This window comes from Saccostrea cucullata, unplaced genomic scaffold, assembly GCF_032062105.1.
Source record: "Saccostrea cucullata isolate Sc308-1 unplaced genomic scaffold, CSIRO_AGI_Scuc_v1 ctg1509, whole genome shotgun sequence".
NCBI lineage: Eukaryota > Metazoa > Mollusca > Bivalvia > Ostreida > Ostreidae > Saccostrea > Saccostrea cuccullata.
Window position 1 is genome coordinate 57964 of NW_026940837.1, and position 69257 is coordinate 127220.

The 69257-nt window shown below is 33.3% G+C and overlaps 1 protein-coding gene across 1 annotated transcript; it reads left to right on the top strand.

The window, feature by feature from the left end:
* Positions 1 to 11885: 11885 nt before the first annotated feature.
* Positions 11886 to 60687, top strand: LOC134256411 (uncharacterized; the record flags this gene model as incomplete). Its single annotated transcript, XM_062739059.1, has 5 exons — positions 11886 to 11978; positions 15222 to 15453; positions 52138 to 52254; positions 52344 to 52449; positions 60566 to 60687. Coding segments are annotated over exons 1-5 (670 nt in total), but the record flags the coding sequence as incomplete, so codon positions are not given.
* Between the last annotated feature and the right edge of the window lie 8570 nt (positions 60688 to 69257).

Below are 69257 nucleotides of genomic sequence, written 5' to 3' on the forward strand. Positions count from 1 at the left end.
ACAAACACCATATGAGAAAGTGGTAAAAGCCTTGACCCTGGGAGGTGCAGAGGTCAAGCACTTATTTATGTATATCTAAATCCAAAGTTTACTTTTAAACTTTCATGAGTTACATGACTGCATATAAGGATAGTTACTTAGTGCCGCTCGTTTACGCACATTTCAGCTGGAAAGAAACGGACAGCCGTACCAGATTCTATTAATCCACATTATTGTTTAATGTTTGTGGTTAGAGGAAAGTTATCAGCTCCTGGAAATGGTGCATGACTTGCTCTTGGAATGAATCACTTCCAAATAAATGGTTGTTCCTCACATCACTTTCACATTAAATGTCTTCAAAGTCCAGAATGCTGCGAGTCCATAGAGATACTTGTGGTTCAATCCCCTTGGCTGTTCCCTAATGTCCTTGTTTCATCTCGCAAGTCCTGTCATGTTGAGCTTGATATTCACTAAAAGTCTTTGTCTGAAAGCATTAAAAAGAACCAGAAAAACAGTATCTATTCTAAATGGGTGAGGTGGGTGGGTGTTTTAAATTTATAATACACAATAACAAGCTGGAAAATTTTTACCGACCCAAGATGATGCTGGAATATTGAAAAAGGAAGTTGCAACCAAAGCGCCCTCAGGTGTTTTTATTAAAAGGGGGAATAATCAACTAAATATTTGACAAGAACAATAATCACTAGAAATAAGTAATGAGATTTAGGTAAAGCAATTATGCACTTTCTTCGATAAAAGCAGCTAATTCAGAGTGAATTAGCTTTGAATAATATTTTCATAAACAAGAAAAAAACTGCATTCCAATGATCCATTTCTTGTAACCGTCCGGGTTAAAGTTCAACTCCTAGTGGTCAGCATCTTTAATTACTATTATCTTTAGAGCCCGATTCTGGGAATCGATCAGGATAAAAGGTCATTCTAGTGGCTAGCATCTATGTTTGTTTTTATCTTCAGAGCTCGCATCTGTTATCGCTCTAAGCCAAATAGTGCAAATCCATTAAATATGTTACATTTTTATTTTTTCTGCAATTTTTGTTATGATAACTGTACGAATAGTAACTAAACAATTGCAATGCCAGTATTTGTGCAGCAATATCTTAAATCCTTGGAATATCCTGTGTCTTTTAAAACTTAGTTTCTGTAAAAACAAAGTAAGGTTTGTCCTTGCGCCGAAGCAATTTTGTTGATGGTTCTCACAGACTTGTTTTGAAGAGGTCGTAATATGACATCATAATGTGTACTAGCTGTCGCATGCTGTGGGTTCCAAGAATGTATTAGAAAACAAGTCTTACCATTCTTTGTGCGTTAAGTAGAGCAATTCTGGAATTTAATTAGAAATTTTGCATAGAAACCTCCAGACTTATGTAGCCTTAACTCACTTGCGTAATTTAAACTTCCGTTTACCCAAGGATGCTTGGTATCAACTTTGATTAAAATTTAAGACAAGAATTCGGTATATTTCTATTTCGAATAAAATTGTAAATAAAAATTTTAAAAATTAAAATAAAGATTGGGAGGCATTCCATGTTAATTACTACACTTTAGTTTCTTGAACATACGCGTGCAATTAATTATTGCATAATTTGCACCACACGCGAAATAAAATTACTCGCCTTTATTTTTTATGGTGCTGAAATCTATGTAGAATCTCCCTGCCAACCGTCAATTCGCGAATTATTATTCTCGTGATTTGACGTTGAAGAGTCCAACTCACAACTATCTATATATATAGTTTTGGTAAGGAGACTGATTTTTTCCATTGCAATGAAAATAAAAATATCTTTTTATGATTGTTTTTCTGTTCTTATTTTAGAAGTGATTTATATAAGCAACAGATATGTCGTAGATGTCCTTTCTTACAGAAAAAAAAACCTTTTAGTCCTTTGGTATGCTTTGGGTGTCCGCCAATAATTGATAACATGCTGGTCGATGATCATACGAAACTCTAGTTTCGTATCTGGTAGATATTTCCAAAAGCGGATATACAGCTTGTTTATCTTTCTAAAGTAATTGATTTCCAGCTTGAAATTTTATTTTACTATATTGTTTGTTACAATAACATACTAGTATATGGAAATAATTAACAGTATTAAAGCTTTAGAGTCAATGTTATCAATTACTTATTAATTTATTAATTTAAATTTATTAATTTCACTTATTCAATTGAAGTTATCAATATACAATCTATGGAAAATGTTTTACCCATATAATAAAGGAGTTAAGAAAGTTATGTTGGTGAATATTGGTAACGTTGACCATACAAATGCACTCGCAATCTCGTGTATTTCAACAACCAAATCGTACTTATATTCAACAATATAAGTGCAATAACCAAAGATTATTAAATTGAATGCTAAAGATAGAATAAAAAGGAATACCCTTATAGGAAAAAAGGACGATAGTGTTAAAATCTTTGATGTTGAAACAACGTCTCCCTCTATGCAAAATCCACTTAGGATAAACCTATCAATAGTTTAGAATCTTTTATAATCTTTCCAGTCCACAAAGTAACAATGTAAATGTGATGGACTTTTTAACCATACACGGAGACGTAAGCGTAGTCATGGTCATTGTTGTAACCTTCAACTCGACATTTCAGTATATCGTTTCTTGAATATTACGTTTTTTCGAATATCATTTCAATAAGTGAATAACAAATACGTTTTACCATCGTTCCTTCCATCATTTTTTGATTTTAATGAACGAATTTACATTTAGTGTTGTATTTATACGTTACACCTCTTCTAGAAAATTAAACAATTACATAGCTAAGAATCAATATCGATAAGAAATAATATTTTCAATATTATTGATATCGACCTCGATTTTTTTTTTCGAGGACATATTTAATTGTGATGGAACAAGGACATTAAAAAAATTTTTGAAAGGTTTTTAACTTCAAAGAGATTGAAAGTTAAATATTGTTTTCAAAAGAATAAATTGCTTCCAAATGTTAGACAATTATCATTCTCAGTATTTTGGGGAAAAATCAATTATGAATTTTGAAATCTTTTAAAATAGAATAAGTGAAAAAGGTTGACATTTCAACTAATTAAAATTTTTAAAGAAAAGAAATTTTAACATGGTGTTAAAATAACGAAGACTTGAGGGAAGGAGAACAGCATCAAATACGAGTGGAAATCTAAAAATAAGTCATATAGGATCAGAATGAGTATTTTGAAGGAAAGATAATTAAATACTCAGAAACAAAAACGATTATGTTCTCAAATGTTAAGGATACGAGGGGTGTTCAATAAATAATGTCATTGGGGCTCGGAAAGAAACAAAAAACGTTTTCTATGACTTTGTCTTAATGATTTAACTAAAATATTCTCTTTCAATTAAAATGCATATCTGAAACATTTTCATTCAATTTCTAATTTTTTTTTTCGAACACATTTTTGAGTATGACCCTTCGTATACTGGAATATGGCAGATCCTATGATTTGCTGTACTTGTTTTTTTTTTTCTTTCTGGTAGATGTTTTTCTAAGTTTAGGAAATGAAACAAGTCAATGGTTGAAAGATTTGGCAAATTTTGTTGGTGTGACAAAACATTAACTTTCTGTTTACCCCCAAACTCCTTTACTCTTCATGGCCTGTGGGTTTGGACTCCGTCATGAAGACATTTCATGTAGTGAATTCCTCATTCTGTTTCCTTCCTCTCATAAACCTTTCAATTGTTTTTTTGCAAATAAAAAAATGTATTCTAGACTCCTCCAGAAATTGAACTTCCTCCCCGAATATGAATTTGCACAACAAGACCGCTAATATTTAAGAAAATAGCATATAAAACTGTTTTATGCTATTACAATTCTTTGCTCTTCTTAGGCCTTTGCAATTTTGTCAAGTGCATCTTATTGTAATTTTGTTTTGAGGGCTTAAAGCAAAATGGATTCAAGTTTCATTATCTGTAAGAATTTCATACAAACGTGGATAAGTACAATTTTCGATTTTTTAAAATAATTGTTTGGATATTTCTACATACTGTCGTTTTCACTCATTTTTCAAAATAAAGGGTGACCTTTGAGTATTAAACTTTTTTACTATAAAATGTTTCTTTAAATCAGTATGAACTATCCCCAAAATGATTTTTATCAATTTTGCTATGTGTCCTCAAGTCAATAAAACATAATCATTGATATTTTATTGAAATTTTGCAAATTTACATCGGATGTTTTAAGACATTGTTGCCAAGGACGGTACCCATTTTTGATGCCCATTATATAATTCTTATTTATTGAAATCTACATGTTCATCTGTCTATAAAACAAGCATTGATAGCTGTAAATTTCACATATTTCAGTCAATATATTTTTGGGATATTAACAAGTTTACAGCTGCTTTAATGAAGCTTTTAATTTGACTCTAGTTTACTGATTCTTGACCATCCATTTTTAACGCAGTGTCTCGAATAGCCCTTGTTTTCCAGCTTCCCACGATGAAATAATGTGATGATAAGTGGTCACACAAACTGTTATCAAATCATTAAAGATTCAATAATGAGAGAAAGTCAAGCTTTATGTAATATGACTACTATGTTGTATGTCATCATGACTACTATGTTGTATGTCATCGAGCAATGACATTATTTATTGAACATCCCTCGTATGCTATCGTTGGGTATTTTTGAATGGAGGAACAAATCAAATGCGCAATAGAATTATGTTATTAAAGCCTTGAATTAAATCAAAGGATGAAAATTCTTTTTATTCTTATCTATTTAGAACTTTTTTTTACATCAGTTACATTGAAATAATATTTTATCAAACTTTCGACGAAAGTGCCATTCGTTTTTCGCAAAGACATCGTAAAAATTGTGTTTGTAGCTCTCGGAACTCCTTTGACACTGCCCTTTATTCTCGATTCACTCGGATATGATCGAAGCATACAAGTACATGCAGAGTTGAACACAAGGAGAAAGGTAAGAAATATTAACCATTTAAAAATAATAATATATTTGAATTTTTTTTATTTTGAAATACAGGCAATCATAAACATTAACATAGCTATCATACTCCCACATTTTATAATGCCATTGTATGCGTAAATTTTACTTTCGTTTTAAAGGATACCAAGAAATGAAAAGTAATGAGATATATTTATCTGTATGTAGTATTAAAACCAAAATTTGCATGCAGGTATTACATAATACTATCTAAATGTTTAAACAATGATAGCTAGTATATCAATTTTTAGAAATATGTTGATAAACACACATTGCGTAAAAAATCGATCCCAAGCGTCCTTCGTCTTTATTTAACCATTTACGAAAGAATTTAAATTCATCGTTACTTAGAAGGAAAAATGCACTCTGTTGGGGGATATTGGAAAATACCACACTGTCATAAAATCACAATTTTTTGGTGCGCATTGGTCTTTTGCTAATTCTATTTAATCGACGAGAGGGGTAATAAGGGGAATAATGGATTTAATTTAATAAAAACGAAGAAATTCTGTTTAAAAATGCGTATAGCTTTGAACTGCAAAATTGAGTCTTATGTGACTGTAATGAGTCCACAATCACACTAACACTTAATAGAAAAAGAATAGAAATAGAAACATTTGTTTTGATAACAGTCCATTTTTATTTTGATGTATAATACATTACCGATTTTATTTTTGTTTACACTGTATGTACAGTGTATATCGATAAAGCAGTCAAAATTTTATTATGGCCAAACATAGGATTTTAAATGGGTAAACTTAATGAATGATGTCTAATAATCACAAACTTATAAAAAGAGTAAGGATATTATTCTAAATCTCATTCGTTCGTTTGTCTGCATTAAAAATTTTTAATGGTGATAAAATTTTGGTTGATATAGTTGAGATCTGCAAATGCATATAATTTCCTTTGTCTTAACCTTGGTTTTACATGTAAAATGTGAGTTTTAACATGTTAAAATTAGTAATATGGAGAGGCTTTTATGCTTAAATTTGAAATTTCTTTTGAAAATTTCCAACCTCCGATGTTTCGGAGGTTCGTGTTTGTTCTGCTCCTATTGTGTGTTGTTTTATGGACTTTTGATCTCGAATACTGTTCTTTCATTCAAACTCTTATTTATGGCTTTGGCCTTTGATGCACTTTTTAAAAATCCTTAAAAATTAGTAAATCCTTTTATAATCCACAAATAAAAATTCTTTAAAAACTTTAAGGTGAAAGATGTTTTGAGAAATAAAATTTACTGGTCTGATAAACATGTATCAAAACATTGCAGAAATGTGCTATTGTATGTTAGAAGGGAAATAATTCTTACTATTGTAAACAAACTACTTTTTAATTTAAGCATAAGCATAATAAAACTAAAAAAATAATTATATGCGTATTTTTGTATACATGCTAAGGTTTAAATTTCACCAATGCACTGAAAATTTGAGACTTTTTTATGTGTCTAAACTTAACGATATATTGTTGAAATCTAAGTATACAGTATCTGCATGACGATACATTGTTAAAACAAGCATCTACATGTATTAATCACAAAAATATATAATCATTTCAATTATTTAATTCTGTAACATTTCAAACTTCAAATTAATGATAAATCAAGCACATATATAAAGTAGTGTAAACTTCTCTTTTTATAAGAAGTTGGAAACATTAGGGGAAATAATTTATGGAGAATAGTTAGTGGTTTTATTGCACTATAAAAATATTTTATTTCTTAAAAGTTAAATTTTAATGCTTGACCTTGTTTTATTCTTTTCTTTCAAATGTTGATTCTGTTAGTGAGGTCTTTTTTGCATGTGAAAAAATGCATGCACATAGATATGATTGATTGATTGCATACTGTTTAACGACCCTCTTCAGAATATTTCACTGATACGGAGACGTCACCATTGCCGGTGAAAGGCTGCAATTTAGGCCTATGCTCGGCACTTGCGGCCTCTGAGCAGGGAGGGATCTTTATCGTGCCACACCTGCTGTGAAACGGGGCCTCCGTTTATACGGTCTCATCCGAAGGACCGCCCCATTTATTCGCCTTTTACGACAAGCAAGGGGGTACTGAGGACCTATTCTAACCCGGATTCCCACGGGGCTGCACATAAATAAAGCCATCTTAAAAATGTTTGGTCTCCCAACTGACAGGCAAAAAATGGCCTTATTTAATTTTTTTTACATTCATTTTTTTCTTTTTTTTTCTTTATATTCACAATCCCATCAACAAATATGTTGATATTTTCTATTAAAAAAAAAAAATCCCCTATTAACCTATCGACCCAATAATTTTACCCTGGATCACCCTAAGGCAAACAAAGCATTATTTCAAAGATGCCCTTATTAATATTCTTGATTTTTGTGTGTGTTTCCAAATTCAGTATTGCAATGATGCTAATTATTTACATTATTTTATTGTAGTTTGTAAACATTATGCTTGAACATTATCTTTGTGGTACATGTACTTTGATTAAGATTTTGCTTCTAGTTAGTTCTTAACTATGGAGGGTAATCGTGTTCAAAATTCTAGACTTGTAAATTTGTAAATGCTATCTTGTAAGTTTGTAAATCCAAACTTGTAATCGTATCAGTTTCATAGTATACATATGTAAGTAGGTAATTCAGACATCCAAGCATGTATAGTTCTGAAAACACAACTTTGTTGACTTTAAGTTCAAATTATGAATGTGTGTATCTTTGATGTTGTAAACTTTGTTTTCCGGAATTTATATTTCCGCGCTCTGAATAAAACACAAAGACAATTCACAACTCTACAAATGTAAAGTCTACATGTTTGTCGAATTTTGATTACGAAAAACTATGGAGGGCCATCAGTGCCACAATTCCTTTTTAATATATTTTTTAAAATTTTTATTATTACTTCTTGTTTTTCAAATTAAATACATGTAAATTCAAACGACTTCATTTTCTATTTCTTAATTTAGTTCTAACTTCTTGTTTATATTTTCCAGTTTTATTTTATTTCCTTTATAGCCGTAGGGGCCGGAGGGGGAGGGCGATTTTTCCGATATACATATATATAGGAATAAGAATACTATAGAAATTGTAGCTATTTTATGCGTGTGCCCCCTCAATTTAAAGATCTTAATTATATTTGCAATAATATCATATTTAAAAAACATTCAGTAGATGCAGTTAGGTATCAATATTCCTCAGGGGAAAAGGGGGGGGGGGTTCCCAAAAAAGAAATGACAAACAAATATTAATTAAATAAACTGGTACATGTAAAACTTCCTCTGTAAAAACAATGATTGGATGAATGGGATCTTTCATTTTAACTTTTCAGAAACTTTTTTTCAACGCAAGAAGTAGCAAGAGTTTCGTGAATATGCAAGAAAAAGTGTGTTTGGGAGGGGGAATGCAGCCAATAGATATATTTTCATATCGAAACATCTGCTCATGATTATTTTCTACACAAAAAGTGGAGTACCCAACATTTTGACCCCTATTTTACTTCGGTCCTAAGACTTGTTGAAGTGAAAAAAAATTTTCTCAGCCCTTATTTAAAATTGTTATATCAATATCAACTGAAATATACCTTATATTTATTGCGTGGACCCTGAGGTCCACGCAGTAAAGATATAAGCGAGGTTAAACCAGATGCCATGGGCAAATGTCAGGCTACGCATGCGCGAGAATACTAGTTCGCCAAGACAACTTGCCCTTAGAATTATTCGCCCTATTTGAATTAGAATATGTCATTCATCGGCAAATCTCGCTTTTAAATCTGCTTATCATATTTATATATTCATTGGCGGATCCGAATTTCTCTCTTATACATATGCTTTTAAAAACAAACTTAACATTGATTCTATGGCAAAATTATTTTAAAAAGTAAAAAAAAAACTTGCAATATAAAGATAAATTAACAACTTGAATTAAAAACTTCATTTAACGGCTAGTTTTAGCATTAAAAAACAACGTCTTCATCTTCATTAGATTTGTGCTTCAAGGTTTGCAAAATAATTTGATATACAGCGACCCAAATACAGCTTGATAGAGGCCGGGGTCCGAAAAAAAATTGAGTAGAGAGCTGTGCTACACGTTTACCATCAGATCTTTTTTTCCAATGATAAATCTCTTCTGCATAAAATCCAGAACAGATGTCAAGTCCCAGCCGTTATGGGTTACATGTATCAAAATAGCTCGATTTATTTTTAAAATGACAAAACTAAAGGCTAATCGGAGATAGATTTTTTTTTACACTTTTGCTATGAAAGTACCATCAGTCAAAGAAGGCAGATCATTGTAGAAGAATTTTACTCATATGGAGACGCCGCCATTTGCCAGTGGAGAGCTGCAAATTTTTTCCTATTCTCGGCACTTAGGGCCATACAGCAGCGAGGGATCTTTTTCGTGCCGCTTCCCAAACTTGGTTTACTACAGGAATTATAATTCCTAATAGAGAGACTGATTTAAAAGTGAGCTTATCTAAGTTTTATACTCCCGGGCCGGACGAGGGGGCAGTGTGTTCTATTCCAATTACATGTAAATGAAAGTAATTTCCAGTTGTGCCCAATTGTCAATATATTCATAAGAAAAGAAATCAAGGCTAGTAATGCCTTTGGGGGTCTCGAAATTTTTGTTTTGTGCCCACCCCCAACCCCCATGAAAATTGCTTCCAACGGGCCTGAAAAGAAGAGAAAACACTCAAGACTGAAATCATATATATGGTTTTTAAAATAATAAAACAAAATTCATGTTCCAGGGAAATATATCTACATAGTACGTGTCGTAGACTGTTTGCGCAAGGTCTCTGTGAACATGTAAAAAAAAAGGCCGAAAAAGTGAAACATAATTTAAAATATCTGATAAAATGAGAAAACGAAAGGAAGCCAAAAAAAAATAATAATAAATAAATAAATAAAAATAAAGAGTAGGTCCGTAGGAAGCAAGTTGGAGAGGGGGCAGAGCCATACATTTTCAGCTGGGGGACACTCTATATCAACTACGCCCCCTCCCATTTAAAAGAAGTCATCAGACTTTTTTATTGACGTGACACAAGCAGATATTAGCTTTGTGTTCTATAGCATTCTTTATATCGGCAAAATTACTGGGGCACGGCACATTGCCCCTCCTCGGACCCTGGAAAATGTAAACAAGAAGTTAGAACTAAAATAAGAAATATAAAATGAAGTCGTTGAAATTTATTTAATTTGGGAAAAAAAATTATAATAATAATATCTAAAAAATGAAACAAGTATATTGAAAAGCAATTATGGCACCGACACCCTCCATAGTTTCTTGCAATCAAAATTCGACAAACATGTTGACTTTACTTTTGTAGAGTTGTGAATTGTCTTTGTGTTTTATTCAGAGCGCGGAAATATAAATTCCGGAAAACAAAGTTTACAACATCAAAATACATGTACACACATTCATAAGAATGTGGGCGCTTTAGATGGAAAATTTGCAGGAACCACAGACAGGAAACATTATTGGTTGAATTGTCTATGAGCCCTTCGACTTCTGAAAACGTACAGACTAAAACAAAAGTTGTTCCGTGTTTCGTATAAATAATATTTACAATGACCCTCGAGTACAATTTAAAACTGCTTAATAATGGTACATTTTATCATTATTTTCTTTATCAAAAGGGACACTAAAGGACAAATTTAATATAAGTAATTAAATACTAGAAACTGTCTTTAAGTAATTAAATACTCGGTCATATAAATATCGATGTAAAAGAATGTATTCGTGAGGTATTGCAATATATTTAATATTTTCATTTATGATAATGATTCACACAAATGTGAATAAAGTCAATCAATCTTTACTACTCAGATTCCTCATCAGAATCAGTTTCTAGAACAAGATTCGCTGCATCACAGAGTGAGGGTGTGTAAACATCTGGTGTTGCCTTATAGTTGTTATGTCTGGCAAATGCAAGATACCAGATAACTGAGGAAATGTGGGCACAACAAACAACTGTTCTAGAGCCTCCCTTGCATTCACAGTACCAGCCTGTGACATGGTCCCGGGAATATTCTACCCATATATTATAGAGCCTTTTCGAAGTGTGTCTGGACTGTATTCGTGCATGTAATAGATCTGGTTCTACACAGGAAAGATCAATTTTGTAGTCCCCTTCTTCAAGGTGCTCATCTGAGTATTTCCTAGCCTGTTTGAGTTGATACACTCCGAATGTCAACATACGAAGTTGTTCCTCAGTTAAGGACGGGAAATGTGGTAGAGCATTTTTAGCCTCAATGCTTATCCAGTTTTTGGATTTTTCTCGGAACTTAAGCTTTGGGTTTTTCCGAATCCGCTCCTGGACTGCATTTGGCATGGCAGCGGATCTCATTTGTCGAGCAATATCATCATCCTCTGGATTATTTGTTTTTAAAGGAGGCCTGTATTTGTTGATAATTGCACATATAATGCGAATGTAATCTTTAATGTGGGGTATTTGGCTGTTGCAAACTACATTGTCTAAAAACCTCCATTTTTTAATACGGCCGTTTGCAGCCTCAACAACCCAACGCACTTTGGTGACGAAACGGGACATATTTGCTTCACTGGTGCTATGCTGTTTCAGAGATTTTTCAAGAAATGCAGGCATGTGTGTCTTGAAGCCCAACTCATTCAAAAAGGAAATTGCATCTCTGAAGCCGCGATCCACTATTAGAACATCATCTTCTCTAAGGAAATTCATTATACTATTGGAATTTGATGTTGCTATGTGTTTAATGATTGATGCATCATTGTTTTTACCGTTTGAAAGATATGGGCCCATAACGTCAACTATGTAGCCGTCGGTGGAGGTTATGACAAACGGTTTTACTAGGGGTCTGTTTTTGTGCAAAGAATATGTGAGTCTTTGAAACCGATATGCTGAACTTTTTTGTATGAACACATAAGTCCCATCCATAACAAGGATAACTGTTTCGGATAGTGGGTCACTAAATAATTGTTTCGCGATGTCGGTGGTGTGGTCATCCACTATAGATTGGCGTGATATATGTTTAAAGCCTAAGTTAGAAGGAACAAAGTCCGTTACGAGTGCTCTTCGAGTTTGCTGAATTATTCGAGCTACTTTTCGACGACTGCTAAACCCACAGAGTGTTGCAATTACGGCATTGGAAAGGCCACATTTCATTTTAAAGAGGAAAATGCCGATTGCGTTTCTAATTGATCTTTCCCTAGAATTACGCATAGAAGTGACATGAAGATAAAGATCATTGAATTGATCTCTTGATATCCCTAACAGTGATCTGTAATCTTCATCTGACAGTGTATGGTCATCAAAAGACAATCGACGACTCTGAGAAGAAGATGCAACTTTCCTTAGATCATCGATCAATTTCACAATTTCACCAGAATTCAAAACAGTAGATCTTTTTCTAAACATTGACTTGTGGATGCATGTTGAGGATTTTATGTGATTGCTTGTTAAATGCAGAGGACAGCATCGAGCGCCAAGTGGAACAAGAATACCAAAGTTAATAAATATGTCCATTCTTGCCTCTCTCGGCATACATTTTAATAAACCTTTCTTCCTGCAAATTATACAGCTTTTATTGCACTTCCCCCCAGAAACTAAGGGCAAGTCAATACTGGTAACTGTGCTGCTCACTTTTGGGCTATCCTGTACATGTAAACGTGCTCGTGATAAATTCTGCTTCAGCGATATCCTGCAGTTGTCGCATATTGTACTTACATCTGAGGTAACAATACCTCTTGCATGAAGAACTTTGGCAACGTTAACACTGACTTTCCGTTTTCTTTTGCTTTTTAGTTGTTTTTTACAAACGCAACACCCGTACTTCTCGGGTGACACCATGTTTATGTTCACATGTCAACGCGTTATATAATGTAAATAGTTCTATTTTTTTCTTAAAAAAAAAAAAAAAAAAAAAAAACCATATGAAATCTAATTAGAATTTTTATATGTCTTAATCAAATGTATTTAATATTAAAACGTAGAAAAAAAAATTTAATCTGCTCATATTCGAACCAAAAACTTTTCATACATAAGTTACGCGTCCAGAGGCAAACCAGTGTAGCTATCCGAGACACAGTATATCTCCGTTTGTAATCATCATTTAAAGCGACAGTCCTATACGCTTGAACTTAGTCTATTTTCAAGTTGAAAAATATTTTGAAAAAGTGTATTTTTTGTTATCTCTGGGTCGTCTCTCCATTTTTTCAAAACATGTACTAAATTATACGATGAAAAATACATTCATAACGCATTTCAAATTTGTGGAGAGAAGACCCAGACACAACAAAAATATTAAAAAATGGCTCTAAAAAGGCTGGTTTTTGGACCAAAACAGCCGTATGACCATATTCATATGCTTATTCTTATAAAACCAAGTAAATATCAGGATATATTTGCCTGTTTTACATGTACTTAGAACATAACCAATGTCTAGATTTGGAAAAAAAATTATTATTCAAAAATATTTTTTCTCTCTCCCTATGTTATCCGATTCCTGCCGAATCGCTATCTTAAGCGCCCACTTTCTTTGAACTTAAAGTCAACACAGTTGTATTTTCAGAATTACATGCTTGGATGTGAATTACCTTTTTACATATGAATACTATAAAACTGATAGATTACAAGTTTGGATTTACAAACTTGCAATTAAGATTGCATTTACAAACTTACAAGTCTGGTTTTTTTAACACAATTACCCTCCATACTTAACATAACCCCGGAGCCAAGTAAGGTCACACAAGCTCTTTAATTTTACAGGGAGGTTTTAAACTAGGCCGCATTATAGGATTTTCGAATTTTTTAACAACACATCCTTTTATCTAACAAACAAGCTCTTTTATAAACAGATAAAAACACCTGCAAATATAGCAAACAATGTTTTAAATTAATAGTTTCCTATTACAATCAGTAAAATTCATCAATTAAAACAGCATAGAAATTTTAATTATCAAAATCTCTAAACCATAGATAAACAGCGTTATTTAGTTTGTCTGATTTTTGTTTAACATTTCTTTTGAGAATTTTTCACTCATGTGGAGACGTCATTACAAGTCTTGCAAGTAAAGATCTACAAACTTTCGACCTATAATCGGCACTCATGCCCATTGAGCATTGAGGGATTATTTTCCTGCCAACTTCTTTTGTTTTATGAAAGTTACTAGTACTTCCGGTTTGTAATGTCCGTGAACCCATTTCCCAGGACTCATTAAAATATCAAGAAGTCGTATATCTTAATTATAAAAATAGAACCCTCTTTCCATGAAAAAAAGGTTTTAGAGTTTGAGATACTTCAAACTTTTAAAAACTAATCAAATAACCACCAGTTTCAATTTGCAGACACATTTCTTAATGGCTATCAGAAAAAAAACCCACTGATTTATTGATCTTTTTGAAAAAAAAAAAATGGTTTTTTTTATTAAAATTGAAAAAAATGCTGTTGGATAAATATATTTTTTAGAGTTTTGATCTATTAAAAGGCTAATTATAAATAATTTAATAATTTTAGTTGTTACACGTCATTTGATTGGTGAAACGATTTTATCCATTTTGTATTACATAACTTGCCTACGTCACAATGAGTTACGTCAAAACGTATTACTCCGCTTGACTTTTAACTTTTAAAAAATGCGTTATTTCAAGCCCTTTTCCGGAGGAAAAATATGGAAAATTTGTCTAATTGTCTACATTGAAATTAAATTATAAGGAATGAAGCTTATTTCAACTTATGTTATACCATATAAGATAAGTTGGGGCAGTTATCGCTTTTTTATAAACCGCTTCGCGTAAACTCTCCCAAGTTATGTTATATCGTATAACATAAGTTAAAATGAGCTTAATTCCTTAAATAATTAAATTCTACTGCAATAATTTTTGTTGCAATTTGTTTTAGCTATAGGTTTTAGTGTTTTAGAGCTAAATTGATTGGACTCATAGTATGTATAGACTACCTCTAATAGAAAATTGATTACAACCCTGAAAGTGCTAAAAATTATAATATTGGAAAAAAATATCTTAAATATGAAGAAACATTATCTTATTATTATTTCAATACTTGTATATGTTAAAAAAAACTACATGCTGTTTTTATTGTATCTTAGAACTGAAGAAATGCAAAGCTTTTGGATTACCTATGAATAATGCAGTAAAAACAGCTCAGGATATGGATTCACTTCTACGAGTCAAGATACTTTCTGTAATTTTCCATTTTCTTTTCGTAAGTTGTCATTTTCAAAAACTAGTTGATAACAATTTGTCTTTCTTATTTAATGGCTGAGTTTTTGATTTCACCATTTTGATTCTTTTGATTTTTCAGAAAGCTGTTCATTGTAATTCGTTTTGCTCTTGGTCGGCTAGAACGATAGTCCCTGTCGAAAATTGTCCCAAGAATGAAAAAAGTACCAGTATTCGCGCACATATCAAAGCATGTGAACGTCTTGCAGATGTGCAGAATTGTACAACACCATCCAAATTTAAGTACCATTGTTTGTCTACACAGACACCTGGTATATTAGTAGAAATATGCGCTGCTGAAATGGATATAAATGGTAAATATTGAATTAAAAGTTATAAAAAAGTTTGTGTTTTTTTAAATAATCGTTTTCAAATCAAAATTCTGTATTATCCATAAGAGAAACAAGAACAATGATAATCAATGAGAATGAAATATGAGTAAAATGTGCTTTAATTTTCTAACGTAAGAATATTCAGCATGCTTACAGATACATGTAAATGGAAATTCAAATTAAAAATAAAATTCAAAAGAATGAATATCTTTACAAACAGTAACTTTAAGCATTTTTAAAACGTCATCCCTAGTTATTCAAGGCACCAGGCCTGGGAGCCATAAAACTTAGACGAGCTCACTTTTGATCTACGTCTCACTTTTCCGCTATATATTCCTTTGGAAAAAGTGAGACTGAGATCAAAAGTGAGCTTGTCTAAGTTTTATGGCCCCCAGGCCTGATCCCACCTTTGATACTTATCGGAGATAAGTGTTTGCTCTGTTCCAAGTTTGTTTTGTTTCAATGGGCTCTATGATTTTAAAAGAACAATATATTTTTTCATAATGTACGGCGAAAATTAGAGCTTAAAGCTGACCAATACCCTGTTAAAAAATGTGTAACTGACAAACCTTCGTTTGCTTGATATGCACCATTGCTATTAATGCGCACAAAGTATTTTATAATGAGCAGCTGACCAATAGTTGAATGAATAGCAACGTTTACGCCAAATACATGTTCATATTTTACTTACAATGATTCAGGTCAATCTGTGATCCTGCCAATGGAGCGCAAAATAAAATAAAATGTTCTTATGCAAAAAAATAAGGTGTAAAGACAAGAAAGACAGTTCCACCGGCCCTCAAAAAGTACAACGTGTGATTACCAATAATTTTACATAAGAAAATTATTACTTTTATTTACAAAGTATGCTATTCTTTCATCTTAAATCCCGTAAACGTTCAGAAGAAAGCAATTTGCAGAACTGAAAGCAATTAAAACAAAAATATGTTTAATTTGGTCTAAAAGATAAATTTCTCGTTATTATGGAATTTATCTCTGATCGGTTGGCAAGGGATGCTCATTCCTCCATGGGCATCTGATCCCACAGCTGATGTTTTGGAGGCCCGTGTTTGTTCTGCTCCTATTTTGTATTGTTTTATGGATTTTTGATCTTGAATACTGCTTGTCATCTACATATGTTTCATCCACACTTTTCAATCTCTGAATTCCATTTTTCAAAGCTTTTAACGCTATGATATGAAAAAAAGTTTGAGAAAATTATACATTGAAGTTGTATACTTATTATCTTTACTGGGTATAAAGTTCCTTTTTCAGTATAGGGTATTGGGTAGACAATTACGCAGTAGTAAACAACAGGAATCTATGTTGTTTTCTACCATTGGGAAATACGCAAAATATTTTTTTATTAAATTAAATTAATTTATAAATATTTATGTATATGTTACTTTATCTCTTTCAAATTGTGTTTGGTGTAGTGTCCCGTTCGTCTGTATACATGTAAATCAAAGAGGAGATCACTTAACTGCATAAATTAATATGGATACCATAAAAACTCTGCAGCTATCAGTGATTACGGCTCTCCTGAGATTCTTTTACACCTAGCTGTGTCCCTAAGGTGTTAATAAGGCGTTTAAATATTTTAGCTCATCTGAGCTGCATGTAAAAACTAAAGTGAGCTTTTTCTGATTCCTTATTCTGCGCGGCGTTCTTTTGTCCGTCCGTCTATTTTCAACTTCTTCTCAAGATCTAGAGGAATTGGGCTGATTTTAACCAAACTTGGAACAAAGTATCCTTGGTTAAACGAAAGTTTAAATTGTAAAAAAATGCCCAAGTACCCTCACAAGGAGAAATATATAATTTAATTTCTATAAAATACTTCATTCTGATTGGATGAAAAATTCTTTTGATAACTGCATCAATAGAATCTAGAGTTCACTTGTACTAAGCAGCCGGAACTACTTTGGCAGTCTTTACATGTATATTCCCACTTGCAGATTATTTATTGAAGGAATAATTAAATATCTTTACTTTAATGCATATTTTCCTGATTTTCGAAACCTGTCCGTTACGTTCCTTACTTATTTTCTACTTTCGTTTCTTTTTGAATTATCCCCCTTTGCTAAACAAATCAAAGCGTCTGCATCACAACATTATAGCCTGCAGTTTTGGGAAATATGGGGAGAAATCGGCATACTTTTGTTAATCTTTGACTTTGAGAAATCTTGTATGAACAATGGAACTCTGGTGAAATGTGTCTTATGCTACAAAAGCGGGGGAAACCGTTTATCTGTTAAATCTTGAGTAGAGAATGATCGAGAAAAACGACACAAAATGAATGAAGACGGAACTCTATTAATCTTAAACAGTCGACAGCAGACTCCTTCGGGTTTTACAGTGTTGACAGGTTGTGATACGTATTTTATGTTCGGTTGTTCAGATGAAAAGATGCGCAAATGAAATCCAAAATTTCTGTCACCTAGAACTGTGAAATGTAAATTATTTCAGAAAATTATGGTAACGACACGACACTAATAGATAATCTTTATTGTATGGGTCAATCAATACAGCAGAAAGAAACAAAACAAAAGAGAACAATGAATTATATATACAATATCCATATAGAAATTTATCTCCCAAATGTTACACCGATGTGGACTTTCCATTTCTCAACTCTAATGATTGTTTTATAAAAAAGCAAACAGCCGGTTTAACTTCAAGTGTTGGATTTAGTATATATTCCAGTTTCTGTGAAGGTGGTTTAAGGTAAAATGAGGAACAATATCTAACATAGCTTTTATAAGTTTATTCCTTGCTTGTATATTCAAGTTACACTGTAGAAAGAAATAAGATTCCTCATCAATAGTATTACATGATGAATATAATCTTTGTTCTCGGGGTATTTTTTTTTATGCCTACCAGTTTTTATCATTAGGCAGTGGTCACTTGTTCGAAATTTAGTTTGCATTTGTCTACTCTTAAAACTATTTTCAAGCATAAGATACTCTTCCATTTCGACATTATGTTTTATTTTACTGTACAAGTATAGTTTTGAGTTTTTTTTGTAAATTTAGATACCTTTTCCATAGTTTGATCTTTATAATTATCTAGTACAATTTTCTTCAATTTCTTTTTAACTGATTTTCCAATTTTGTCAAATTTTTTATCTTTCTTCTTGTAGTCATTACTATTTAAATTATAGAGAACGTTTCTTCGTTAGAGCCATTTTGAATTTTAGCAACATACGTTGTTGTGATGCACTCGTGTGCACGATTTTTGAATGCGTACATTTCATAGAAATTCATTTCATAGAAAAGTTAAAGAAAATTTCATTTTTAGAACTTAAAATTAAAATTAAATGATAAGAATGCGCATTGATGAAGTTATCCGTCCAAACTTTTTCTTCGATACTTCGACCAAAGAAAAAAAATATTATATTCATTTCTTAAATCAAGAAAAGTCAAAAATAGGATATCATTTAAAAATCTTCTTTTAGAGAACCACTAGGTCAGAAAAGCTGAAAATTATGTGGAAGCATCTAGGGGAACGGTATGATATAGATTCTAAATCGTAGAAATCATGACCACCTGTGTTAGGACAGTGCAGCGTTAGGGAATAGGGGTTTTACATTCAAATATATACAAACAAACTTTTAAGAATTGCCTTCTCAGAAACCAATGGGCCAAAGAATGTGAAACTTATATGAAAGCATCCAGGAGAAGTATAGATTCTTAATAATAGAAATCATTACCCCCTGGGGTAGGGCAGGGTAACAACAGGGAATCCAAGATTACATTAAATTATATACAAAAAACTTTAAATAACTTTGTATCTATAACCAATTGGCCAGAAAACTTGTAAAGTATACAAAGGTATCATGGCAATACAGATTCTAATTTTTTTTCTCAAAATCATGACAACAGGAGGTAGGACAGGTCCTCATTAGGGAATCCAAAATTTACATTGAAATATATAGGAAATACGAGGGTCGTTAGAAAAGTTCGCGGACACATTGAATTACGGAAAATCTATTGAGTACTGTGAAGTATGACCTATATCTGAATAAATTCCTACATTTTGTTTATTTGTATGTCAAAAATCAGGTCCATATAATAAAATCTTGAAAATTTACAACGATTTTTACTATGAGGTTATGGGATTCATGGAGCAATCACTTGACGTAAGGCGACGTTACAACCAGATTTCAACCCGTTAACCTTTGTCGCAGTTCTATAAATCTTAAGATTTTTCTGATCTTTTTTCTACTTTAAAATTGAATATCTATATCAAGAAATGCTACTTTTCTTCGACAATGTCTTTTGTACTGATTCGGATATTATTGAGATCTTAAAAAAAGTTTATGCAGTTAATCAGTTAATCGATCAGGTATGGAAACTATGCATTACCATATAGGCGCAACGCAACGTCCATGCGATACGGGGGTACTGAAGTATCGCTGGAGATAATCTTTCAAAATGTCAATCCTTCCATTCTTATGAAGCTACAACCATTTGAAAACTTCTCCTTTGTAGGTGTAGGAAATTCCCGGCAGCATGTTGAACATTTTAATCTCTTTTTAGACATTTTCCAGTCTGCATACATAATTTTTACGTAGTGCAGTGCTCCATGACGCTCAATGACGTTCCGATTTTTGACTGTGTTTTTACGCAATGATCGTATACAAACGGCTATAAAATAGTCATATACCCTCCAATTTAGTTAAAAATTTCTCCCAGTGATGTTTCACGAATACTTTAGCGGCAGGTAAAATATCATAAATCTCTTTGCGCTACAATTGTGCAATTTTTAATTTTAATAAAGAGTCTTTGTGATGTAAACGTGCCAAAATGTAGCATGCTCCGTGAAGCAAGTTTTATCAAAATAAAAAAGCTGTATATTTTTTAATAATCACCGGAGAGAAAAAATTTCTTGTATATTTATTGGAAAAAAGGTAAAGATTCTATCTGGAAAGTTTGACCGGTTTCGTGGAAATAGCGCGCTCACAATTGAACTTGTCCGCGAACTTTTCTAACACCCCTCGTATCTTTAAAAATCTTTTCAAAAACCACTAGATCAGAAAAGCTAAAGCTTATGTGAAGGCATTTTAGGGTTGTATAGATTCTAAGTTATCCAAACCCTTATCCCTGGAGTCGGGTCGGGTCACAATATGTATTACAAGGGAGAATCTGGTAATAAACAACATGACAAAGTTACTCATGTAATTAATGTGACCCATTGAACTCTTGTTCAATTTGCCTTGGAGTCGTATGGAAATCGCACAAAATTCTGTAATTTTTTCACAATGTGAAGATATCAAGGCGTCCCTAATGCGGCCAACGCGTTTCTACGGAGTTCTCGCGGCGTGTCCCTGCGTTCCCACAGTGAAATATTCTTTCATTCAAACTGAATGATTTTAGAATTTAGTACTAAATTATTAACATTTTTAATATTTAGAGCCTTCAATTTCATTCTTTTATTTCATTATGTACATAAAAAAAAATAAATAAATACAATGAAACCTGTTTAAGATTTAAGCAATATTACCCAAAACCAACAAAACCTACAGTGCAATTAGTTCTTGTATAATATCCATTTCACAGATCTACTTCTAACACTTTGATGCTCTTGGCCAGGAGTGCAATGCTTACGTTAGAATTATTGCTGATCAAATGTGATGCCATTGTTCATGATTAATTAGAACTCTGACAACGCTCAAACAACACTGTGGGAGCACATTGTGATCGTCAACGGACGCGGATAAAACGCCAAGGAGTTGGAATGGTCGCAGTGACAACTTGTTGTCGTGTTAAATCAAACTAAAAAAAAAAACAAGACGATTAATCTCATTAGAAGCGCTAAGACGTGCGATTGAAACGCAGTGACATCATTATGATTATCAAGGACTCTAAGTACTGCGTTGAAGCTGTGATCATTTGCGTTTTCAGGACAAAGAACATGTTTTTTAAAAATAAGAATACTTATTAACTAAAATGTTCAGTTACTCTTACTTTAATACGAACGGTTTAACGTCACATTGAAACCGATCAGACCCACAAAGCCATACGTTCGTCGTGTAAAAAAACATGTATTATGGTAGATGGTTTCAACTAACAAAGATATCTTATTTATGAATGTTAATTTTATATAGTCAGTCGCGTTATCCAGTTAATTCATTCCTTTTGTTTTATACATAAGTTAATTTATTTTTAAAACGTACTACCTTATGCCTACTTAGAAAATATTTATTAAAACATGTTTACTTAAAATATAACCGTGTAACGGGTAATTATTTTTACATGCAGTTGATTTTTTATGGGTATTATAAATCCGCTAAATGTGAACACGTAAAATTTCACAAAAGTAAAAAAAAAACCGCCTCGCCTTATTTTTTAACATAATGCATGAATGTACTATATTATTTGCTTATATTTATGGAACGCCGTAACTGCCTTATGTGGAGAACTTTCATTATATGATGGTATTTTATCTTTATATGATGGTATTTTATCATTATATAATGGTATTTCGTCATTATATGATGGTATTTTGTCATTATATGATGGTATTTTGTCATCATGTGATGGTATTTTATCTTTATATGATGGTATTTTGTCATTATATGATGGTATTTTGTCATTATATGGTGGTATTTTGTCATTATATGATGGTATTTTATCTTTATATGATGGTACTTTGTCATTATATGATGGTATTTTATCTTTATATGATGGTATTTTGTCATTATATGATGGTATTTTATCTTTATATGATGGTATTTTATCATTATATGATGGTATTTTGTCATTATATGATGGTATTTTATCTTTATATGATGGTATTTTGTCATTATATGATGGTATTCACTCTTAAAAAAGTTTTACTAAGTAGTCATTTTTTACTTGAAATAACAAAGATAAGTAAAAAATAATTACTAAGCATTTACTTAAAATTTTAAATCAATTACTAAAATGTACGTCAATTACTAAATTCAAATGTTTTACTTGATTTTTGTATTTTAAAGAATTGTTTTACTTAAACACTAAAAAGTTTTACTTAGTAATTTATATTTACTTAAATTTGTGTATATAAGTAATAACATTACTTGGCCTTTACTTAGATTTTACCACTATTAACTATATAACTAATATTTTTTGGCACCCGTAAACGAAGTTTCGGGGGTATATAGTTTTTGTCGTGTCCGTCTGTCTGTCTATCTCTCTGTTTGTCTGTTTGTCCGCAAAAAATTTAACATTGCCCATAATTTTGATTTAGCGGAGCTATGACTTGTATATCTCACAAGTCCATTCCTTTTGACAAGACCTTTCTTTGAGTATCACCAAATTTGAACTTTTGACCTTGACCTTGGAGTTTGACCCACTTTTTCAAATTCCAAACTTTTTCTTTAGCCATATCTTTTTAACAGTAAATACCAGGACATAAATACTTCACATATATATTCTTTGTTGAAAAACCTTTCATTGGATACCAACAACCATGACCATTTGACTTTGACCTTGGAGATATCAATCCTTGTGAAAAAACTTTAACCTTGGCCATTAGTTTTGAACGACAAGGGATAGGGCTTTTATATACTTACATATATGTAATTCCTGTGAGAAGACCAGTCATTGGATACCAAGAACTTTGACCCTTTGATATTGACCTTGGAGTTTGACCCACTTTTAAAAAGCAAACCTTGACTTTAACTTTAAAAGGGTTAGGGTTAGTGCATTCATACTTTACAAATTTCATCCTTGTGACAAGACATTTCTTTGGGTCCCACCAAATCTGACCCTTTGTCCTTGACCTTGGAGTTTGATCTACATTTCAAAATTGGTAACCTTGACCATAACTTCTGAAGGGTTGGGGCTAGTCTTTCATATTTCAGATATGTATTTTTTTGTGGCAGGACCTTTCATTAGATACCAATAACATTGACCATTTGACCTTGACCTTTGAGATATCAAGAAATACCAATATATTGAATTTGCATAAGAAAAAAGTATAACCTTTGCTATATTGCCATACGGGGGGCATCAGTGTTTCACACATCTTGTTAAAATCGTATTTAATTGGTTTACTTAAAACAATAATTTATTTACTGAATCAAAGAGAATTCAGAGCAGTTTCAATACAAATAATTACTTAAAAATGGTAGTCTAATCACTATCAGGATTGAATTCTTGGCTTCCATATTAATTGTCTGTGAGGAGGAGTTATCTTTCTCCTAAATATTCCTTCATGTAAAAAAAAAGTCATACTAATTAAAATGCTGTATTAAGTACTTGAAACTTTAAACCAGTTTTAAAATAGTCCTTAAAAAGATACAACTTATTCAATTTATAAGGTTTTGATGTTGGAATTAAATGTTTTATTGTTAAATATAATAAAACAATTACAAATAAATTGGCAAAAGAAATAGAAAGTATTGTTACCATTCCATGTACATTACATCTAATTGACTACTCAGAAAGCTCAATTAGGACATTGAGATCAAGAAAACTGTGATTAGTCATACATTTTGTACTTTCATAGTTACATGTATCTACTTTATTTGAGGGTCGATACCTTGCAGGTTATCTTGTGAATAATGTCGATTTTAGTAAATATGATAAGTATTTCATTTACTTAACATTCTCTTAAGTAATAACATTCTAGATTTTAATTAATTTCAGAATTACATTTACTTAGTAATAATTCATAAAATCTAGTAAATAGAAAGCATATTATCTCTAAATTAAGTAATAATAATTTACTAAAAATGAGTAGTTCATTTAGTAATATAATTCCTATTAAGTATTGATACTTAGTAAATCATTTTATAAGTAAATGAATTCATCCTTATTACTAATTATGTTTACAATTACTAACCATGATAGTCGTTTACTTGCTATTCTGACTAAATGGATTACTAATAATTACTAGTTTTTCTTAATCTAATATCTTATTTTAAAAACAACAAGTAAAACTTTTTTTTAGAGTGTTTTATCTTTATATGATGGTATTTTATCATTATATGATGGTATTTTGTAATTATATGATGGTATTTCGTCATTATGTGATGGTATTTTGTCATTATATGCTACTACTTTTCTTCTTTATACTACTTTTCTTCTTTATACTACTTTTCATTATAGGATAACCGTCAAGCGAAAACAACCCCTAAGTCAAAATTTTGACATTTTGAGTTGTTTAGTGATCCTGATAGACAATTTTCTCCTTTTTCAAATGATATATAACATGTTTTGTTCATAGACTAAATATTAGTGAAATTTTTCAGAATAAAAATACAAATTCTCCCTCATGACGCTGTGATTTATCGGATAACGTCGATTACTTTGTTCTCATATTTCCATGTTTGTGTTATAAATCATGCACAAGAAAAATCACCTTGGACAACAAATGACATTAAATAAGTGTGATTTTTATTTAATAATTTTGTAATTGTTCCTTTTCATGAGCGATATTTTTAGCATTTTAGAAGAAAAATCAGGTTTTTATCCCCCCCTTTAAATAGAAACACGAGATCACAAAATGTTTTGTTTCTTTTTACAACCATTGGTGTCAGTTTATTTTATCTTTTAAGGGGAAGAGGTCTATTGTGCATTCAATGCCCTTTATCTTTTAATATGGTCTATGCTCGTAAAATCTAGACGGAAAACTCGGATTCATCTAAACCTAGATACTTTAAGCCCCCCCCCCCCCCCCCCCCCAATACACAGTTCAGATCAGATAGATGGTTTCAATGCTTTTTTGTTTCAGAAGATTTTTCGTCTTTGTTATTGAACAATTTAAACAATTTCATGATCATGGTATGTCGAGTCGACATATGAATGAAAGTAACTGTTGCTAATTGATAAAACGTAGATGTATGTTGTCGATATCTAAATTTAAAAGACCACAGAAAAACTTTCCTGTTTTTCTGAAACTATGTCTGCTAATAAGGGGCATTCTGATAACAAACGGCCCTATCATTTTCCTGAAGAGATTGATTGTATAACATTTCATGTTCCTCTTGATAATTTTTTTTACTCATATGGAGACGCCAATGCTTTCCAGTGGAGAAAAATTTTGTCCTGTACTCGGCACTTAGGGTCATTGAGCAGGTAGGGATCTTTTTGTGCCGGCGCCTACTGCGGCTTGGGAACTCAAGGGCCGGTCTCCATGTCCTGCGGTGGGATTCAAACCCGCGACGAGAGTGAGAGAGCACATTATTTCACACATGAATTAAATCAAGGCGTTCGTCAAAAATACTTTCTGTTCTTGTTTTTTTTTTACTAAAATCAGGGGACGTTTTGACCAATATTTGGGGGCAGTATTTTTTCTATAAAATTATTTTTATTAGGGGGCGCTTTGACTAGCTCCCCTAGACGCTTACACTGAGAATTGCGGAACAGCAAATTAGTGCAATCGCAACTTCTCGGGCCTTTGCGGCTAGCGGAAAAACGACCTCGAATGTATATGGAAGACGCCATGACAACCCTCCTTTTTTACGATCTTTGAAACAAATGCATAGAGACCTTTTATCTGTGGAATATGGAGTTTAACTTCAGTGCAATGATATTACTTAGAATAAACTATAGAAGGGGCTTCTAAATTAGTCTATCCTATATTTTAATAAACAGGAAGATGTATAAAATTTTAACATCCGGTGATGTTAATACATTCGAGGTTGTTTTTCCGACCTCTAACGGAAAGATCCGAGATGATGCGATTGCGAATTAGTGCTATAGAGGCAGGCGTCTGGATGATTGAGACTACAAATAATGACGAAAAAGTAGTAGCATATAATGAAAAGTAGTATAAAGAAGAAAAGTAGTATAAAGAAGAAAAGTAGTAGCATATAATGACAAAATACCATCATATAATGACAAAATACCATCATATAATGATAAAATACCATCATATAAGATGAAATACCATCATATAATGACAAAATACCATCATATAATGATAAAATACCATCATATAAAGATGAAATACCATCATATAATGACAAAGTACCATCATATAATGACAAAATACCATCATATAATGACAAAATACCATCATATAAAGATAAAATACCATCATATAATGACAAAATACCATCATATAAAGATAAAATACCATCATATAAAGATAAAATACCATCATATAATGAAAGTTCTCCACATAAGGCAGTTACGGCGTTCCATATCTATTGCTATTTAGCTTAGTACACTGTATACTTAAGGATTAACTGTCTTATTTCTCGATTTCATGATGTGATCAATCGATTGGCTTGCCGAAGGCGTTTATGCATAAAATTATCCCGCAAGTTAATCGATTGATCATCGCCATAGAATTGAACAATCTGACAGTTATTCCTTATATTTACATGCTTTGATTCCACCAATCCATGTGCTAGCTGTTTTTCCCGCCCTGTGGGTTTTTTTTAATGGAACCGCGTCAATACACTTACAACTTCTAATTTTATCTCAGACAAAGACATTGGAAATGTTAAAATTGTCAATTTAATCATGATTGTTTGAGTTCTCTCTTTAATAATTTTTCCCTGTAAACTAAAGACAAGCACGTGGTGCGCAAAAGTCGTCTTATAATGTGAATTAAAAAACAGAAATAAATGAAGGATATGTGATATATAAAGGTAATTGAATGAACAAACATACCATAATTAAATGAATCGACATTCGTTATGAAGGGAACAAGAAGATGGGCGAATAAGGCGGGCAGAATGCCTATAGTTCGACAGATAAGAAGTGAAAATTTTTATCCCAATTGAATCCAAATTTTACTTGATATTTCATCTAATATTAAAGTATACTTTATGTAAAATCTCTACAATTTACAAAAATCTCACAAAGACTGAAAATATTTGCCCATGAAAAAGCTTACACACATTAAAAAGAACAAAAGCGATCATTTTCTCATACTTAAACAAAAATTTTTAATATTGGTGGGTCTTCTCTCCATTTTTTGGAAAGATGATCCTAAAAGTGTGCAATAAAATTCACATTTTTTGATTTTCAAAAACATGGAGAGAAGACCCACCATACCTTAAAAGTACACTTTTATGACACAACATTAGCATCTTTCCGAGAAATACTTGAAGTCCTTTAAGTCGCGGGTCATATCACAAACATGATTTAAATGCCTCATATCACTATGAGCGGTGTAGCATAGTGGTTAACGCGTTAGTCTCGAAGCAGTATGCTATTGATACGTCAGATTTTTATTGCTAGGGTTCGAATCCCACGAATACCAACTAATAATTTATGACAGAAAATTTTTTACGATATTTTTTTCTCTCTCAGAATTTTTTTTTTCCTCATAATTCCTAAAAATTTCAATAATTATAAGTTAATTCAAATAATCAATTCACATATTTAATATGATTTCTTAATATCTGACGCTATAGGCATTCTGCCCGCCTTGTTCGCCCATCTTCTTTCGTTTCAATTTAATGTCGGGTTGTTCAGACACAATTACATGAATAAATGCTAAAACTGAAATTTACGGAAGCGTATTGTTGCCACTTGAAAAAAAATATTGTAAGTCGTACGTACGACATAATAAGTCGTACGTACGACATAGTTAGTCGTACGTATGAGATACTTAGTCGTACAAACGAGATACTATGTCGTACGTTCGACATAATAAGTGGTACGTACGAAATAATAAGTCGCACGAACGACATAATAAGTCGCACGAACGACATAACAAGTCTTATGAACGACATAATATCAAGTCATATGAACGATATAATAAGTCGTACAAAGTAGATAATAAGTCGTACGTACGAGATAATAAGCCGTACGAATGAGATACTATGTCGTACGAACGACATAATAAGTCGTACGAACGAGATATTTTGTCGTACGTATGACATAATAAGATAAGCCATACGAACCACATAATAAGTTGTAAGAACGACATAATATTAAGTCGTACGAATGACGTAATATTAACTTGCATGAATGACATAATAAGTCATACGAACGACATAAGTCGTACGTACGACATAATAAGTCGTACGTACGACATAGTTAGTCGTACGTATGAGATACTTAGTCGTACAAACGAGATACTATGTCGTACGTTCGACATAATAAGTGGTACGTACGAAATAATAAGTCGCACGAACGACATAATAAGTCGCACGAACGACATAACAAGTCTTACGAACGACATAATATCAAGTCATATGAACGATATAATAAGTCGTACAAAGTAGATAATAAGTCGTACGTACGAGATAATAAGCCGTACGAATGAGATACTATGTCGTACGAACGACATAATAAGTCGTACGAACGAGATATTTTGTCGTACGTATGACATAATAAGATAAGCCATACGAACCACATAATAAGTTGTAAGAACGACATAATATTAAGTCGTACGAATGACGTAATATTAACTTGCATGAATGACATAATAAGTCATACGAACGACATAAGTCGTACGAACGACATAATATTAAGTCGTAAAAAAGACATAATAAGTCATACGAACTAGATAATAAGTCGTACGTACGAGATAATAAGTCGTACGTTCGACATAATAAGTCGTACATACGACATAATAAGTCGTATGAACGAGATACTATGTCGTACGAACGACATAATAAGTCGTACGAACGACATAATAATATATTCTACCATGCGACCGTTGGGGCGAGCGCAGTTATTTACTATATAAAAACTTTACATAGCTTTTATTAACTTGCACTGCCTATCTCAGTGTATCTTCAGTTCAAAAAAAAGAAAAGAAAAAAAAGAAATCACTTCTCAGAAGTCGGGATCGAGATTCCGAACTTTTCGGCAGTTTCCGACTAAAATCGGAAATACCCGAAAGTATGACGTCAAATAAAAAGTCCTGTTAACGATAGTTTTGTGGCATGGATATTGCATTAAATCATTGTTTGTAATTTTTTTCAAGTAAGTTGTTTCTATGTTTTAGCCTCCATGTTGCTATGCACCGCAAAAAATTATTGGGAGTTTGGAATTTTTTCACGCGATGAGATAAAAATTTCTTGGAACAGTGTGCAGATTTCAAACAGAATTTCCTCCGTTCTTACACGTTAGTCTATTGAGCTCGCTAAGCGAGCGGCGCTTCGCGCCGCCTCGCTAAGCGAGCAATTAAGTCCTTCGAACGACATAATATTAAGTCGTACGCACGAGATAATAAATGGTACGTACGAGATAATACGTCGTATGACGACATAATAAATCGTACAAACGAGATACTAAGTCGTACGAACGACATAATAAGTCGCACGTACGACATAATAAGTCATACATACGACATAATTAGTCGTACGAACGAGATACGATATGTCATATGACACTATGGCGGACGTACGAGATAATAAGTCGTACAAACTACATAATAAGTCGTACGTTCGACATTACAAGTCGTATGAAAGAGATACTAAGTCGTACGAACCTTATTATATCATGAATAGACGGGCGTGCCAATAGTTGTGCTTTTGATTGATAAAACAGAAGAATCAAATTTCATATATACAAATGTAACTTCAATCTATTTAACAGTTTAAAAAAGTCAATGTTACAAGTTGACTTAGAAGTCCAATCCAAAGCAGCCCCCGTCCACCCTTCAAAGAATCTGATATTTTGATGGGTCTTTATCGAAGGAATATTATAAATAAAGCTTTTCAGGGGGTACCGATGTGGGTGAAAAGTACAAAAAATTTTACAGTGGCCTGGTTCGAATCTCCTGGTGGCACATGTTTACTTCTATAAAAACGGGCTTGTGTATTTCACTTCATTTTCCTCTATCAAAAAAAAAACACAAAACATGAATGACATATGGTTGATCCTATAGTATACGTCCCCCAAAAAACAATAAAATGCGTGAATAATCTAATACATTTAATCTTGGAAAAGTTTCCAAACGAATCAAATAAATATTAGGATCTCCCCTGGTTTGTGGTTTGGTATGATTTTTATCCAACGAGTTGTGTGTTTTCTATCCCCGAGCCTTGGCGAGGCGATGGGAAACGCACAACGAGTTGGATAAAAATCATATCAAACCACAAACCATGGGAGATTCTTTTTATCACATATTTTTGTTCACTATAAATGTGCATTTTGTCTTTATTTCTAATTCAAAGCTCCCTAACAGTTACCTCGGATCAAATATCATAATAAATAAAATTACGCTGTATGAAATGGTTCGTACTAAAATAAAAGAAAGAAAGTATTTCACGCTTTATTTTTTTTAATTCATGAATAAAAAATTATTCAAATATATCAAATAAAGTGAAATTTGACAAATTAAGCCATTCTCTCCATCATGCACAAGTATTTGTTTATTAGCATTACGTCACGAGGCGTAGGAATACATAGTGTTGATATGAAAACGATATCACATGAGCTATATCAACGGGATAAAGGTGAAAATATGTGATAAAATGAAATCGCAGAAGTGGTAAAATTATGTGAGGGACAGAATAGCTTCTAAATTTGATTTTAAGAAGATTATATACAGTATCTATTAAACGAAGATAACATTTTTGTAACAGGTTTTACGTATATGATCAGCTTGAAGACCTGGGGGCCGTTACAGAAAGCATGCTATTTAGATTTTAAATGACTTTAAGCAAATTTGCCACCCTAAAATTAATATATATTTACATGAAATGTTTCTTTATCAAATAAATAAGACGTAAACTATAATTTGATAAGAAAAAATTGATTTATTTCAGCTGTTAAATTCGATCATTTTCTTCTAAAGGAGAGCAATATTGTCTAAAATGGCAACGGACACCCCCCCCCCCCCGCCCTCTTAAGTAGGGTTGCGGTTACAAAGTGTTCACCTAGAAAAATAAAGAAATAAAAATTTCTTGCAGTGAAGTAGTAGCATCGTTTTTGAAAGGGGAAAGGGGGCATCCAGAGATAAAAACTTACCTGAAAAAGTTGACAAGTAGAAATTGCCCTAACAAGTTCCAACTTCTTTCAGTACAATTTTCCCCCATATAACAATACAATTATGGACTGTTTAGAAGGGAGACATCACCAATAATCAGGTCTGAGTAGGGTTGTCACCCGAGGGCGCTTGTCTCCCTTTTAAAAAGTCCATAATAGTTTTATTATCCTGAAAAATATACTTGTATAAATTAGATAGAGTAGAAAATAGTAATCAAACCTCTTTTCTTCTACTCTGCTCTTATTCCATACATTCAAAATATGTCAACAGACAAATTTGACGTCATCGTTAGAATTTATTGTTTACCGATCCCGCATATTTAGCAATTGTACTTATAAAATAGGATTTATCTCGCTTAAACCACTGTTGTTTCATTCAAAGGGCGACAACACAGTTGTAACCCTGCATGCTTGCTTACGCTATTTCATTGTCAACTGAAGGGAGATAACAGTTGTCACCTTGTGCGTGAGGGAGACATCACGAGTTGTCTCCCTGCACGTGACCTGCTAGATAAACCAATCAGATTGACTGTATAATTCTGAAGGATAATAATACTACATGTACATTATCATTATTTCACTTTACTGTATCACAAAGTGGGGGAAGGGACAACCGGCCTTTCAATGCAAATTTTAAACAATAATATTGCTACGTGCCTGTTTTAGTAATATGCATATCTATACATTGTGTCCTTATTATCTACAAATTCTCATGAAATGTTATGCAACTGTTTAAGAATAATTATGCTTATAAAAAATAAAGAAATAAAAAAAAAAGCACTGACGGACTAACTGACGGGCCAAAGACATTATACCACTCGCAACCATCGGCGCAAACCACGGCCAAAATGTACGCTCCTCTCCCATCTGGTCGTGGTTGAACGAGGAGAAAATTCTTCGTAGTTCATTAAAATATTGACCAATGCAAGTAAAGCATAGTCGGATGATGAACTTTAGCGCGACCTTTCAATATCCAATCGCAGTATAGGAAATATTTCTTGTATACTGTTGACGTCAGTTGTTGATTTCGATTGCGATGGAAACAAAACTTGCCACTGACTGAATATGACGTCACAATAGAGAGGCGTAAATATTCAAGATTACGACACTTTTTGTGATCAAGCAGCCACGGGTAGGAGAGAGGTATATATGCCGACTCTGGACCGTGGCTTGAGACGATGACTCACAACTTGTTGATATAAAAGTAATTTATAATTTCTCTCTACATTTAAACACTCTTTCAGACTTTCTAGACGATATCCTAAATAGGAGAGCATTTACTCTTGATAAGACCATTTTAAGCCCGAAATTAATAAGGCTTTGAAAATAGGCAAAGTCACGGGTACAATCAATATATTATATTGAATAAAATCTTTACCCTTCCTAGTCTATAATTTATAAATTGTAATAAACTAACAGTTTTGCAGATAAATATGAAATAAATTATGTAAAATCCCAAGTTCGAATCGGGCAGAGGTAATAAACTTGCTTGATTTGAATTTTCTGCAATCCAACAGACAATTCAAATCAAGCGAGTTTATCGCCCGTAGAAACGAATATAAAGGGCTAGAAGGTTGATACAATAAACATATTGGTTAAATAATGTGTTTAGAATTAGGGATAGACCAATGCTGGAAAGTGTGAAAATTCTTCCCAAAATGCGTTTAAATCTTGCGCCGTAGATTGCACATTATTTAAGGAATGTTTTTAGGTTTTGTGTGAGTTATTGGTGTGTGAATCACACAGACTTGCCACGAAGTGCGCTTCATGAAAAATATGCCTACGTGCAAATCTGTGTGATTCTCACACCAATAATTCACACTAAACTGAAACACATTCTTTATGTTTGGAAGCAACTAAAATATACTTAATATTTGAATTTCTTGCTGCCCTATATCGCTGCATTTTTACTAATGTTGCTGCAGCCTCATTGTGACGTCACGTTAACGCACGTTTCTCCGTGTATATTTCTACGCGTGAGTATACACAAAAATGAATTTCAAATTAATTATGTTCCCCAAACGAAGTTGGGGAACATATTGTTTTTACTCTGTTTCTTATTAAGGTCTTCCGTCTTCAGCGGAAGACCTTTTTGTTTTTCTTAGGTTTCTTTTCCACTATTTTTCTTATTATTATTTTTTTTCTTACCGATTTTGTGCACGCGAGTTCTCGGAAACGGCTGGATGGATTTTCATGAAACTTTCAGGTCTGATAGAACATAAAAAAATCTAGAAATAAAATTTTTTATTTTGATGACGTCACTTCCGGTTCGGAGATTTTCGCGATTTTGTCATTTTTAGAGGGTCACTTTGTCCGGCAATGTTCTCAAAAACCGTTGAAGATAGAAGTATGAAATTTTCAGTGATGATAGAGCAACCTTTGGAGAAGTGAATTGAGTATATTACAACTTCCGGAAATACGAAGCGCCGACGCTCGCTATGGCGCGAAAATAGTCCTATGAAGAATTTCAAAAATGTTGACACCTTTTCAAAGATAACTTTTTACCTAGAAATATTTTGTTAAGACATGTAGAACAAAAGAAGTGTAGAATTACAAGATCTTTCAAATGATATCTCGAAAAAAGGGCTGGCCCCTAACATTAAGGGCCTAGAGGGGCCAAAAGTAATTTCTTTATATCTCAAAAAGAATTGAGAATTTGTAATATGTCAAAGAAGCAAAGTTGTTCAAAATATCAAGCTTCATCTAATGGCGTCGTCAAAAAACGTCCGGCGACGTCACTTCCGGTCAAACCGGAAGTTGCCGAAAATGGCTTAATTTTGCAATAATTAACGTAGATTTGAAGGATTAAACCATTTTGTGACTTCATCACTCTTTTTTTTAAAAATGAATGTTACTTCCGGTCAAACAGGACGGAAGACCTACTCGTTGCTTTGCAACGAGCTCGGCTCTAGTTATTATTATTAGGGTCTTCCGTCTTCAGCGGAAGACCCTTCTATTATTCTTCGGTTTCTTTTTTACCTTTATTATTATTATTATTAGGGTCTTCCGTCTCCAACGGAAGACCCTTCTATTATTCTATTGTTTCTTTTTCACTTTTATTATTATTATTAAGGTCTTCCGTCTCCAACGGAAGACCTTCTTGTTATTCTTCGGTTTCTTTTTCCCTATTATTATTATTATTATTATTATTATTATTATTATTATTCTTACCGATTTTGTGCACGCGATTTCTCGTAAACTACTGGACCGATTCTCATGAAACTTTAACATCTGATAGGTACTGATCTGAACCTTATTGGAAATTTTTTTCGTCGATGACGTCACTTCCGGTCGTGAGATATGGACAATTTTCTGATTTTAAAATGCAATTTTGTCTTGATTTAGTAGCGAAAACTGCTTTAGATATGAACTGAAGATTAACTGGAGATGATAGTTCATGACTTATAGCGTTGCAGAATCGCCTTTTCGTGCGACGTCAGTACTTCCGGTCGAAACCGGAAGCGAATTTAAAAAACGTAATTTTTCAACTTTTCTTTTTTAATATTTTTGTTTTAGAATTGAATAGAGACCCTTTTGCAGAAGCCAAATATGTAATTTGTTTGAAAATCGAAAAAGCCAATCTCGAGATATTTGCATTTGAAAACGCGAAGCGGCGATCCCGATGGCCGAATGGGTAGCGCGTTGGATTGTCACGCGGGCGACCCGGGTTCGATCCCCCGTGTGTCCAAAAAATTTTATCACTTTTTCTGCTCGATTTTTCGATTTTTATTAATTTTAGACCATTTGCAACAACATATTTTCAACTTTTAAGTATATCTTACGTAATAAGGGGTCACAAGGGGCCAGAATGCTAAATCTTTGACGCTTCATATCTTGAAAAGAGGGAATATTTTGATAAGCAATATTGAACAAAAGATGGTCAGAATAATATTGTTAACAATATGCATACTTTGAATTTTTGTAAAATGGCCCCATTAAGGACTTGTAGGGGTGGCCCCTAAATATTTATATGAATCATATCTCCACAATGAAAAGAAATCTCTGAATAGGTGTTGAACAAAAAGTCTTTGAAATCACAAGACCTTTCATTTGATATCAAGAAAAAGGGGCTGACCCCTCAAATAAGGGGCTCAGAGGGGCCAAAAGTCTTTCATCTTTAACTCTTAAATGATCAATATTTTGTGATACATTATAGAAGCAAAGGTATTCATCTTAACGATTTGCAACAATATATGATACAATTAGGACCATATGTTACGTAATTAGGGGTCACAAGGGGCCAGAATTTCAAATCTTTGGCACTTTATATCTCAAAAATGGGGAATATTTTGATAAGCAATATTGAACAAAAGATGGTCAGAATAATATTCTTAACAATATACATACTTTGAATTTTTGAAAAATGGCCCCATTAAGGACTTGTAGGTGTGGCCCCTAAATATTTCCATTCAGCATATCTCCACAACGAAAAGAAATCTCTGAATAAGTGTTGAACAAAAAATCTTCAAAATCACAAGACCTTTCATTTAGTATCAAGAAAAAGGGGCTGACCCCTCAAATTAGGGGTTCAGAGGGGCCAAAAATCTTTCATTTTTAACTCTTTATTGATTAATATTTTGTAATACATTGCAGAAGCAAAAGTATTCCTCTTAACGATTTGCAACAATATATGATACAACTTGGATCATGTGTTACGTAATTAGGGGTCACAAGGGGCCAGAATATCAGATCTTTGACGCTTTATATCTCAAAAAGGGGGAATATTTTGATAAGCAATATTGAACAAAAGTTGGTCAGAATAATGTTCTCAACAATATGCATACTTTGAATTTTTGTAAAATGGCCCCATTAAGGACTTGTAGGGGTGGCCCCTAAATATTTATATGAATCATATCTCCACAATGAAAAGAAATCTCTAAATAGGTGTTGAACAAAAAGTCTTTGAAATCACAAGACCTTTCATTTGATATCAAGAAAAAGGGGCTGGCCCCTCAAATAAGGGGCTCAGAGGGGCCAAAAGTCTTTCATCTTTAACTCTTAAATGATCAATATTTTGTGATGCATTATAGAAGCAAAGGTATTCATCTTAACAATATGCAACAATATATGATAGAATTTGGATCATATGTTACGTAATTAGGGGTCACAAAGGACCAGAATGCTAAATATTTGACGATTCATATCTTGAAAATGGGGAATATTTTGATAAGCAATATTGAACAAAAGATGGTCAGAATAATATTCTTAACAATATGCATACTTTGACTTTTTGTAAAATGGCCCCATTAAGGACTTGTAGGGGTGGCCATTAAATATTGCCATTCAGCATATCTCCACAACGAAAAGAAATCTCTGAATAGGTGTTGAACAAAACGTCTTTGAAATTACAAGACCTTTCATTTGATATCAAGAAAAAGGGGCTGACACCTTAAAATAGGGGCTTAAAGGGGCCAAAATTCTTGCATCTGTACCTCTTTAATGATCAATATTTTGTGATACATTACAGAAGCAAAGATATACATCTAAACGACTTGCAACAATATAATATAAAAGTTTGGCCATATCTTACGTAATAAGGGATCGCCATGCGGCCAAAATGCTATTTTTTGTCATGCTTTACGTCTTGAAAGGAGGGGGATATTTTTATAAGCCATATTGAACAAAAGATGTTCAGAAAATCGTGATAAAAATGAGAAACTTTAAATTCATTGAAGGAAAATCTTAATGTCATTCTCTTTTAACGAATATCTCAGTCAAAATCACATCTCATCTTATCGAGAAATTCAACGGAAGACCTACTCGTTGCTCGCAACGAGATCTCATCTAGTTATTATTATTATTCTTTTTTTTTCTTTACAATTTTTGTGCAGAAGATTTCTCGGAGATGGCTCGACCGATTTTCTTGAAAATTTCAGAGAAGATGTATCTTTATCTAAACCTTATACGTTTTTTTCATTTTTTTGAAATTCACTTCCGGTCGGGAGTTATCGCCCTTTGATCGAAATTTTGATGACCTCCATGTCTGTGATGGAACTCAAAAACGGCTAAAGCTAGAAAGCTGATTTTTTCAGGGATGATAGAGGACATGTTGCCATATTGCAACATGGTCAGGAAATTTTCCGGAAGTGCCTAGTATGGAAGCTCGGTAGGGGTCAAAATGTAGGACACGAATCATGACTGATTTTTTGAGACATTTTGCATCATATCTTTTAAAGTATCATTATTTTGTCAAAACATAATGAACAAAATTTGTGCAGAATGACAAGATCTTTAATATGATATCAAGAAAAAAGTGCTGACTCATCACATTAAGGGCCAATAGGGGCCAAAAGTCTTTTTTCGATAACTCTTAATCAGTCAATATTTTGTTAGACATTACAGAAGCAAAAATGTTAATCTCAACAATCTACAACTGCATATTATAATTTTTATGTCGTATGTTACATAATTAGGGGCCACAGGGGGCCAGAATGCTAAATCTTTGACGCTTTATATCTCGAAAAGGGGAAATATTTTGATAAAGTAATATTGAACAAAAGATGTTCAAAATAATGTTCTGAACAATATGCAACCTTTAGTTTTTCGCTATACGTCCCCTTTAAGGAGTTGAAGGGTTGGCCCCTAAATATTTCTTTTGCAAATAACTCGAAAACGAAAGAGAATCTCTGAATAGTTGTTGAACAAAAAGTGTTCAAAATCTTAAGAGCTTTAAGATGAGATCAAGAAAAAGGGGCTGGGCACTCAAATTAGGGGCCGAGAGGGGCCAAAAGTCTTTAATCGATAACTCTTTAGCAGTCAATATTTTGTAATACATTACTGAAGCAAGAATGTTTATCTCAACAATCTACAACTATATATTATGATTTGAATGTCCTATGGTGCATAAAAAGGGGCCATAAGGGGCCAGAATGCTAAATCTTTGACGCTTTATATCTGAAAAGTTTGAAATATTTTGATAAGTAATATTGAACAAAAGATGTTCAAAATAATGTTCTGAACAATATGCAACTTTAGTTTTTCGCTATACGTCCCCTTTAAGGAGTTGAAGGGTTGGCCCCTAAATATTTCTTTTGCAAATAACTCGAAAACGAAAGAGAATCTCTGAATAGTTGTTGAACAAAAAGTGTTCAAAATCCTAAGAGATTTAAGATGAAGATCAGGAAAAAGGGGCTGGGCACTCAAATTAGGGGCCGAGAGGGGCCAAAAGTCTTTAATCGATAACTCTTTAGCAGTCAATATTTTGTTAAACATTACTGAAGCAATGATGTTTATCTCAACAATCTAAAACTATTTATTATTTTTTGAATGTCGTATGGTGCATAATAAGGGGCCACAAGGGGCCAGAATGCTCAATCTTTGACGCTTTATATCTCAAAAGTGGGAAATATTTTGATAAGTAATATTGAACAAAAGATGTTCAAATTAATGTTCTAAACAATATGCACTCTTTAATTTTTCGCTAAATGTCCCCATTAAGGAGTTGAAGGGTTGGCCCCTAAATATTTCTTTTTCAAATAACTCGAAAACGAAAGAGAATCTCTGAATAGTTGTTGAACAAAAAGTGTTCAAAATCCTGAGAGCTTTAAGATGATATGAAGAAAAAAGGAGTGATCCCTAATATTAGGGGCTGTGAGGGGCCAAAAGTCGAATTTTTAAGTCTTTATGTTCAATGTCTGTTTACAGATTATGGAGGCAAAATCGTTCTTCTTAACAATCTTTATCATTATTTTGGAATGAAATTCTCAATCAAAATCTTATCTCATCTTATCAAGAATCAGACGGAAGACCCACTCGTTGCTCGCAACGAGATCGTATCTAGTTATTATTAGGGTCTTCCGTCTCCAACGGAAGACCCTACTATTATTCTATTGTTTCTTTTTCACTTTTATTATTATTCTTTTTTTTTCTTTACAATTTTTGTGCAGAAATTTCTAAAGGATAAATATTTTGATTTTAAGAAATTTTATTGTATTTCTAAACCTTATACGTTTTTTTCAAAATCACTTCCGGTCGGAAGTTATCGCCCTTTGATCAAAATTTTGCATGACCTCCATGTTTTGGAACTCAAAACGACTCAAGCTAGAAAGCTGATTTTTTCAGTGATGATAGAGGACATGTTGCCATATTGCAACATACTCAGTTGAATATTTTCCGGAAGTGCCTAGTAGGGAAGCTCGGTAGGGGTCAAAATTTAGGACACGAATCATGAGTGATTTTTTGAGACATTTTGCATCATATCTTTTTAAGTATCATTATTTTGTCAAAACATATTGAACAGAATTTGTGCGGAATGACAAGATCTTTCATATGATATCAAGCAAAAAGTGCTGACTCATCACATTTAGGGCCAAAAGGGGCCAAAAGTCTTTTTTCAATAACTCTTTAGCAATTAATATTTTGTTATACATTACTGAAGCAAAAATGTTCATCTTAACAATCTACAACTATATATTACGTTTTCAAGGTCGTATGGTGCATAATAAGGGGCCATAAGGGGCCAGAATGCTAAATCTTTGACGCTTTATATCTCGAAAGGGAGAAATATTTTGATAAGCAATATTGAACAAAAGTTGTTCAAAATAATGTTCTAAACAATATGCAACCTTTCATTTTTTGCTAAACGTCCCCATTAAGGAGTTGAAGGGTTGGCCCCTAAATATTTCTTTTGCTAATAGCTCAAAAACGAAAAAGAATTTCTGAATAGTTGTTGAACAAAAAATGTTCAAAATCTTAAGAGCTTTAAGATGAGATCCTGAAAAAGGAGCTGGACACTCGAATAAGGGGCCAAGAGGGGCCAAAAGTCTTCAATCGATAACTCTTTAACAGTTAATATTTCGTAATACATTACTGAAGCAAAGATGTTTATCTCAGCCATCTACAGCTATATATTATGATTTTCATGTCGTATGGTACATAATGAGGGGCCACAAGGGGCCAGAATGCTAATGGTAAATCTTTGATGCTTTATATCTCGAAAGGGAGAAATATTTTGATAAGCAATATTGAACAAAAGATGTTCAAAATAATGTTCTGAACAATATGCAACCTTTCATTTTTTGCTAAACGTCCCCTTTAAGGAGTTGAAGGGTTGGCCCCTTAATATTTCTTTTGCAAATACTCAAAAACGAAAAAGAATTTCTGAATAGTTGTTGAACAAAAAATGTTCAAAATCTCGGAAGAGCTTTAAGATGATATGAAGAAAAAAGGGCTGATTCCTAAAATTAGGGGCCGTTGAGGGGCCAAAAGGCCGATTTTTTTGTTTACAGAAAAGTCTTTAATGTTCAAAATTGTTTTTTTTTTTACAATTGTTAAATCATTATTTTAGAATGAAAATCGCAATCAAAATCTTATCTCATCTCATCAAGAATTGGACGGAAGACCCACTCGTTGCTCGCAACGAGATCGTATCTAGTTATTATTATTTTTATTCTTTTTTCTTCTTACAAAATTTGTGCAGACGATTTCTCGGAGATGGCTCGTTCGATTTGCTTCAAATTTTCACAGTCGATGCGTTTTCATCTGAAGTTAATTCCGGCAAATTTTTTTTTGGAAATTCACTTCCGGTCGGGAGTTATCGCCCTTTGATCAAAATTTGGAGGACCTCCTTGTCTGTGATGGAACTCAAAAACGGCTCAAGCTAGAAAGCTGAAATTTTTAGTGATGATAGAGGACATGTTGCCACGTTGCAACATGGTCAGGATATTTTCCGGAAGTGCCTAGTATGGAAGCTCGGTAGGGGTCAAAATTTAGGACACGTTTTATGAGTGATTTTTTGAGACATTTTGTATCATATCTTTTAAAATATAAATATTTTGTTAAAACATACTGAACAACATTTGTGCAAAATATCAAGATCTTTCATATGATATCAAGAAAAATGTGCTGACTCATCAAATTAAGGGCTGAAAGGGGCCAACAGTTTTTATTCAATAACTTTTTAAAAGTCAATATTTTGTAATACATTACTGAAGCAAAGATGTTCATCTCAACCATCTACAACTATATATTATGATTTCCATGTCGTATGGTACATAATTAGGGGCCACAAGGGGCCAGAATGCTAAATCTTTGATGCTTTATATCTCGAAAGGGAGAAATATTTTGATAAGCAATATTGAACAAAAGTTGTTCAAAATAATGTTCTAAACAATATGCAACCTTTCATTTTTTGCTAAACGTCCCCATTAAGGAGTTGAAGGGTTGGCCCCTAAAAATTTCTTTTTCTAATATCTCAAAAACGAAAAAGAATTTCTGAACAATTGTTGAACACAAAATGTTCAAAATCTTAAGATCTTTAAGATGAGATCCCGAAAAAGGGGCTGGGCACTCGAATTAGGGGCCAAGAGGGGCCAAAAGTCTTCAATCGATAACTCTTTATCGGTTAATATTTTGTAATACATTACTGAAGCAAAGATGTTCATCTCAACCATCTACAACTATATATTATGATTTCCATGTCGTATGGTACATAATTAGGGGCCACAAGGGGCCAGAATGCTAAATCTTTGATGCTTTATATCTCGAAAGGGAGAAATATTTTGATAAGCAATATTGAACAAAAGTTGTTCAAAATAATGTTCTAAACAATATGCAACCTTTCATTTTTTGCTAAACGTCCCCATTAAGGAGTTGAAGGGTTGGCCCCTAAAAATTTCTTTTTCTAATATCTCAAAAACGAAAAAGAATTTCTGAACAATTGTTGAACACAAAATGTTCAAAATCTTAAGATCTTTAAGATGAGATCCCGAAAAAGGGGCTGGGCACTCGAATTAGGGGCCAAGAGGGGCCAAAAGTCTTCAATCGATAACTCTTTATCGGTTAATATTTTGTAATACATTACTGAAGCAAAGATGTTCATCTCAACCATCTACAACTATATATCATGATTTCCATGTCGTATGGTACATAATTAGGGGCCACAAGGGGCCAGAATGCTAAATCTTTGATGCTTTATATCTCGAAAGGGAGAAATATTTTGATAAGCAATATTGAACAAAAGTTGTTCAAAATAATGTTCTAAACAATATGCAACCTTTCATTTTTTGCTAAACGTCCCCATTAAGGAGTTGAAGGGTTGGCCCCTAAAAATTTCTTTTTCTAATATCTCAAAAACGAAAAAGAATTTCTGAACAATTGTTGAACACAAAATGTTCAAAATCTTAAGATCTTTAAGATGAGATCCCGAAAAAGGGGCTGGGCACTCGAATTAGGGGCCAAGAGGGGCCAAAAGTCTTCAATCGATAACTCTTTATCGGTTAATATTTTGTAATACATTACTGAAGCAAAGATGTTCATCTCAACCATCTACAACTATATATTATGATTTCCATGTCGTATGGTACATAATTAGGGGCCACAAGGGGCCAGAATGCTAAATCTTTGATGCTTTATATCTCGAAAGGGAGAAATATTTTGATAAGCAATATTGAACAAAAGTTGTTCAAAATAATGTTCTAAACAATATGCAACCTTTCATTTTTTGCTAAACGTCCCCATTAAGGAGTTGAAGGGTTGGCCCCTAAAAATTTCTTTTTCTAATATCTCAAAAACGAAAAAGAATTTCTGAACAATTGTTGAACACAAAATGTTCAAAATCTTAAGATCTTTAAGATGAGATCCCGAAAAAGGGGCTGGGCACTCGAATTAGGGGCCAAGAGGGGCCAAAAGTCTTCAATCGATAACTCTTTATCGGTTAATATTTTGTAATACATTACTGAAGCAAAGATGTTCATCTCAACCATCTACAACTATATATTATGATTTCCATGTCGTATGGTACATAATTAGGGGCCACAAGGGGCCAGAATGCTAAATCTTTGATGCTTTATATCTCGAAAGGGAGAAATATTTTGATAAGCAATATTGAACAAAAGTTGTTCAAAATAATGTTCTAAACAATATGCAACCTTTCATTTTTTGCTAAACGTCCCCATTAAGGAGTTGAAGGGTTGGCCCCTAAAAATTTCTTTTTCTAATATCTCAAAAACGAAAAAGAATTTCTGAACAATTGTTGAACACAAAATGTTCAAAATCTTAAGATCTTTAAGATGAGATCCCGAAAAAGGGGCTGGGCACTCGAATTAGGGGCCAAGAGGGGCCAAAAGTCTTCAATCGATAACTCTTTATCGGTTAATATTTTGTAATACATTACTGAAGCAAAGATGTTCATCTCAACCATCTACAACTATATATTATGATTTCCATGTCGTATGGTACATAATTAGGGGCCACAAGGGGCCAGAATGCTAAATCTTTGATGCTTTATATCTCGAAAGGGAGAAATATTTTGATAAGCAATATTGAACAAAAGTTGTTCAAAATAATGTTCTAAACAATATGCAACCTTTCATTTTTTGCTAAACGTCCCCATTAAGGAGTTGAAGGGTTGGCCCCTAAAAATTTCTTTTTCTAATATCTCAAAAACGAAAAAGAATTTCTGAACAATTGTTGAACACAAAATGTTCAAAATCTTAAGATCTTTAAGATGAGATCCCGAAAAAGGGGCTGGGCACTCGAATTAGGGGCCAAGAGGGGCCAAAAGTCTTCAATCGATAACTCTTTATCGGTTAATATTTTGTAATACATTACTGAAGCAAAGATGTTCATCTCAACCATCTACAACTATATATTATGATTTCCATGTCGTATGGTACATAATTAGGGGCCACAAGGGGCCAGAATGCTAAATCTTTGATGCTTTATATCTCGAAAGGGAGAAATATTTTGATAAGCAATATTGAACAAAAGTTGTTCAAAATAATGTTCTAAACAATATGCAACCTTTCATTTTTTGCTAAACGTCCCCATTAAGGAGTTGAAGGGTTGGCCCCTAAAAATTTCTTTTTCTAATATCTCAAAAACGAAAAAGAATTTCTGAACAATTGTTGAACACAAAATGTTCAAAATCTTAAGATCTTTATGATGATATGAATAAAAAAGGCTGATTTCTAAAATTAGGGGCCGTTAGGGGCAAAAGGCCGATTTTTTTAAGTCTTTAATGTTCAATGTCTTTTTACAGATTGTGGTAAATCATTATTTTAAATGAAAATCGCATGGTGAAAATCAAAATCTGAGTAAAATCAAACATACACTTGAATGAGCGTATTTTTAAACATAATTTTGGATTAAATACTTTAATATTCAGTACCCCCTTGCTTGTCGTAAAAGGCGACTAAATGGGGCGGTCCTTCGGATGAGACCGTATAAACCGAGGCCCCATGTCACAGCAGGTGTGGCACGATAAAGATCCCTCCCTGCTCAAAGGCCGTAAGTGCCGAGCAGAGGCCTAAATTTGCAGCCCTTCACCGGCAATGGTGACGTCTCCATATCAGTGAAATATTCTGGAGAGGGACGTTAAACAGTATACAATCAATCAATCAATCAGTGTATTAAAAATATAGATTGTGTAGACAAGATGATATGGTCATGACGCAAATGCATTCACATGTGCACGCGTGCAGTGCTAAAGTTTAAATGATTTTTGTACACTTCTTTGTAAATGTTGTTAAAATCTCAGATGCATAGACTTTGTCTTATTTAATGAAGCTTACAGGGAATATGGCACCAAAAGGGAGATGGGGAGCGTTTGGGGAACATCTGTAACGGTCCCCGTTACAATTAGCACTAGTTTTACAGTTGGATTAGTAGAAAAACACAGCGAATGTAAATATTTGTATATAATATATGATCAAAGACCAAAATACAAAACCATAAAGCTTCAGCTCTGCAGCAAGATTTAAACGCATTTTGGGAAGAATTTTCACACTTTCCAGCATTGGACTTTCATATTTCATATTTCATATTTCACATGTTATTGCGGAGGACCGGGCTGCCTGCATATAAGTTTAAGTGTTGGTGTATGGGGTTGAGGTGGGAGAAGTTATTCAGAATTAAAGGTTATCTAAACATGAAAAGGTTGTTACTCAGAATGTTCTTTCCCTTTATAAATTACGAAATATTTAATATGTTTACTTCCATGAAGTGAATCTTTAAAAATATATATTTTTTCATATTTAATATATAACGTTGCTTATTAACATTTAATTATCGAAAAAACGACAGGTCCCCTTTTTTAGAACATAGAATCTTACTTATCTTACTTATCGCATAAAAACGTACTCTGCACAGTTCGTGTTTTATATTCTTAAAATGAAATATATTTTTGAATATGGTGATAATTAATTATGGTTTCAATTTATATTTTATGCAGACAACGTTTATTTGAAGAATTTATTAAGTTTAAAATGGTATCGTTTTTGTTTGATTTTCATCCGACTGTAAGTTATCAAAATATTCCCGACTATCGTCTCCATCATTTAGAGGCATGCTTTTTTCTCACATATCGAAGGGGTTTGATGATCAAGACTCATTTCCATTATTTACTTTATTTATTTCCCGGGCGACAATTGATTGTTACATCAATGTTTTCTTGTTCTTTTTGAAAAGACTTTTCCTCGGTACAAATTTGACCCACTTTTACACACAAATTTTAAACTTTTCCTTTGGCCATAACTTTTGAACGGTAAAAACTAGGGCCTATGTGCATTCTTTGTCTCAATATCTTTCATCGGATACCAATAACATTGATCTGTTGACCTGGACCTTGGAGATTTCCGTACTTATAGAAAAACTTTAACCTTGGCCTTAATTTTGGAACTGTAAGTGTGAAGGTTTCATTTATTACATATGTAATCCTTGTAAGGAGATCTTTCATTAAATGCCAACAACTTTGACCTTTTGACCTTGACCATGGAGTTTGACCTACTTTTTAAAAATTTAAACCTTGACAATGACTTTCATACTTCACATATGCGATACTTTTGACAATACCTTTCATTGGATATAAAGAACTCTACCCCTTTGACCTTGTGCTTTTCACTACTTTTAAAAAACTTGGCCATTATTTTGGAAAAAAACTTGGCCATTATTTTGGAATGGTTATGACAAGAGCTTTCATACTTCACCTATGTAAAACTTGTGGTAAGACATTTCTAAAGAAACGAGCAACTTGTTGACCCTTTGACCTTGGAGTTTGACCTACCTTTCAAAAATTTTCCTTAAACATAACTTTTGAACAGTTGGTGCTGGGGCTTTCATATTTCACAATGATTTATCGTATTTTTTTGTGAAATGGCCCATTTTGGGTACCAATATATTTCATTGGATTTGAAGATTTTTGACCCTTCGACCTTGACCTTGGAAATTAACTTTCATTTAAAAAACAAACTTTGACCATAACTTTTAAAGGATTAGGGCTAACGCATTCATGTTTCACATATTTTATCCTTGTGATAGGACCTTTCATTGGATATCAACTGTGACCTTGACCTTGGAGTTTGACCAACTTTTAATAAAAAATCTTTTGGTAATAATATATTTAATTTTCATTTAAGAAAAAGTTTAATCTTCGCCATGTTGCCATACGGGGTCATCAGTGTTTCACAAACACATCTTGTTCCTTATCTTGGGAAAAGACATGTCTTTTATATTTGATGTGTGCATAACCTGTGACAAGATATTTCCAAGCATGCTAAGATTTTTGATCCATTGATATTGACCTTCAAGATTGACCTTATTTAAAAAAAAATCTACTTCAGTTATATTTATAAATGACACATGAAAGGCGGTTAAATATGAGACAATATGTCATAAAAAATGTCATCTCACCCACAAAGACACCGAAAGCGGGGGACCACAATTCTTTGAATTTGCTTTTTTTTAAGTTGTGATAATTATATTATTCAATCATGTCTCCAGAAAAGGATAGAAAATAATGTTGACTGCATTGTAAATATTAAAAATGAATTTCATTGGCTAGGCTTAACAGAACTGTTCATGCTCGATAGAAACTGCTGTAACACAATGTAAATACTACAAAATTTACATGTTCTATCAAGTGCCCTCAAATTGGTACAGTTACTTAGTTATGTTATAACACAGAAAAAAATAATTATGTAATCTTGGAAAATTTGTGCAACTTGCAAGTGCATCAAGAACAGTGTCCTTCACTTGTTTATAAATACTAAATGTTGCATGTTAAACTTATCATTATATTTGTTAAAATATATGATTGTGAGATATATGTCTTTTGACTTCAATGAACTGAATTAAACCGAGATAAAATAAATAGAATGCCTAATGCCATTAATATACCTTAATTTTTTAAGAATAAATTCATTTCCAAATGTTTGAATTTTAATAATTGATGCATAATTTTAATTCTATTACACTGCTCTTTTTGGAAGAATAAAGGTTGAAAATTTTGAAATGTTAAAATCTACATTAATAATTAAAATCAAAACAATGTCTTTATATATTGATTATCAGTTATATAGAAATGTGTTTTTTAAATAAATATAGGATAAAATAAAAACATATAGATTTTACAGTTGAAATGCTTGTTGTGGTATAAAATGCATGAAACCCATTGTCGACTAATGAGAAATATCACATTTCATCCCTGTGTTTAAAGGCCTATTTCTCTAATATTTTGTTGTATTTCAACCTTTGAATGTTAGATTGAGATCAACCAAGAGAAACTATCTAACTTTTATGGCCTGGAACCTTGCCTGTTGTTTGTTTTGGAACACTCTTAACATGTTAAAATATGCATTTTTTTTTTCAAATTTTATGACATGTTGCCATGGTAACAATGACACATAGCAACCAATTCTTTGCATAACTTTCAATAACAATGTCAACGACTTTAAAAAGAGTTTTAAGAAATTCAGAAACAGTGCATACCACATGTACAGTTCTTATATAAATGTTCAGGTCATTATAGATGGTAGCGCTTAAAAACTTTTCATGACAATAGCTACATGCTCATTGCTGTTGTCATTGGTTAGTAAGCATTCTGAGATTATTGCGTAAGCCATGCATGTCCCCTACTTGGTTCCCCTTCTCTTTAAGATGTCATTTTATAGAATGCAAAAGCTATGACCAAGGTAAAAGTGTTTAAGATTTTGAGGTCATGCATGCGTTTAATCTAAAAAATAATAATCGACATAAAGACGCAAAAATCAACTCATCTTTTCAACATCTTCTTTTGGCTCTCATATTTACCCTGTTGACCTTTGGAATATAGCGCAACACGAACCCATTCTTAAACCATTATAAAAAAATTAAATCGCCATTAATATATCTAAAGTCAATGTAAGGTAACGTAATTCAAACTTGATATCTAACTCACCAAGATACACTCACATGCCGAAATTCAGCACAATATCTGGAAGCGTTTAGAGATGATGTGCAGAAAACCAAGTAGGACAGACTTACAGACAGATATGAGTAGTATTCCGGAATTCTGCAGATTTGTACGTTTTCGGTTTTAGATGTTATTCATGTTACTTCCGTAATAAATAGTTTGAAACTGCATGGCTGAGTTACAAATCTCATTTATTCGAGTGAATACACAACATATCTGGCGACGAGGATGGCTACTGGACGTATTGGAAGAATCGTTGCGTTCGATCCGGCGATCGAAACATGGACAGCGTACGAGGAAAGGCTGGATAATTTCTTCACAGCAAACACAGTGGACGACAACAAAAAAGTTCCCGCGCTACTGAGCCTCGTGAACCCCAAAACATACGCATGCGTCGTTAAGAGACTTAACAGCACCCGAATTACCTAAGGCCAGGATATACAAGCAACTTACGAAAGCGCTGAAGGAACAGACTCTCCCAAGGCCGTTAATATTAGTATAAAGATTTAGATTTCACAAGCGAGACCAGCAGATGGGGGCAGGTTCGTGAGTACATTGCAGTTCTACGTAAACTTAGTGAGTTTTGAAAATTTAAATACGTCCTTAACGAACACATTCAAAAGAAACTTCTTTCGGAGAAAAAAACTCACTTACCAATCTGCGCTGAGATAGCCACTGCGGTGGAGATGGCGACAAATGACGCCCTGGAAATTCAAAGGAAACACCTTTCCACTACGCCCGGTGTCCCACAAGCTAAGTGCACCTAAGAGTAAGAAAAGAATTCATAAAAAACTACGGCAGCCCAGAGGTGTTTCAGATGTAATGGAAACCATACCTCAGATGACTGCATGACTGCAGATTTATCGATGAAACTTGTTGACAGTGTGGGAAAAAGGGACACATACAGCGAGCATGTCGTTCAAAACCAGCCTCTGTGAAACCACTGCATACGAACAGTAGAAAACATGTGCATGAAGTGCAGGTAGCTGACGATTTCGAATCTATGTTTTCACTTAGAGTCAACGCTATGGGAGGACTCAAGGAAGCTATCTGGATAAATGTGAATGGTCAAGAATATCCCATTGAACTGGACACAGGGTCAGCGATTTCAGTTATCAACAGTGAAACTTACAAGCAAAATTTTTCAAATGTAAGGTTAATCGACACAGACATAAACCTAAGAACATACTCTGCAGAAAGCATCACCCTCCGTGTGTTCAGTCAACGTAGAGGTGGATGATCAACAACAGCAGTTAATCTTGTATGTTGTTGACAAAGGGGGACCACCCTTATTTGGTCGAGAGTGGCTAAATAACCTCAGACTGAACTGGGCCGAAATCAAGACACTAGAGACTAGAAAACAAAGTGTGAGTGAAGTGATTGAGAAATACAAAAATGTGTTCACTGATGACCTGGGCAAGTTACGGGACATATCAGCCAGAATAAAAGTAGACGAGTCGGCGACACCCAAGTTTTGCAAAGCTCGAGTGGTACCATATTCGTTGCGTCCCAAGGTTGATCAGGAACTAGACCGTCTTATCGAGACTGGAATCCTCAGTGAGGTAGAACACAGTAAGTAAATGGGCTACTCCCATTGTTTCAATACCAAAAAAGATGGAACTGTGAGAATTTGTGGGGATTTTAAAGTCACAGTGAAACCTGTCTTGGACATAGACCAGTACCCTCTACCCAAGATCGAGGACATATTTGCAAGTTTGGTGGGAGGACAACAGTTTACAAAACTGGACTTGAAGAATGCGTATCTTCAGATGACAGTGAGTAGAGGGACAGACATTATCTCACTATAAATACTGATCGTGGTTTATTCCAGTACAACAGGCTCATGTTTGGAATAACCTCCCGCCCGCAATATGGCAGAGGGCCATGGATACAGTTCTTTGAGGACTCGAGGGAGTACACTGCAACATGGATGATATTTCCACTTTTGTACAAAGTGGAAATTACACCAGGGACAACATGGCGTCGGCATACAGACCAGATAAGATCTGCAGATTTCACCAACTCTGCGCAAATACCTACAACCCTGAATCTAGATCAACAATTGATTCGATCGAATGATGATACATTGTCGGCCGAAACATCAGATGACCATGATCGTGACCGGGACAAGTTAATTGTGACACCAACCAAGAAACAAGTATCGGAACTGACGCCTATACCGACATCTTCACCGGCAGCAACTTTCGTATCCGAAAAACGCTATCCAACCCGTTCAGTTCGTAATGTTGTGCCAAAACGCTACCAGCAGTAATAATGGACTGATTTATATATAGAAATGTATGCAATGCTTGATTTCTAGATCAGTAATGCTTTGTGATTGTTTATGTTACATGTAACTAAGTAGTGCGAAAATGTAACCAATTTTTTTTCCTCTCTCTCATCTTTAAATGTAAATTTAAAGTCTAGTCAAAGTCTAGTCATGAATGTAAATCTAGTCAAAGTCTAGTCATGGATGTATTTTGTTTACAGATGTCCAAGTAATACATATATTCCTTCTACTTGTCATAATTTGATTTTTATTATTAAATGAAACATGAAATATGTGTCCATCACATTTAAAGGGGGGGGGAATGTAGTATTCCGGAATTCTGTAGATTTGTACGTTTTCGGTTTTAGATGTTATTCATGTTACTTCCGTAATAAATCACTCGGAGTTCCTCGGATGACTCGTACCTCGCACATAACCTCGGACGTCAACGGTGATCTACCATCTTACTAATTCAGTCATGTGATATATTATTTGAATTTCTTTCAAATACCATACATTTGAAATCGGAGTTATTTTGTGGCACACTCAACAGTTTTTTCTTGCTTTTAAAGCCTGTTAACATGAGGATGTAATCAAAACCTGTTTACGATAAAGAATTGCATAATTTAAGAAACATTTTCAAAGAACGTTATGCAGAGCGAAGTATGAAATGAGTGATAAGGCAGTTTCCGGCGGAGAAATGTAAGGATCTATTGCGTATTCCTCCACCAATCACATCCGAGGTTTGAATGGAGCGGAGCGGAGTCAGCCGAGGATTGCCGATTGGTAATAAATAGTTTGTAACCGCATGGCTGAGTTATAAATCTCATTTATTCGAGTGAATACACAACAATATAGGGATAGGCGGTCCTACTCAGAGGAAACCCCACTTTCACAGGTAGGGAACTAATAAAGTACAAAAATGTCCTAATGCTCTTAAATCACTGTGGTTTGTCAAACACTGAATAATCTTTACAAACATACATGAGTTCATGTCAAAAGTGGATATATTTCCTTTGTAGCAATGGGGGATTTTCTGTTACTATGGCGATTAGTATTTGCAAAATATTCCTGGGTTCATATAGAAGTCTCAAAAAAATACTTTTTAGTTTAAAAATTGAATTTGGTATCCACCGATGAGATTTAATTCCATAAATTACTCGCACATATGACAATTTGTCTCTTTCTCTTACAATGTAATCAAAACATCCATTTTTGTTACTAGGCAACCGATTGTTTATATTAAAAAACACACGCTTTTGAATTTTAAATTCGAAAAAGGATATTCCTCTGCCTTTGAATTTGCTTCATTATGTAAATTTTTCTTGATTTCTTTCCAGGTGTATGCATGATATATAACACTGCCCTGGGAAGACTACAAACATATGATAATGTGAACTGTAAAGATATCATTCCTAAATGTCCTGATAATTATTTGTCTACAGTTGCGCACCTCTGTGAGTATTTAATTTTTTTTAAAGTACTTTGAATTTTGAAATAATAGTATATACCTTAAAATTGATGTATCTTTGTTGTGTAATTTCAGATGCACCTTGCTACCAATTCGTGGATATCTTTAACTTTACAAGAGGAAATAAAAGAAATAGAACAATCGTTGGAGAGAAAGAAAAAATTACATTTCACGGCATTACGTAAGAAAACTGTGTAAAGGAGGTTAGATCCTGTTGTGTTCAGCCTACATCAAACAATAGGAAATTCAAAGATCTCAGTATCATAAACGCGTCGAATTCAAAAGAGAAAACTGATCACTTTTCTCTTGAAAAAAAACCTCATGATAAAAAAATAATCTCCTTAATTAATGACCCTGGTGTTGAATTTATTCATGGGATTTTAATTGAATATAACTTAATTGGCAAAGTTGAACATACATATAGGTCAAGAATAAATTCTGTCTTAAAGCTATGGATCGAACTTCTTTAAAGTTTGTTACAAAGCTCTGCCCGTATAAGACAAGGACATCCCTTGCTCTGAGAAATTGTTTCTAAATTATCAATGGTCATGGAGACATTTTATCTTCAATAAAAAAACTGCTATAAGCATTCCTTATGTAAAACTGTTAGTTCGTTTAGCTTATGTTATTCATGTTTTTTGATTTACTATCCCAAGAATTATTTGTAAAATTACAATTCAGCATATTTCATATAAAAAACGAGCCATATCTCCATTCAAAAACAAAATGTTTAATGATTTGTAAAAAAAATTAAACCAATATTTGTTATAGGTGCTATACGTATAATGAAACTTTTCTGAAAAGCATGCACTATTTTACTTCAGCGACTCGGATACTTATATTTAACGTAGGTCGCAGGTTTGCTGACGTCATTAAAACTGGGTACGCAATTCATAGATTTAGGCGACTTTCTTGTGCACATCTGATTATGACGTCACGGCGAGAAGGGGAAAAATTCAGTACATTATCTAGCTATAATATGTTTTACGGTGTGACCGTTGGGGCGAGCGCAGTTATACCATCAAAAGCATACTTGAAACATTGATCAGCTACTTCAAGCATCAAGTCGCACAAAGCATCTCGACTAGCTGTGACGTCACATGACGTAACGGAACTCGTCGGATCTTACGGAAACGGCCGAGCGTCTAGTTTAAACTGTAGACCTAGTACAATTTTGGTCGAAAAACATTGCAGAGTTATTTTTTGTTTTTTGAAAGATTTCTACAAACTGAAAGCTTTTTATGCTTTACGTTATTGTTTATTTATTTATCTATTTCACGGAAGCAACCGACATGACTTAATTAGCATATCGTCAAATTTCGTAAGTTTCCGGTGACGTCATTTGTATCATTTCCGAAGGGCAAGGTGAAGGCCAGTGTTGTGGCATGGGGGTATTTTTTTGAATAAGGTAAGGCAAAATCATTTCGTTAAGATTTCGGTAAGAAACAATGTTCCTTTATTTTTTTACTATTTTTGATTTATTCGCGCACAGGACATTGGGTAGTGCAGGAATTCTGGGAATGTTGCACAGAGAAATTTGGCTGACGTATGTACAGATTTCAATCCGAATTTTCTCTGTTCTTACACGTTAGTCTATTGAGCTCGCTTTGCGAGCGTCGCTTCGCTCCGCTCGCTGCGCTCGCGATAACTTTTTTTGAAATCGGTAGTTTATTGTAACAGAATACATAGAAAATGCTGAAGTTATAAAAAAATAATGAAGGCTCATTTTGATTCGGATGACCATCACTGAAAGTGTAAGAAAGCGTTTCATTATGTGTTATCCTTCGCATCTTCTCGGGTCTATTCTGAGAGCACATGTACTAATGTTTCGGAAATAAATTTAAATCCTTGTATCATGTATGATTTATTTATATTAAATACATGTATTAAATGAGTATAATTATAAAACATATGTTATCTAACTCCGAATTACACTCGATACTCCCTCCTCAGAAACGCACTCATTTTAGTATACACTTTCAGTGGAAATGCACTAACAAACTGTTTATTACCATTGTCTTCTACGATAATTTATCTACACAATCATATATGGCATGCATCTCTTTGTCTTCTTTCATCTCCGTAAACAGCGTGAAAACTCTGCTCACCGATGGAAAGTTGATCTCAATTACATGTATGAAACGGTATTTGCTAATCTTGGACAAATCTTTATACAGGTTGATCACAAATTTAAAACTGCTAAGGCACAACCAGGGTAATACTAATGAAACATAAACTAAATTATATATAATATATATACATTTTTTGAGTGGCATTGATCTCTTGTAAATAACCAGAGGCACGTAGGATATGACCCTCTCCCTCCTTTCCATTTTTAACTTCCTAACGCCGGGGATGAGTAAACGTTTTCCATTTTTTAAAATTTTAACACCACCCTACATGTGCATGTCGGGAAAAAAAAACAAATTTCAAACTGTCTCTTTTTACGTATCAGTCGAAAACAAAAAAAATATGTATTTAAAAACAGCGTAAAGAGATAAAAGGGTAACATTATTAATAACATGCATTACGTATTAAAAATCCAAAATAGGAAAAACCCTAGAAAAACAGAATTATCTTCATACCTACGACTATACAAACATACTTAGATCACAGATCTGCGATTTCAACGGGGATAGGGAATCTGCCTTTTCCAGAGGGGAATACAAGGTCGCTTTTTTTTGCAAATTCCGTCGAGAATCCACGCATGAATAAAACAAAACAAAGGAAGGATAAGAGATAAACACATAACGAAAATATAGACAAGAGGCCCACGGGCCTTATAGGTCACCTGAGTATCATGTAACAACTTTCCAGCGATTGCATTTGGTTCATGTTTTAATCCAAAAGCCATAAAATTCACAAATTTTGAAGGAAGCACCATTGCTTATCAAAGGACAGATTTCAAAGCATTGATTTATTTTTAGTCAAAGTAACCCCGTGGTACCCCTGACCCACCGGCCCTGAAATTATCTATTTTGAAAGAGCCCCCTTTCTTCATTATAAGGCCAGCATTTTTTTTATGTTCAGGTTTAGTTATGAACATTAGAATAATTTTTTTTTAAATATGTGTTAGATAAATGTGTAGACATTGTTCTAAAATTTACTTGATGCCTAAAATTATAATTCCTATCATAAAACAGACAGGGAGAATTTTATTGGGGAGTAGGGTGAACATTTTTTCAATTAAGTATAAAATAATTTTTCTGGCTGATACAAATGATACTACATGCCTGTATATATTTGTATATTCTTGCCTTTTAATAGTTGGATTCTTCAGGTTATTGTTTATTTCTTCCTCAAATGGACTTAACTTCTCCCATAGTTTTATTCACTACATGATACATCTGGGGCCTGTTTCATCAAAGGTCGTACGCCCAGTCGTAGCGCTACGCCGGCGTAAAGTCAGGACTAGCACGAAGATTTGCGTTTCATGAAAGAGTGTATCGTTACGCCTGACTAAATTTAGGCCAAACTTTTACGTCTACTCAATGGTAGGCGTAAGTTTGGGCGTAAAGTTATATTAGGCAATTTTACTGATTTTAAAACAATTTAGCGAGTTTTAAAGAAAAAGTACGGTTTTAAGAAGTCTTTAAAATACAAACATTGCATTATTTAATCATACATACTATGAAGTGAGGGGGGGGGGGCGGGGTTATGTGACAACCATTTGGGTTGACTGAAGAACTTCATACTATTATTTTAATAGAATTCTTCTTAGAGGGAAAAATTGTCATAATAGAGATTTCGTCTACCACCATTTCTCATAAGGTACTGTAAATCGAGTAAAGTGACTACACATACATGTATAACTATATTTTTACCCCCGTTTTATGTCCGTCTGTTGCGTTTTTGGGTGCCCATCTCTTTTCCACAACTTCTCTCTTACCACTGAATGAAATTTCACAGAATCTTTATTAAGGCAATATGAGCTGCATGTTTGAGAATTTTATTTTGCTGTGAAATTGTGTTATTGTCATTAATGTGTATGTAGCCTAAATATATATGATAAAAATACAAAATAAAGTTTAAAAATGATTCAGGAGAAATATTTCTGTACAACCAAATATTCAGTATTATATAAGAAATCATTATTGTACAGGACAACAATAATTAAATTTTGATTCAATCAGAGCTTATAAAAAGTTCTTCTACAGCAAATATGAACAACAGACGTATATAAACGTTCTTTTTTCCTGTCACTAAAATAATTAATTACAAATTTGAAATATTTTTTCCGATGCCAAACATGCAGCTCATATTGCTTTAAATAGTGTCATTGTGAATTAACTTACTCTTTGATCGGAATCTTATTTTGGGTTTTACATAGCAAAACACGAACACTGCCATCATATTCCTAAAGGAGGAGGGTGATTCATTAAAATTGTCTATTTTGATTTAAAAAAATCTTTTACCCCATTTTTTTGGGGGGGGGCATCTGTTTCAAAAGGACAATCATACTCTTTATGTTAATTTTCTACATTTAAATTTCAGTAAAAATGATACATCATACATCCATTTATACAACTGTGGATTTTTTTTTATCATATTCGAAAAGTCCATTTCTTATTTACTCCTCATCCACAAGTGTGGATCTCAATGGGATGGGAGAGTGTGTCCAGAACCTCCCGAATTTGCAGAATATTTAACATTTAATGTACAGAAATAGAGGCGAAGGGACATGTAATTATTTTTCTAGGTATCTGGAACAAGTGAAATCCCCATATAGCGAATCTAAAACGGAATCCGGAGGGAGTCTCATAGACAATAGGAGATTTTTTTATTGGGAAAATATTACTTTTATTATATCGATGTATTAAATACGGTTTTAATTACACAGTTAAATTCAAGAAATGAATTACTCCTATGCAGAAAACATCTATCTTTATTTTTTCATGATTTCCTCTGAAAGAGTATATAAATCTTACATCCTCTAAGATCTAAGCGCAAATAAAGCACATATAGGATATATAACAATATACATTTTTTGAATGTCCTGGATAACTTACATTTTTTTTTTTTTTGAGAAGAGAAGCAGAGAATTTATGTAAGAATACTTTTGTAGCAATTTTTTGGAATATCTTTCTCCCTCTTTCTTCTCTTTCTCTCTCACAATCTCTCTCTTTCTCTTTCTATCTCTGCATACTTGAGAAACGGTACATCAATTTTAAGCCCTAGATAGTAAAGAATTTTTGTCTATAATATGTGAACATAGTCTTGTATTCGAAACTGTTATACGAACCTTTGTGTCATTTTACTAAACAATAATATTTTAATGAATCATATGAATTGACAAAAAAAATTAAGACTTAGAAAGGATTTTCTTACGTGTACCTTAGTAGTTAATGTGTAAAATTTATTTTCTTGACTTAATATGGGTACATATGTTTATTTTTTACACATTATTTTTGCTTGCTGTATATATTTCTTATAAAATAATTTTTTAAAATCTTATACTGTCTCAAACTTAATCATTAGTATTTTTCAGTAGAGTCGGTACATGTGTGTATCAAATATTGAATTTTATTATCAAAGGCGAAGGCATTAACTGCTTTCAATTTCGGAAATAAGTGGGGGTGGCTGTAAAATTCCAAAATAAATGGATTAGATTTATTTAGAAATACATGCACATGTACGACCATTTATTACTTTCAATTTTTGACTTTTATTATTGATTTAAAAAAAAAACGAAAACCGGTTTCTTATAAGATGTATCTCCTACATTACTCTATTAATCCATGCATGTTTCAATCAGTGCCGGAATTCTTCAATCTATAATCTGTGTTATTCTGTACTTTGATCTGCTACAATATTACATATTATAGGTTTTAACACAGTGGACAATGTTTATGTTTTAGCGCCTGCGCAATGCTGTGTTGTCAAGGACTTAGTCCTGCGACTAAGCGTATCTTTTACGACTAGACTTACGCCATTTGGTGAAACGCAAATTACGCCCGACTAAATTTTGGCGTAAGCCCCGGAAGTACGCCTAAGTTAAGGCTTAAATCTACGACTTTTGATGAAACGGGCCCCTGATGCATAAGCAACCCTTTTCTGAAGAATGATGCCTAGACTGTAAGCTATAACAGAGTCCTAAACAATGTCGCTGGCAATATGCAATTGCTACCACGGGCAGTTTAAAACCTGGGGAGGAAAATAATTCACACAGATACTTCTGAAACGAATACATAATTAACTCACCAGCATGTCATTGTGCAACAAAGTCGTCAGCATTTTATTTGTCCTTTGAACGGGTGAAACGTTTTGAATGGCATTCGTATCAAAGAATGTTACAATAAACCAAGCTATCTTCTAGAACATCTGGCTTTATTTACCCGCCGTTTGTGGCGTTTCATCTATAAAACCGGAAGTGCGAGTTCGTAAATTTGAAATCTCGATCCCACTCGGAATCGACATCGGAAAGAAAAAAATTATTTTTTTTCTGAAAATTCAAAACCTTGAGCGCAGGGTTTGTAAAACTGCAAATAAAATAAATCCTGGTCTTACATATGTAATTAGATCATTAGTATTGTATATTAACCAGGAGCAAAGGATTATATGTTCAAAGAATTCATGCATTTCACTATACAATCATTAGAGCCCCCCCCCCCCTCCAAAACAAGAACCCCTGACCTATTCACAATTTTGGTAGAGGCACTCTTGCTCATCATAACTATGTACTTAGTTAGTTTATTTAATACCCAGGAGCAGAGAAGAAGATTTTCAAATAAATCATGTATTTTCACTATATATAATCAATAGAGCCCCACCCTAACACCAGAACCCCTGACCCTGGGGCCATAAAATTCACAATTTTGGTAAAGGCACTCTTGCTCATCATAAATATGTACTTAGTTGGTTTATTTAATACCCAGGAGCAGAGAAGAAGATTTTCGAAGAAATAATGCATTTTTACTACCTATTTATTTAGCCCCGCCCTAGCACTAGAACCCCTGACCCCAGGGCCATGAATTTCACAATTTTGGTAGAAGACTCATAGCTGATTACAATCATGCAAACAGTTTGACTGCTTGATGTCCAGGAGTAAAGAAGAAGATTTTTAAAGATTGCATTAATTTTAGTGGTATTGGCCCCACCCCCTAGGCCCCGGGGGGCAAGGATCATGAAATTCACAATTTTTGTTCTCCTTTACCCATAGATGCTTTGTGCCAAATTTGGTTGAAATTGGTTCAGTGGTTGCTGAGAAAAAGCTGAAAATGTTCAAATGTTAACGCACGACGGACGACGGACGACGCACGACGACGGACGAAAACAGATAGCAATAGGTCACCTGAGTTTACTCAGGTGACCTAAAAAGGAAACTAAAGGACTGATTTTTGGTTTACGCCTTTTACGTGAATTTTCACTAATATTAGACGTAATAAGGGAAACATGACTAGTAATTGTTTCATTGAATTATTATGATACTGGTAATTTGAAAGCGGATATAAGTGAATTTCTTTTTTCTTAAAATCCATATAATTTTTTGGGGCTCTGTATACCGGATCGATATTCATGACGTTAAGCGTGAAGTCGCGATATGTTATGACGTTGTTCTTTAAAATACTACATTGTTCAATATAAAAGCAATTATCTCCAATTAAATTACGAAAAAATGAACCCGAAGACGAACATATCAATTTTTAACATAGATTTATTTCAAATCAATTTTATTTTTTAAATACCAAAGGATAAACAAATTCTTCTGAACGATTTAAAAGTTATTGATATTTTCTTTAATCAAAACCTTGCCTGAAAACAAACGAAAAACGACGTTTTTCCTATACAATTCAATGTAATACCGTTGGAAATGTAACTCCAACAATGACATCTTTGGAATTCAATTACACAAAAACGTTGCAGACGAATTTTGTAAAATTTTCAGAGAATGGAATTCAAGGGTAGAGAAATCATATAGGCTATTTTCATGGGTATGTTTTCGAACACTTTTAAAAGCCCTGTAAACACGCGACCTACGTTAAGTCTATGTAACGAAGATATTGTGTTTATCTGTCTGCAAAAGTTCAACAACTTAAATGGGTAATTTGATAAATAAACTATCAATAATTTAATTGTCTAAGAATAAGAGATCATATGTTCTTAGAAAGATCGCATTTATCAACAACACATTTTTTCTTCTTAAAATTCCACTATTTTACCAACTTTTTCTCCTTATACATGTACCTATGGATTCAATTTTATATTTCTTAAATTTTTATTTTCTTTTTTTTTGTCCACCTTAATTTCTTTTTCCTCTCTTTTTATTTCTTCATTTTGATAATTATTTTATATTTTAGGTATCTTGCCATTGGAATAACTGGTATTGTTATGTTTGGTACGTTAGTGATTGGTATGATTATTCTAAGGACAGTGAAACATAGAGGACGGGGAAAACGAAAATGGAGAAGAAACAAATCAGGTAGGTGTATGGAGTAGGTTTGAGGATGTTAGTTGCAGTGTTAGGGTTTAGGTGTGTGCGAGAGAGGGTGTGTGAGGGAGGGAAGGTCAGTGTGTGAGAGAAAGAGAGGGAGAGACTAAATTTAAATATGCCCAATTTATGGCAAATGAGTGTTCAGCATTCAGTTGGTTTAATCAAATATTTATCCAATATATGGCACAACAACACCGTGACATACAAACGGGACAATTGACATTTGTAGAATTTTTGCATGATCCTTTTAAATTTTGTTTAATTCCTAAAAGTATTACGTTTCATAAAATAACGGTTTTCAGAATTTAAAAAATCTACTTTTATGGAGAAGAATAAAACATGTAAAAGTAAGATTAATATCAGTGTGCTCCATAACAAAAAATATTGAAAATACACTGGTACTTCTTCCTCCATTTTGTATGCGTGTTCAGAAAAGTTGAATACGTTTCCATATTTACCACGGTCTCAGAAAATCCAGAAATGAATGTAAGTAGACCAAAAATTTTGATGTAATCTTTTTAAAAAGTTGTAAGAACATATTTCTCATCTTTGCACTTTGTTTACTTGGTGGCACGCAGCCTACGTAAAGAGCCGTGATGATGTCTGCACTTAAGAACATGCAAAATATGCGACAAAACATTTTTTCAAATATCTAAGGAATGATGAATATTCGATCTGAAACATTGCTTAAGGATATCCGATCCTCAGCTAGGAAGGATAACTCCAAAAATTCATATTTAATTTGAAATGTATCAAGATGAAGCTTGAAAATGATATTTATCATGCAACAATTTTCATTATATTCATCTTTATAAGATTCAAGGTTTTTGGAAGTCTTACAAAGAGTCTTATAAAAGTTGACATATGTACCCTATAAATGGGAAAAAATAATAAAGTTTTAGAGAAACAAGACTTTCTCTGAATCTAGCCTTAGATACCAATGATTATTAGCATGAAATGAAATAAGAAGTGATAAGTTGTATCTTGGCAACCATAAAAGCCTTTTACACTATATATGTATCATAGAATATATGACGGAAATAGAAGACAAAAAATACCAAATAGGTATAAAAATCATGACAATTTTTCTGAATGGCTGGATACCTACCGTTTTTTTAACCTAAAATATATTTTGTTGATCAATTTGCATTTAGAAAATGCATAGCTGATATTCCTATTCGCTTTTTCTGCAAAAAATATTAGAGATTTGTAGATTTTCCCTATATAATATGATTAATTTTAATCTTTATCTGAAAAGAAATACTGTGGATAAATTTACGTAGCTCTGAGGATTCAGAGATACTTTTAGGAGTATGTTTGATTACTTAACTGCTTGTTTCATAAACCTGACCATCGGACTACCTTAATTATATTGATATGAATTTTGCATTTACGAATTGTGAATCTGTTTTTAGGCGAGACAAGTAACAGCTTTTTAAAAAGCTTGCCTGACTAAATCAATCAATATCTGTAAGAAGAGTGTTAAACTTTTTGAGCAGTAATTTTGTGGGCTTAAAATATGTCCTTACTATGATATATTTTGAGAACCTTGTGTAAATGATCATTGATTTTATTTAACGTGTAGAAGAATCATCGCTACACTGCAAACTGCTGACTTCAACATTATTTGGGGGGGGGGGTGGTTCTGTTGTAGGGGTGGTTTGCCCTTGGATCTAAATTGATTTCAAGTTATATTGTATAACACCTATTATAAAATCTGATGTCAAATTAGGCATTGTAAACATTTTAAAAGATGGTTGTAATTAAAGGTACCCATTTTGTTTGAGTGTATTATCTCCACTGTGTAAATAATGGTGTGTTCATTAATGTTTTTCTTAAAATGGGGGGGGGGGTCCACTATCATATTTTGAGAATGAAATAAAATAAAATAAAGGTTTAGGACTTCGCTTTCTTACAAATTGTGTGCATCTGAACAGATCGAGACATACAGTTGTATAATAGATCATGCATCTGGAAAACATGACTTAATTGTTGAATTGCGTTGTTTATTAGTATTGGAATAGTCCATTTATGGATTAAACCAACAGCGGGATTGGGAAACAAATTCTTTAGTGTTGCATGTCTATATGTATACTGATATATACGATCTGTTGTTTAAAAGAATTAGATAGAATTTGTAAATAGAATTTTTAGGCATTCGAAGGAGTTAAAAAGTTAATTCCAAGGAAGTTAGCACACCCATTCGTACAATAGAACACTCCAAAGAAATGGCGCGAATTTAGATAACTACATTAGGCTCTAAAAAAAGCAATTAAACCCTTTCGTAGAAATATATGGACTGGTCCAGTAGTATAGAAATACAAACAAAGGACATACGGACATGCTGAAACGGTAAATCACATGGAATGATCTGCTCCATGCTAAAAGAGTAAAGGAAGTAAACGCTGCATTATTTTGCATCAGTACTATCATTCTTTTTTCTGAAAACTCTTTCATTTAAAATGCAGGTAAAGAATTCCAATGTAAATCAGCTCACACAAAATCTAGCTCTCTAGGTATGATTTATTAGTTTCGGATCTTGGAAATATCAATCCTTATACAGCCTGACGCCGTGACGTCAGGCAATCATGATAAGTTCTAGAATCTCCCTACGATAATAAGGAAGACCACATTTTAACTGACCTTATATAAAGTCTGTGCTAGTTTATCATGTTCTCTGTTTAACAGTAGTTGTATATTTGCATTATCTTTAGGGCTGGGGCGATACAACTTTTTCTATATCGATACGTATCACTATATTTGAGCCAATATACGATATGTATTACGATATGTTTAATTGCTCATAAAATCCTCTTTTGCGGTGAAATAAACAAATTATTTCTTTGCAAATGAGAATAATTTATTCAAAATAGTTGTTTATATGTTGTAAAACAAAAATATTTTACTTAAGTAGTATTAATTATTATTTATTTCATATCTGTATTTATATTTAACTTAGTTATTTTATATATTAAACCCTAAATGTTAAATAAACAAAGAAAAACAGAAGTCAGATTTTATTGGGCGATATTTCGATATTTTTTTCAAATGTATCGATATGTGTATCGTCCTCACATATATCACGATATCTGGATATATCGTCCCAGCCCTAATTATATAAGTGTAAACAAGGGGAAATATATATTTGTTTGTTATTTAACGTCCCTTTCGAGAATGTTTCACCCATATGAAAACGCTGCCACCTTTCTGTAGAGAGCATCATATTTTGACCTAAACTTAGCACTCTTGAAAGGCCATTGATGTGCGAGGGATCTTTTTTGTGCCAGCAGCAACTACAACACAGCACCTCTGTTTATAGGATCTCGTTTGAACGGATCGACACATTCAACAATGGGATTAAGAACCGTGACGTAAGGATCAACTCCTTACTTCGCGACTCTAGCGCCGCCGCACAAAGCAATGCATTGCACCACGCGGGCGAACCCAGGTGCTTGCGGACAGGCCCCCCCCCCCCCCCTTCGATATAGACCCCTGGGCTTTTTCGATTTTTTTTTTTCATAAAAAATCTTTCATTGACATATTTGTGATAAGATCTATACCAGCAAATCGAAAAATTACCTAAAACAAACGTTCTATTAATTCCACCCTTCATTCTCTATATAAAAATCAACATATAGAGAGGGTATATATATTTTTATAAAATGTAAGTTTAAGCAAATTTTCTGAATTGATAGGATAGATTGCATCACAAATGTGTCATCCATATAAAATTTATGTGAAAAAAAGTCTAACAGGCCCGGGGGTCTATATGGGGGGGCGGGGGTCCTGTCCTCAAGCGCCTGTGCGGGCGATTGGAAATTAAACGAATACCATGTGCTAATGCTTTAAAAGAGAATGAAAACTGTTAATTTTATGGAATTCTTACACATTCGCCTTTTCTATTGTAACAAGGGGATTTGGAATTTACCATGCGATTCCCCACCTCTGGTTACTTATACTTGAATATTAAATTTCATCACCTTACGTGTTAGATAGCATGTAATGTGCTAAGTAAGGCAATTTAAATGCCAAGCATCTTTACAATCTTTTGTATATACATTGATGTGGCTACATTGATGCAACCTTTGTAAATAAAGTACTTGTGAATTGTATTTACCACATGAAATGCATCTAAAGTGTAGAGAGAGTAACGTTCCTCAAATACATAAAAACTTGTGGAGACACATATAAGGATTTTAAGACCAAAATGACTTCAGACTGTAAGCCTTGGGTAAAAAAAGGCAATTTTGATTTTCGTTTTTATTTTTGGATTGTGTTCTATACAATTGTTTTTAAAAAAAAATTTAAAAAATGTACTTATCCACGTTTGTCTGAAATTAAAACAGGTAATGAAACTTGTATCCTTTCTGCTTTTGACGTTTATTTTAAAACTTGCTCAGTTTGAAGCCATTTTTGAAGGAAAAAGTGTCTCTTTGTCTACACTGAAATTATGAGGAATGAAGCTTAATGTAATTAAGAAATAAAGTCCGCGTTTTGGTGAATGTTGCAGGATAACCTCCGAGGTCGAGAAATGTTGCTTGAAATATAAAAGCCGAGGAGTTAGCCGAGGCTTTTATATTTCAAACAACATTTCGAGACCGAGGAGGTTATTCTGCATCATTCACGACAACAAGGACTTTATTTCTATTCTACCAAGGGCGATAAATACGGCCGATTGTTTCCTCTATAGAGAAATGAATTAGGTCACCATGTTTCGATTACGCTGTCCTATTTAACGCCAAAGAGAAATTTTGTTGACTTACCTGTATATGGAATGCAGATGATTTGAGCTTTCGTTGCTTTAAAAATAGTCTTGTTTAATTACAAATTTGTTCGTAACATGTATTGATCAGTTAAAATGAATATACAAAAACAAAATCATGTTCTTGTTTTACTGCTAAAATCACGTTGTTTAATGTGTAGGGAGGTCCGTGGAATAGCCCCGCTTAGCTATAGAAACCGACATTCATCAGCAACTTGATGCAATTTACGTTCACTTGTTTATACTGCAAAAGACGACACATCGATGCGGTCTAAACAAGTATTTCATTCCACAGCCAAACATGCATTTGAATTGTTCAGATTTGATACGTGATTCTGATCTGATAATTTTTTGATGACGTTCGTGATTTATTGATCTATGTCCGCGGCTTCCTTTCAAGTTTTCAATAACCGTGGTAGAATCTATGTTATACGATACATGTAATATTACTTGGTTAAAAAGTTATGTTTTATCTTAAATGTTAAGATAAGCTTCATTCCTTAGATATACTTAAGGTATATATACTTTTCTTTTACAGTAAATAGACACTTGAGCGATATTTTAAAGTACATATCACATATATGCTACTTGTTAGTCCATTATCTATACACTGAATTGACGATGGACTTTCCAGATTATGACAAGGGGCATACGGCGCGTGTGACCGGTCAGCAGAGGATGCTCACTCCTCCATGGCACCGGATTACACATCTGATGTTTAGCAGATCCGTGTTTGCTCTGCTCCTGTTTTGTATTGTTCTTCAACATTTGATATTGAATACGGTTCATTATCTCCATATGATTCATGTATACAGAATTGATTTATAATTTTAGATACACGTGTTCATGCAATGAAGTTTAATATTCTGACTGTTGAAAGGAGAAGGGCTAACAAGGCATTCAGAATGTTCATGTCTTCAGATATATAAAAATCATATTAAATTTGTGAAAATAGAACATAGAGTAAATTTTTCATAATTTAAATTATGATAAACAAATCCAATCTGAGAAAAATTTTCTCGAAAAAAAAAATTAGTCCAGACCTGTAATTGTAAATGGTTTTCGTGGGGTTCGAACCCCTATCAATAAAAACATTGAGTATCGCCACAGGCACTTGAGGGCTGAACCCCCCTCCTTTCCATTATATTTTTTTAATCTGGGATTGACACACTTTTTCGAAGTTTTTTTCATCTATTGGTAGTATAATAAGCATATTACTTAATACATGTATTGATAATGTAACCGATTTGTTTCTATAGGCCTTTTTGAATACCGGTATATCGTTTTAGACTGATACTACGCATCTCCTGATAAGAAGTAAAGTGGACTCTTAACTAAATGGCATTTCTCCGAAAATAAATCGAATGTTGTGTCGTAGATATGTATTCTAAAGTATAGTGGGTCTTTGCTCCATGTTTTTGTTAACCAAAAAAAGTACATTTTACGCAAACTTCCTTTTAAAAAATGAAAAAAGGCCAACTGCAATCGAAAAACTGTGTAAACGTATGAGAAAATGAACCCTTTTGGCCTCTTAAGTGTACTAGCATAAATTTTATACGTTTTTATTGGCAGGTAATTTCAATCTTAGAAAGAATTTTGCCAATTGTGGAGATTCTTTAAAAGAGATTAATGTTAGATGAAAAAAACTTATAATTAAATTTTATCATTTCACCTTCATACATGTATTTGTCGCACCATAGAATAATCTTGCCATATTACACAGGTGGAGAGAATACCCGAAATCGCGTACATGTATAATACTCGATATTAGGGTATGGTTCAATCCGTGAAATCGGGTATAGGAGGTGTAATTACTTTATAAAACTTAAACAATGGGATGGGGCATGTTGTCGAGTTAACTTTCATCTAGATACACATGTTTTCTAAAGGAATTACCAGCCAAGTAAGAATTTGTGCGTCAAGATTAAGGGGGATGTACAAGCCAATTGGATCTAGTCTGGTGTGAAATAAGAAATGCCAAGAATGCGCTTAATACTCGTCTAAACTAGCCCAAAGTTACTCAAAGTGTTAATGCACTAGTTACCTACTGTTAGAGACCAAAATTAGTAAATAATTAAGTTTATTTTGTCTTAATTAGGAGGAAATTAATCATGGTAGAACTGCGCAGCTACAGCATTCACGAGATGAAAAATGCATAGAAAATGGTGTTAGTTTGATTCATTGATAATATGGCTACAACCATTTGTTTTGCTTTTTTCTTGTCATTATATAAAATTCTTGAAAATTTGATTTTTTATATGTGTGTCTTCCTGAGGCCATGTGTTTATTTCGTCCGCCATTCCTCTGTCACCCAGAGTTCGAATAACATTGATTTTACAATAAATGCGACCATAATAACACCAAGACAAGAAATTACTAAGTTATAATCATTAGGTAATATTACTTACTACTTTTATTTGTTGCATCGCTTCCTCTGATTAATGAAAAACTGCGATTTTAACCCCACTTCAGCAAATCGGGAAAAATTGTTTTGTTCGCAGCTCGAGTTTCCTAGATAATATTACTACACTGAGCACATGGTTGGCATGTGCATATATCTGCTGTAGATAGATGCGTTTATTACCATGATCATACTTAATTTTTCGTGGAACAAGTCTTGATAATTTGTTGGTTTCTTTAAAACTCAAGAAAAAGATAAAAAATGCCCTAAACATATGTGTTTACGTCGGGTCTTTTTTTTTCTGTGGCGATAGAAGTTATTTTGAATATGGGGCACTGTAAGGAGGATGCTTAGCATTTAATTTGAAAATGTTAAACAATATGCGATGCATGAAAAACAAATTGCAATTACATGTCTTACATTCGAAAAGTTGGTATATATATCTATTTTGTTTAGCAGTTACATAGAATAAAATAGGCAGTTATAGGATTTCCTTCAGGTACCTCACATAAATAGCTTGATTGTTTGCAATGACCAACACATTGTATGGAGTAATGTTTGGACATAAAAAAGCATCATGTCTCATTATGTTGACTACGTTGTAAGCTCTCGCTCAATGAACATACGAAGCTTGGTGAAATATATTGAATTGTTTCTTTGAAATTTAGAAGCAATCACAATGTTCAAACAAAGGTCCCATTGTATATGCTATGTCTACCATCGCAAAAAAAAACTAGTGCTAATTGTAACGGGAACCGTTACAGATGTTCCCCAAACGCTCCCCAACTCCTTTTTGGTGCAATATTCCCTGTAAGCTTCATTAAATAAGACAAACTCTGTGCATTTTTGACTTTAACAACGATTTTTCAGAAGGATACCAATTATATTCAACTTTTAGCATTGCACCCGTGCGCATGTGAATGCATGTGCGTTATGATCATATCATCTTGTCTACACTATCTACATATCTTAATATACAATATATTAAAACATTCAGTCCAAAAGTATGAAATATCACTCTTTTAAACGTATTTTTCATTTCACTCGTGTCAAATGCACACACGCCGTGTGCGCGTGCACATGGACGATAATTCCCATACCTTCTTGTAGGAGTCCCTGATATCTATCTATATTCAAACGTTAATCCCATATTGTTTGGTTGAAAAACAAGGGAGTTATAGCCATTTCAAGTTTAAGCCAATCAGATTGCAGCACACGTGCATGCGCGTGATTTTATGATTTTTTTTCTACATCATATTGTAGTATATCCTAATGCATGACTATGTTTTAAATTTCAAAGCATTGGTAACAAAAAGAGGGCAAAAAACAAAAAGGAGATAGTCATTTAAAGTTTGAGCCAATCAGATTGCAGCAAGCGGGCATGCGCATGCTTTC